The sequence below is a fragment of the Hyperolius riggenbachi genome, chromosome 6, assembly GCF_040937935.1.
Source record: "Hyperolius riggenbachi isolate aHypRig1 chromosome 6, aHypRig1.pri, whole genome shotgun sequence".
Classification (NCBI taxonomy): domain Eukaryota; kingdom Metazoa; phylum Chordata; class Amphibia; order Anura; family Hyperoliidae; genus Hyperolius; species Hyperolius riggenbachi.
Window position 1 is genome coordinate 238039193 of NC_090651.1, and position 72089 is coordinate 238111281.

A 72089-nucleotide genomic window follows, 5' to 3' on the forward strand; every position below is an offset into this window, starting at 1 on the left:
TAGACCATGACCCACACTACATGCTAAAGCTGGCGGTAGCATAAACCATACTTCCATTATGATTAATTCGATAGAAAAAGTAGCATGATTAAGGATTTGTACTTTTTGAAAAGCATGCTTATATACCATAGCTCAGATTTGAGCCCAGGACCTAGTGTGTAGTAGGTATCTGTCTTAACCTCTAGACCATGACCCACACTACATGCTAAAGCTGGCGGTAGCATAAACCATACTTCCATTATGATCAATTCGATAGAAAAAGTAGCATGATTAAGGATTTGTACTTTTTGAAAAGCATGCTTATATACCATAGCTGGGATTTGAACCCAGGACCTAGTGTGTAGTAGGTATCTGTCTTACCCTCTAGACCAGGGGTCCCCAAACGTTTTGGGTTGAGGGCCGGGTCAACATACTTCAGACCGCTGGTGGGCCGGAGTAAACATAAAATGATGTAGAAGTCTTTGCGGACCAGACAGTGAAGCATACCCAGGTGACAATCTGCCAGCCAATTGGACAGCAGTGTCACCTGATGTGGAATTTGATTGGAAACCAGCAAAATTTCTGCTTTCTGGCTTCCATGTGGATGGGGGGTGCTGCACTGCTATTCCATATGTGGACCACCAATATTTAAAGATGTAGCTGACTGCATTTATAAGCAATACATTTTCTGTGTGGGGGGCCGGTAAGAAAGCCACATTCAGCCCGCGGGCCTTAGTTTGAGGACCACTGCTCTAGACCATCAACCACACTCAGGGCCAGGCTTTAGCATGTAGTGTGGTCAGAGGTGGGACAAGGTCCTTCAGCACCCAAGGCTGAGACAGCAAAGTGCGCCCCCCCATCCCTCCCACCCCAGCTGTCACACACTGATTGCTATTACACTAAGAGGTGCCCCAGGGCCCCCCCCCCCCCCCCCCCCCCACCCCCAACACCTTAATCTCTACTTATCTGGCTTGCAGTCGCTGCCATGTATCACCTTTTCTTATTTCTTTCTGCTTCAAACACAATTGGGAATGACAGCTGAATGAATTGTGCACCCCCTCCTACACTGCGCCCTGAGGCTGCAGCCTCTCCAGCCTCAGCCTTACTAGTGGGTAAGACAGATACCTACTACCATGCAGTGTGGTTCATGGTCTAGAGGGTAAGACAGATACCTACTACACACTAGGTCCTGGGTTCAAATCCCAGCTATGGTATATAAGCATGCTTTTCAAAAAGTACAAATCCTTAATCATGCTACTTTTTCTATCGAATTGATCATAATGGAAGTATGGTTTATGCTACCGCCAGCTTTAGCATGTAGTGTGGGTCATGGTCTAGAGGTTAAGACAGATACCTGCTACACACTAGGTTCTGGGTTCAAATCCCAGCTATGGTATATAAGCTGTTTTGAACATCTGCAATTCCCTACTGCGATCGATGGATGGATGGAGGAGGAGGAGGAGGGAAAGAGAGAGAGTTTTTAAAATTTTTCCGCCGGAATTCCGTATAAGTCGGAATTCCGCGGAACTGCCCCGGTATACTGTCGGAATGGAACGGTAACGGAATTTCTATATGACGGAATGCGGAATTGTGCCGGAAACGGAAATGGGCTATTCCGACCATGCCTGCACAGAAGCGCAGCAAGCCTAGAGATTAACATCTAGAGCTGCTCATGACCCGGAAAAAGAAGGGTATGAGCCGGCGGCCATCTTTGATTTATCCCGGGGGAACAATGTAAAAATAAATGTACTAAGGCATACCAGAGTGGTGAAAATAATGGTAAAATAATTTCCTCATGAAAAGCTATTGATGTATATATATTTTGTGGGTATAACGTTCATCTCTGGTTCCCTTTAAGTACAACACAAAAAAGTATTTAAAGGAAACCTGAATTGAGAGGGAAATGGAGGCTGCCATATTTATTTCTTTTTAAACAATACCAGTTACCTGACAGTCCTGGTATCTCTTTGGCTGCAGTATTGTCTGTTTCACACACCTGAAACAAGCATGTGGCTAATCTACTCAGACTTCAGTCAGTTGAGGGTCAATGGCAAAAAGTATTAGAGGCAGGGGATCAGCAGGACAGCCAGAAAACTGGTATTGTTTAAGAGTACATAAATATGGCAGCCTCCATTTCCCTCTCACTTCTGGTATACTTTAACCTCCAAATGACGGTTTCAGAAACTGGTTGTCCCAGGTGTGTCTTTACAGGCCTGGTGTAGTTTACATCAGACACTCTGGCACCTGATACCACAGGGTGGTTGACCAGATGGTGACACTGAATATCATCTGCTTGCTCTTATTTTCCACTTGAAAAACTGATTGTCACACTGGTGTCTAAGCCCCACTCTTTTTCCCTGGATAGTGTACTGGTTAAAGAGAATCTGAAGCGAGTATAAAACTCGCTTCCTCTCTTATATTCAGCTAAACTGCCGCTATCGCGCCGCACAACGGGGGTACCTTACCCCCCAAATCCCCTCCGTTATCGCCGGGGATCTCTTCCGCATTGAGGGAGGGCTAACGGCTATAGCCCTGCCTCACGCGCGTCTGTCAGCGCATATCTCCGCCTCTACCCCGCCCCTCTCAGTCTTCCTTCACTGAGAGGGGCGGGGGAGAGGCGGCGATGCGCCGCTGATAGACGCGCTGTGAGGCAGGGCTGCAGCCGTTAGCCCTGCCTCTAGTAGCAACAAAATCTACGACCAATTTGGTTGTTGATTTTGCAGGGGGGGGGGGAAATCCCCTTACCCCCCAAATCCCCTCCGTCCTCGCCGGGGATCTCTTCCGCATTGAGGGAGGGCTAACGGCTATAGCCCTGCCTCACGCGCGTCTGTCAGTGCATATCTCCGCCTCTCCCCTGCCCCTCTCAGTCTTCCTTCACTGAGAGGGGCGGGGGAGAGGCGGCGATGCGCCGCTGATAGACGCGCTGTGAGGCAGGGCTGCAGCCGTTAGCCCTGCCTTTAGTAGCAACAAAATCTACGATCAATTTGGTTGTTGATTTTGCAGGGGGGGAATTGGGGGGTAAGGGACCCCCGTTGTGCGGCGGGATAGCGGTGGTTTAGCAGGGGCACACATGCCCCTGCTGAATATAAGAGAAGAAGCCAGTTTTTTACTCGCTTCAGTGTCTCTTTAAGGCTGTTGCCCTTGATGTAGGATTTGAGCCTTTGACCAGGGTTCAAATCCTGGTTCAAGCAAGCTTGTAAAACAGTAAGGAGTCTTTGGGCAAATCTCCATAATGATTGTCGTGGCTGCAGCCCTGAGTCCACCAGAAGAAAAACATGATATACATGTTATGTGACTTGTCCCCTCTTTATAGCAGTAACAAGAACATTTGACTAAGCATTATTCTTTGCAGCAAACCCATAATGCCAAGTGCCACGATGGTGGTTGGACCTCTCTTGCCTTCCCATCCACCCTCTGGTATCCGAGAGCTTTTTTATCCATAGCTAAATCATATTCTCCTTTTCTAATTTTGTATATCTCTCCATAAGCGTCAAACTTGGCTCATCTGTTCCATATGAGTCCCTTTTCCATAAATTGAGGAATATGAGGCCTAAAACAAAACAAGACAAATGCAATATTTACATAGCATACAATGAATGTTTGTGTTTAAATGTTCTCCTCTGACAACTGTGAAGACCACATACCATGCAGTGTAACATTACATTACATAGAGCGCCGGTGTACGGCCAAGGAGGGAATCTCTGCCCTGTCACAACATCGGTCACATGCTGGAAACATAAATCAGCGCTACAAGTGGGATGGGAGAGAGAAAATCCTCTTACAACAGGGTTACATAAACAGACCTCTGCCTGTTAAGGCTGTGGGGATTCAAGCTGAGGGTACATTTCTCCTCAGCAACCGTAAATCAACACATTCAGACTTTTACTAATGTGACTGAAGAAATAAATCCTACATTCTAGATAATATGCTGGGATATGGATGGAAAAGGTACAATCACTGACAGAACTACATTGTCTTCACCAAAATCTGGGACTTAGATCCCTCCCCAACATAATAACTACACATTTCTTCAAATTCACAATTCCTGGTCACCTTTAGGTGCCCATACATCTAACAATCATGGGCAAATTCGACCAAGAGACAGATCTCTCTCTGATTGAGTCTGATCAGAGAGAGATCTGTTAGCAGACCATACAATGCAGGCCGGTTCCTAATCGATTTCAGCATGAAATCTTTCTGGAATCTACCTCATAATGCTGCCTCACCTCCCTCCAAATCTTTTATGTGCCCCTCTGTTGCCCATGCATTTTTACTTTACATGTCATGCCGCTCCCACTGTAGTTCCGCATTTGCGCCCCACTTGACTACCAGCATATAGCAAGTGGGGCAGGAGTGTGACGTCACGCAGGCGTCCCGCATGTAATATGCCGGTAGTCATGTGGGGCACCAATGAGGAAGTATGGAGGATACAGCAGCAGACATTTGGGGGACAGCGTGACAGGTAAAGTATAATGCGCAGGCACTGGGGGGAGGGGGGGGCTCATAAAACATTTAGGGAGACAGTGGCCAGGGGTTCTGTTGCGTTTATCATACTGCTGCACACACAATCAACCACGTTTCCCAACACATCCGATTAATGAATTCAACCAATTTCAATCTGTAATCGAATCATCAATCGGGCATGCTCTTGGCGCTACCGATTTGCGTCCAATTTGATAATTATTGAACTGAATGGTCGATTGGCCACCAAGTCAACAGATGTATGGCCACTTTTACTCCCAACCCTAAACAAATCAGGTAAAATGGTCAATGTAAACACTGAAGTAAAGCATTATCAACTCTGTAGAACAGGTAGAAGGACAAAGCTAGACTAAACGTATTAACTAAACTATATTAACATTTGAATATATTAATTTTGTTGTCACTGAAGAAATGTTAATTATAGAAATACAGGTATTGTATTTAAGCAGATCTGAAAATTTTGGAGGGACAAATGTTGAGAAAAAAGGCACAGAGGGATTTGGTTTTCAGAAAGCAATTGTCTCTCCAAAAAAAGGGCCAATTGTCAGCTATAAAATAGTTGAAAAATTCTGTCTTTTCATGCAGGAAGTAAAGTGAGTGGGGATGTAGCACACTACAACCAAGCATATTGCAACTGTCATTTTTCTAGTGCAGTGTACAGTTAGTTAGCTGCTGTGGGTGAACCATTCGTTTTTCTTTCCCTCCTCTATATACATGAACTCCAATGAAAAAAAAAATCTGAAAAAACAACTAATTCACACACTCTAAAGGACAGATGAAACCTCAGCACACACGTGTCAGGTTAATCCATGGCCATTCTTTCAGAGTGTCTCTTTTCCACCAGCTAAGATTAAGGACCTGTGAGAAACCTCAAGTCCTCTTGTGGCCAAATCTAGAAGTTTGTCTTCTTACATTGCACTTTCCCTTGTTAGAATAAACAAGTAGAGTAACCAGAGGCTACAGAAATAACAGATCGCCGTTGGAGGAAGTCTCCAATCATTTGGTGTTTGTAAAATATCGAGCATGTAGGATTAAGCCCTGATCTTTACACGTTTACAGCAGAGGATTACATTTCTGGGAAGTGTTTATGTAATATTAGAGAACTGAGATGAAATTTTATGAAAATGAAAAATTCTATAAGCAGTGTAGGAACGTATATGGCAAGTGGTTTTTGCAACAGAAATCAGGCACTCTAAAAATGTATTGATAGTTTCTTGGGTTAGGAAGGTCAGGTAAGTTTAGAGTTAGGAGTGGCTTATGTTAGGCTTTAGGTTAGTTGTTCATGTGTTGAAGAACGCATGGAGAAACATGTTGCCCATCAACATCAATCCTTTGGGTGACGCTACAGTGTATGAGTGGTGTACAAAAGTGTCCCATGGCTACAGCCAAGAGACATGTTTGCTTTTGTGGAGGAGGGAGGAGGAACTACGGTGCAGTGGGGGACCTATACCAGGATATCTATACTGAGGGCACCTATACCTGGCTAGGACAGGGCAGGGGGACAAGCGTTCACACACTGACACAAGGGGACAAGAGGTGACACAGAGGGAGACAAGAGGTGACACGGGGACACAGAGAGGAACAAAAGAGGCACAGGGGGAACAGTCCCTATCTCATTAATTAACCAGTGACTACTTGTATTTTGCTAGTCACTTTATTAAGTATGTATTGCTAGTACTGAGTATGGCTGTGAGGAAGCGTGGAAGAGCCGCCGCCATGAGCCAGCGGTCGGCGGCTCTTCCCGCGTGCAGTGCCCGCTCACACGGGGAGGCAGCCGCCTCCTCCCAGCGTGAGGCGGCTGTCCCCGTGGAGAGGCGGACGGAACGCGAAGAAGCCGCCGCGTTAGACGCGGCGGCTGGTGCACATCTCTCCGCTGCACCACAGAGCAGGGCTGGGACTCGTAGTCCCTCAGTGTTTAGAGTGACGCGCGCGCGCGCACTCAAGGAAGATTTATGATAGTCTGAGGGGAGTCAGCTGACCAGGCTGGTCAGCTGACCCTGATTCCGCTCCCCATTGGTCCAGCAATCAGGGAGGTGCTGGGGGTCACGATTGAGTATATATACTGCCGGCAGTTCACTTCTCTGGTGTCTGGCGTTGCGTTCACATACGTGGGAGCACCCAGATCCGTTAGTCAGATCCGTTAGTGTGCCGGGACCAGCTGGAGCTGTAATCCTACACTAAAGCTAGATTTGTTGATAGCTTAAAGTACTAGTTTGATTGTGATTATTTGTTATGACTTCTTGCCTGCCTTGACTACTCTTCTGAACTTTGATCTTGTACCTCGTTATTTCTGATACACCGTTGCCGAACCCCGGCTCGCTCCTAGACTCTGTTTCTGCCTCCTGATTCTGTACCCCGATATATCTGATACCCCGTTGCCGAACCCTGCCTGTACTTTGACTCCGCCTCTGCCTCTCGATCTTGTACTTTATCTGTCTGTGTGTGTACGACCTGGCTTGTCCGACCTCGAGAACCGACCTCATCATTGGAGGAGGTTCTTCGTTCTGTTGGTAACCCTTCCGCCTGAGGGTGACTTTCAGAAGATACTTCCTGCTTGCAGTCTGACTCCTCCCGTCTTGGAGAGCTCAGGGTTGCGGAAGTAATCTGTACAGTACGTCTTACTGTACTGAGGCCTAGTCCTCTAAGTGTTACTGTTACACCTAAACACTACACTCTACTCCGGTGAACAGAGGTTAGCTGGTATATTGGATTATCGGTGATACTGCAGATCACATATAATCTGGTATACGTCTGTATTCCCCGTGACGCTGCAGGTCACCGGTAATCAGATCTCTCTGTGCTTCACCGAGCGTTACAGAACGCCAGACCAAAAATACTGATGGAACGCACTGATCCTCTGACTGCGCTTGCCACTTCGGTGGATAGCATTCATCAAGCATTAGGCCAGCACAAAGCCTTAATTGATGCTTTATCAGGCTCTGTGAGAACCCTCCAGACATCAGTTGATTCAGTGCGATCCCCTCCTAGTGACGACATCCGCATGCCTGTCCCTGATAAATTTTCCGGCCACAAGTCTGACTTCCGGAATTTCAGGAGTAGAGTGTTGTCATATTTTGAATTAAGGCCCCGATCCTCGGGGACTGAGACCCAACGGGTCATTTTCATTAAAACTTTGTTGACTGGAGACTCCCAGTCGTGGGCTTACAACCTGCCCACTACCGATATTGCTTTGACCTCAGTGGAGGAATTTTTTAAGGCCATGGCCATAATCTACGACGACCCTGACCTTGCCGCATCCTCAGAGCGGAAGCTCAAACTCTTACGGCAAGGCAGAGGGTCAGTCGAGGATTATGCGGCAGAGTTCCGTAGGTGGTCAGTCACCTCAAGATTTGATAATTTTGCCCTCATGGACTACTTCCTGTCTGGGTTGTCGGAAGAGGTTTCCGATCTAATGTTGACGGTACCCGAGCCCAAGACAGTTGATGAGGCCATATCATCGGCCATTCGAGTGGACCGCAGGTTGCGCCATCAGAGGCAGGCTAGAGGCAGTCACCGTGTCAGGGTGACATCGTACGCGGCACCGTCCGCTACACCTCTAGTAACACCTTCTCCGCCTGTCTCACCCTCCCCGGCTTTACCGCCGCCCGAACCAATGCAGATTGGTCGGTCGAGACTGACCCAGGTGGAGCGAAGGCGGAGAATGACAGAACAGCTGTGCCTGTACTGTGCAGCAGCAGGGCATAGGGTACGAAACTGCCCTAACAGGTCGGGAAACGAGTTTGCCTAGGAGTAGTGGGGGGTGACACCCTAGGTACACAAATTGCACCCCTTAAGGAAAAGAAATTTTTGCTCCCTTGTACGGTTACATGGGAAAATAAGTCTATGGCCACTGAGGCATTTATTGACTCAGGCTCAGCGGCCAATTTTATGAATTTTGAGTTCGCACAAGAGTTGGGTATTCCCCTCACTCCTGTGAGTCCCCCCATTCAGGTCACGGCAGTAGACGATTCCCCGCTACAACGGAATCATGCACTGTCTCAGACTCCGGAGGTGAAGGTCACCATCGGGGTACTACATGGGGAACAATTATCATTTTTTGTATTGCACATGTCAACCTCCACTATCATCCTAGGCATGCCATGGTTGCAACTCCACTCACCTCAAATAGACTGGGCCACAGGTCAGCTAACCACTTGGTCACCTCGTTGTTTTCAACAGTGTTTGGGAAAATTGACCCTGGGACAAACCAAAGTTCAGGTAGAAGGGGTACCCGACCAGTACTCCGAGTATTCCGACGTGTTCTGTCCCAAAGCAGCAGACAAGTTGCCCCCACATCGCCCTTTCGATTGTCCCATTGACCTCCGTTCGGGATGTGTACCTCCCCGGGGTCATTTGTACAATCTGTCGGGACCCGAAAAGGTAGCCATGCAGGATTATATCCGTGAAAACTTGGCCAAAGGTTTCATTCGGCCGTCCCGGTCACCTGCTGGAGCTGGTTTCTTTTTTGTTAAGAAAAAAGACGGAGGCCTGCGACCCTGCATCGATTATCGCGGCCTTAACAAGATTACAGTCAAAAATCGCTATCCCTTGCCACTGATAGACGATTTATTCACACAAATTACAGACGCTAAAATCTTTTCTAAATTAGATTTGCGGGGCGCGTATAACCTGATACGCATAAGAAAGGGCGATGAGTGGAAGACGGCCTTTAATACACCAGACGGGCATTATGAGTACCTGGTGATGCCCTTCGGGCTGTGTAATGCCCCGGCCGTCTTTCAGGAACTCATTAACGAGGTTTTCAGAGAGGTGTTGGGGAAGTTTGTTTTGGTCTATCTTGATGATATTCTCATCTTCTCCAACAACCTCTCTGAACATAGAGACCATGTGAGGTTTGTTTTGAATCTGTTAAGGCAGAACTCTTTATATGCAAAACTTGAAAAATGCATCTTTGAAGTAACATCTGTCGCCTTCTTGGGGTATATAATTTCCACCACAGGCCTGTCGATGGATCCTGCCAAGGTCTCGGCTGTGCTGGAGTGGCCACAGCCGGTGGGGTTGAAATCTCTTCAGCGCTTTCTTGGCTTTGCCAATTATTATAGACGATTTATAAAGGGGTACTCCACGGTCATTTCTCCCCTTACGAGTCTCACCAAGAAAGGGGCAGATACAACTCACTGGTCTCCTGAGGCTTTACATGCTTTTTCCACTCTGAAGGGCCTATTCTGTTCAGCACCCATCCTCAGACATGTGGATACATCCTTCCCGTTCATTGTGGAGGTGGATGCTTCGGAGGTAGGGGTGGGGGCTGTGCTGTCTCAGCGGTCAGGCTTGCAGGGTAGAATGCACCCATGCGCTTACTTCTCTCGCAGGTTTTCCCCTGCAGAGAGGAATTATGATATTGGTAATAGGGAGCTCCTAGCCATCAAATTAGCTTTCGAGGAATGGCGACACTGGTTAGAAGGAGCTGAGCATACCATCACGGTTTACACCGATCATAAGAACTTAGAATACATCGAGGGGGCTAAGAGATTGAGCCCTCGTCAGGCTCGATGGTCGCTATTCTTCTCCAGGTTCACGTTTATCATTACATACACCCCGGGAAGCAAGAATGTTAAGGCAGATGCCTTGTCCAGATGCTTTGAGTCAGAGACAGCACAGCCCTCCGTTCCAGAGACCATTATTCCTCAGAGGTTGATACTGGCAGCCACTGGAACCTGGGAGGATTGGGCGGAGACGCTGATTCCCTTTCAACAGGACATCCCGGAAGGGAAGCCCGCAGGGGTTCTGTTCGTTCCTCTGCCGTTTCGCCTTCAGGTTCTAGAGATGTTCCATACACATAAGAATGCGGGACATCCTGGGGCATCCAGAACACAGGATTTAGTAGCCAGATGCGCCTGGTGGCCTTCCTTGGCAGCAGATTGCAAGGAATATGTGAAGGAGTGTGTGACATGTGCCAGGAGTAAACCCTCCCGACTGGCACCTGTCGGTACCTTGCAGTCATTGCCCACCCCGACTGAACCGTGGACCCACCTGTCCATGGATTTTGTGGGCGAGCTTCCCAGATCTGAGGGGATGACGGTCATTTGGGTCGTGGTCGACCGATTTAGCAAGATGGCCCATTTTGTACCTTTGAAAGGACTCCCCTCCGCTCGAGAACTGGCCGAGTTGTTTATCACGCATGTTTTTCGTTTGCACGGTATTCCCGAAGACATAGTCTCAGACAGGGGAGTCCAATTCGTCTCACGTTTTTGGAAAGCTTTTTGCCAGCTCATGGACATAAAATTGTCTTTCTCGTCTGGCTATCACCCACAGACCAACGGCCAGACTGAGAGAATAAATCAATCGTTAGAACAGTTCTTAAGGTGTTATGTAGCTGAAGCACAGGACGATTGGGTCAGATTTCTGCCGTTTGCAGAATTTGCCCAAAATAATTTAAAAAACTCGTCCTCCGGTTTTTCTCCTTTTCAAGTAGTGACGGGAAGATCACCTAAATTTTCCCCATTGCCTATAGCTTCCACTCCATTCCCAGCCCTGGAGGTCTGGCAAAGGTCATTCAAGGACCTGTGGGGGACAGTAAGAAATAACCTGGAGAAGGCTTTTTTGAGTCAGAAGGGTCAAGCCGACAAGAGACGGTCGGTGGAGTGGAGATTCCGACCAGGAGACCCGGTCTGGGTGTCCACACGTCACTTGGCCCTAAAACAACCTTCTAGTAAGCTTGGTCCCAGGTTTGTGGGTCCATTCCCAATAACCAAAAAGATCAACAATGTCACTTATACTGTCGAACTTCCCACTAGCATGCGGGGGGTAAGGTCTTTCCATGTTTCCCTTCTTAAACCAGCGGTCCAGGTGGGTCCCACTCCTCCCCCTCCTGTGTTGGTAGATGCCCAACCTGAATACGAGGTGGAGAAGATAATTGATTCACGTACTGTACAGAACTCGGTACAGTATCTCGTACACTGGAAAGGGTATGGCATTGAGGAGAGGCAATGGGTACCTGGGAACCGCATGCATGCGGACGAGTTAAGGAGGGAGTTTCATGCCTTACATCCCGAGAAACCTGGTGGGAGCTGTCCGGAGTCCACTCCTTGGGGGGGGGGTACTGTGAGGAAGCGTGGAAGAGCCGCCGCCATGAGCCAGCGGTCGGCGGCTCTTCCCGCGTGCAGTGCCCGCTCACACGGGGAGGCAGCCGCCTCCTCCCAGCGTGAGGCGGCTGTCCCCGTGGAGAGGCGGACGGAACGCAAAGAAGCCGCCGCGTTAGACGCGGCGGCTGGTGCACATCTCTCCGCTGCACCACAGAGCAGGGCTGGGACTCGTAGTCCCTCAGTGTTTAGAGTGACGCGCGCGCGCGCACTCAAGGAAGATTTATGATAGTCTGAGGGGAGTCAGCTGACCAGGCTGGTCAGCTGACCCTGATTCCGCTCCCCATTGGTCCAGCAATCAGGGAGGTGCTGGGGGTCACGATTGAGTATATATACTGCCGGCAGTTCACTTCTCTGGTGTCTGGCGTTGCGTTCACATACGTGGGAGCACCCAGATCCGTTAGTCAGATCCGTTAGTGTGCCGGGACCAGCTGGAGCTGTAATCCTACACTAAAGCTAGATTTGTTGATAGCTTAAAGTACTAGTTTGATTGTGATTATTTGTTATGACTTCTTGCCTGCCTTGACTACTCTTCTGAACTTTGATCTTGTACCTCGTTATTTCTGATACACCGTTGCCGAACCCCGGCTCGCTCCTAGACTCTGTTTCTGCCTCCTGATTCTGTACCCCGATATATCTGATACCCCGTTGCCGAACCCTGCCTGTACTTTGACTCCGCCTCTGCCTCTCGATCTTGTACTTTATCTGTCTGTGTGTGTACGACCTGGCTTGTCCGACCTCGAGAACCGACCTCATCATTGGAGGAGGTTCTTCGTTCTGTTGGTAACCCTTCCGCCTGAGGGTGACTTTCAGAAGATACTTCCTGCTTGCAGTCTGACTCCTCCCGTCTTGGAGAGCTCAGGGTTGCGGAAGTAATCTGTACAGTACGTCTTACTGTACTGAGGCCTAGTCCTCTAAGTGTTACTGTTACACCTAAACACTACACTCTACTCCGGTGAACAGAGGTTAGCTGGTATATTGGATTATCGGTGATACTGCAGATCACATATAATCTGGTATACGTCTGTATTCCCCGTGACGCTGCAGGTCACCGGTAATCAGATCTCTCTGTGCTTCACCGAGCGTTACAATGGCCTTTTTGCCATCAGAACTGCATTAATTCTTCATGGCATTTTACAGATGTTTGGTCCATATTGGCATGATAGCATCATGCAGTTGAATCCACCCACATCATGTCATGGCCATGCCCATTTTTCCCCATGGAGCGCTCAGCATGCTGCACTCTTCGGTGGTGGGGCCATGCCCATTTGTCTCTGCTCCCTTTGGGGGGAGTCTCAAATTATGAGCTGCTTGGGGCCACAAAAACCCTAGCTGTGACCCTGACAGCAGCCTGTATAATGTAAGCTGCCAGGCTTGTCTGGTCAATGACTATAATTCAGGCTGTATGCCCATGTGACTGACCTTTAGCCCAGCCTGTAACACCTGCACAAACTCGTACCTAACACAATACTACAATACACCCTGCAGGTAGATGTAGCATACAGACTGACAAATAGTAATCCACCAAACAGAACCTGATAACTTTGGCAATGCAAATGGGCACAGTGTATACAAGCATATATATGATAGTCACCTAAAGTCTAATGGATGAGACTATCCAGACGAGTGAATCAGATGACAGCAGTGTCAGGAGTTCCTGGTGAGTAGCAAGGTAGTTTCAATAGACACTTCCTAGAGATAACGTAGACAAAGTAAGGTCCTCAACGTGGTCGGTCCAGGCAGAGTTCATGCAAATCCTAGTCCAGAGCAGAGGGTCAATCCAGGCAGCAAGGCAAAGTGTAGTCCAGGTACAAGAACAAGGTTGGCAAAAGGAATCCGGCAGAGATAAACATGGTCAGGATACAAGGCAGTCATCAGCAACAGGAATCAAGCAAAGGTTAAACGTGGTCAAGGTACACGGCAAATAGTCGGTAACAGAAATCCAATAGTGGTGAGCGCAACCCAGCAACAAGCCAAAGCTAATGCTATCACGGGCGATAACTGGGGGCGCTCACCAAGTTTAAAAACAAGGACTAACCAATCAAACATAAGCAGAATTAAAAACACCCAATAGTGATCCAGCGTGTCAGCTGGTCAGCTGACATGTATGTAACGTGAGAGTTACTGTTTACATCTGCGGAGCGCGTATTGAGAATTGCATCCTCCGCCTATCCAATGAGAGCTGAGAGGTCTCCTGCGTTCCAATGACGTCATCGGCTTGCTGAGACCCGGAAGTCGGAGCTCCAGCCCGAGTCTTGGCATTCCGCCGCTGACGTGAGGCGGCGGACCTTACATAAGCACTGTACAGAAGCTCCAGTATCTCTCTGCCTTTTCAATATATTAATGTAGGAAATCCTAAGAAGAGTGTATCCACATTAACATCACCTGGGAGGAAAAAAAATATATATAGAAAGGTTATGCAACAACAATATCAACAGTGTTGAGATCCTAAAAATACACATGGCAGTTTAAAACCTAGGCAGCATAATTATCATTACTGAAAAAAAACTACCCAATTAAATCTCCACACTTTCTCACAGAAACTGCAATTTGTCAAAGAAGTGATGAGTTTTTACTTTTTTGGCATTGGAGACACTCCTTTATTTGGTGACGGTAGTCAAGTTCTTCTTTAAACTATCAAGAGGAGAATTCCATTGTGTTTTGATGTATTTTTCTGAAAGGCACAAAGAGAATTTAAAATATTGTTTAAAGTCATGCAATAGCAACAATCATGTAACTTTATCTTAAAATGCAGTTTCAGGGTAAGTAATGTAGAAATTACAAAACATTTTTCCTACAAGAATGAAATTCCTCCCATAGACGTAATACCTGTAGGGCTGAACTGGCTAACTAGCCTGAACGCAAGAAAGTACTTCTGTATCCTTAGCCTAAGAACAATTCAACCACAAGAACTAAATACATTTATAGAAAATATCACTCTTTAATGACAGTACTTCTATACAGGGGAGCAGCCCCTACAACCACAGGGGAGAGTTGTAAGGGGGGTCCCAACTACTACTTCACTACCTCTGATAAAGGGGTCCATCCTCCAGATCAGGTGTTTTTGTGGCTACACTTGTTATGGATGTGAAGATCCTGATGCCCACACTTGTTTTATGACGCATGCAAGAAGGGCCCCCAGGCTGTGAGGGTCACCAGGGATAGGCAAGGAAAAGCGTGTGAACATTTGTTAGCCCAATCAAAGTTTTTCGGGGGGGCTCATGATTTGTAGTTTCTATATATGTGCTTGTTCAGTAGGTACAGTTTAATCTACACTTTTTTTTTTACAACAAATTCTTCTTTCTTTTTATAGATTTTTTTTATTTTATTTTAAGCCAATTTTAAAGTCACAAAGACCTAATGTCTTTTTTACCCCAATACGGTCTTATCCAATATTAAACATTATATTATTTTTTGTATTTATTTATGCTACGTCATGCTATCTGATGTGCAACCTTCCCCCACGGGTTATGGTTGCAAATGTATATGCTTAAGAAGATCGATCCCGATATCTGGTAAATAATTATTAGGCACAGTCCAGTTGGATTAAGTTCAGAACTCTATTGTATATTGTATATTACAGTCCATCCCAATAGTCAGTTGTTGATAACTAAAGTAAAATTGCATGGCCTGCGCTACCTTATATAAACAATATGTTAATAACATTACAAGGAGTTGGGTGCCTCTATGATACAGGGAGCAGCAATTGAAAAGTTACACACCTTGACTTGACTTGTGTTATTTTATTTCTCTGGACGCCTCCACAGAGATATTTTACTAACTAGACACTATTTCAGTGTTCGCACTGCAGTTTAGGGTGTAACCTCTCCGAGTCCGTGTAATATTGGCAACCCAAATGTGAGACAGGCTCCTGTCAGCAGTGGTGTGCATTGGTCTGAAAAAAAAAAGACAATATAGGATCCACTCTGTTCTATATCACCATCCATGCAGTTGGTGATTATAGGAGGTCTTATAGGAGGTGAGCAAATATCATTGCCATCACTATTTACAAGCTTATAATAATAATAAAAAAATAAATATTTAATCTTTACATGGATATTTAAAAAGTTTAGACCCTTAGGTAAATATTTACGTTTTTTTATTGTAATGTTTTTTTATTAAACATTTTATTTGGGTATTTTTGGGAGGGTGGGATGTAAATAGTAATTTTTTAATGTAAATATGTGTTTATTTATTTTTTTACATGTAGATGTAGTTTTACTTTTTGGCCATAAAATGGCAACCTTGAGTTTGTTTACATGACGTCACTCTAAGTGTAAAATGTACATTTAGAGGGACGTAGGGGGACGTAAGAGGCAGAAAAAGTGAGGCTTCCGAGAAAAGCGGTCGCTTTTTCTGCCGGGAAAAGGAATCAATGATCGGTCACCATGTCCTGATTCATTGATTCCTGGACAAACAATCTGCATTGGTCTGAAAAAAAAAGACAATATAGGATCCACTCTGTTCTATATCAGTGGTGCTCACCGCCAGGTCGTGATCACGCTTACGCGTGGATTCACGACCATTTTGACGCATTCCGCCTCGGACACGAAAATCCGTGAATAGATTTTCAACCACGAAAATCTGCTTCGGCTACGCGTGAATGCGGACAGAAATCCGCATTCACGCTCGTGAAACCCGGCGCTGAAGTCGTGGTTTGCGGAAATGCGTCAAACTATGCGGAAGTGACACATTGCAGGCCAATCAGAGTGCCCCAGCCAGGCCCTAGCAACCAATCACAGGAGGGGAGCTATGCCCTCCCCTCCTGAATATAAAGCGGCGGCCATGATGGAAAAGCTCTGTCCTTGGTAGACTGTGGTGCTGAGAGGATTATCTCCAGGCCATTGTTGTTTGAGCAAGTGCATTTATTGTGTTAAAAACAAAGCGTTTTTTTGCTAACACTGCTCTTATACTGTACACAGTTAGCTACTCAGTGAGTAATTGCTGTAGTTAGTTGTAGTCAGTGTAGTGTAGTGGGAGTGTGGGAGTCTAGTGATTATTTAACTGTGTGTAGTGCAGGCAGGTTCAGTGCTGCAGTGTAGTCTGTGTAGTGGGAGTGGGGATTATCTGTGTGTAGTGCAGGCAGGCAGGTTAGTGCAGCTGCAGTGTTCACTTGCATATTCCAGTGACAGTTATACACTTGTACTATTTGCAGGCAGCCAGTCACACCGCTGGCGCCGCCACGCTCTGCCAGCGCTGTTCATTCATTCTATCAGTGACCTTGTGCCGTGCCCAGTGCCCACTGCTCGCTCGCTGGCATATGAGCATCTCATTACACAGTGTGACATCCTTGTGTGCCCACTGCATCCTTCAGTGACCTAGTTGTATTTCCAGTGCCCACTGCTGTGCCCACTGCATCCTTCAGTGACCTTGTACTGTGCCCACTGCATCCTTCAGTGACCTAGTTGTATATCCAGTGCCCACTGCTGTGCCCACTGCATCCTTCAGTGACCTTGTACTGTGCCCACTGCATCCTTCAGTGACCTAGTTGTATATCCAGTGCCCACTGCTGTGCCCACTGCATCCTTCAGTGACCTTGTACTGTGCCCACTGCATCCTTCAGTGACCTAGTTGTATATCCAGTGCCCACTGCTGTGCCCACTGCATCCTTCAGTGACCTTGTACTGTGCCCACTGCATCCTTCAGTGACCTAGTTGTATATCCAGTGCCCACTGCTGTGCCCACTGCATCCTTCAGTGACCTTGTACTGTGCCCACTGCATCCTGTGGCACTGTGCTACTACTACTACCACCAGTATGTTGGCATGGTCCTTCTGTGCTGCTGCTGCTGCTGCTGAACTGAACGCCCGCTTTGTCCTCCTCCTCCTCCTGACTCAGTCGCTACCACGGTATCACCAATGCACTCTGTCTGCGTTATCACTGCCCGGGTCAGTGGGTGCATTTAATTTTTTGGCCAGCACTATGACGCTGTGCTGCTACTACTACTACCAGTATGTTGCCGTGGTCCTTCTGTGCTGCTGAACTGACCGCCCGCATAGTCCTTCTCCTGACTCAGTCGCTACCACCACTGCACTCTGCGTTCACACTGCCCGTGTCCACTGACAACTCTGCTGTGATGTCATTGCTAATTGCTGCAAAAAAAACAAAAAAAAAATTACAAAAACCTCTCTGGGGCCTTTTTGGCGTCAGCCACTCATCCTCCTCCAGCGGTACCTTCGCCGCCAAGTGCCATTGGAACTCGCCTTCACCTCTTTGACTGCTTAACGCGTATATCCCTTTTTAAAACCACTTATTACCAATTGATAGCCCCATTTAAAGTGTTGATTTCACTTTAAAATCCATTTTCTCTAGAAAAAAAAAAATTTGGGGAATTTTTTTATGTTGAAGTTATGTTGCCCCTTATCACCTCGATAATCCATGCAATTTGGGGGATTGTAGCATGTATGGGGGCTTTGTTATTAACGTTAAAAGAAAATCCGCCTCCGGGCGGGAATCCACGCGTGATTACGCCATTCACGGCAGAAAATCCGCGTGGTTGCGTGGACGTGGACGAAAATCCGCATGCGGCGGGGCAGAATGCGGATTTTTTTTGCAACCACGCGGATTGCCGAATTCGTGGATGAGGCACATCCGAGCATCCCTGTTCTATATCACCATCCATGCAGTTGGTGATTATAGGAGGTCTTATAGGAGGTGAGCAAATATCATTGCCTGAGAGGGCACCAGATTATAGGAGCAAGGGCTTATGGCATTTTCCTATGTTTCATACACTTGGCCTGGATTTGTGGTGGGCTCACATGGTCCACAAACTGTCAGAGGAGGAGCTGATTGTTAGTTGATTGGAAAATCTCACAGTGGATGGACCTCCTTTGCAAAATTGCAAGCTACTAGACAGGAGTCAGGCTATAAAGAACATGAGCTGGAGCCTGCAGTCAACAAAAAAGGAGACATACTACAATCAAAGCTGCTGATGAAGGCAAGGATTTATGAGTAGAACCTCAAAGACTTCAAATTAAAAAACTTCAAGTGTGCTAATTGACTTTTTACCCTTAGAGCTTTTATTCCATCGTGTAAGGGGTGGAGGTAGCGCCAGGGCTAGTTTAACCACTTCAGCCTTCAGTCAGCCTTCAGACTTCAGTCGCTTTATGCATCCGAGCAATGTTCACCTCCCATTCATTAGACAATAACTTTATCACTACTTATCACAATGAACTGATCTATATCTTGTTTTTTTCGCCACCAATTAGGCTTTCTTTGGGTGGTACATTTTGCTAAGAGATTCTTTACTGTAAATGCATTTTAACAGGAAGAATAAGAAAAGAACTGAAAAAAATCATTATTTCTCAGTTTTCGGCCATTATAATTTTAAAATAATACATGCCTCCATAATTAAAACCCACGTATTGTATTTGCCTAATAGTCCCAGGTATTACACCATTTAAATGATGTCCCTATTACAATGTATGGCGACAATATTTTATTTGGAAATAAAAATGCATTTTTTTTCGTTTTGCATCCATCACTATTTACAAGCTTACAATAATAATAAAAAATGGAATATTTCATCTTTACATGGATATTTAAAAAGTTTAGACCCTTAGGAAAATATTTATGTTTTTTTTTATTGTAATGTTTTTTTGTTTTGTTTTTTTATGAAACATTTTATTTGGGTATTTTTGGGAGGGTGGGATGTAAATAGTATTTTTTTAATGTAAATATGTGTTTATTTTTTTTTTACATGTAGATGTAGTTTTACTTTTTGGCCATAAAATGGCAAACCTGAGTTTGTTTACATGACGTCACTCTAAGTGTAAAATGTACGTTTAGAGGGACGTAGGGGGACGTAAGAGGCAGAAAAAGTGAGGCTTCCAAGAAAAGCGGTCGCTTTTTCTGCAGGGAAAAGGAATCAATGATCGGTCACCATGTCCTGATTCATTGATTCCTGGGCAAACAATCTGCGGTTGGGAGCGCGCGTGCATGGGCGCAATTGGCCACAGGAGTGCACATGGCTTTCTGGAAGTAGCCTCTACATCCAGAAGGCTTAAATGGTTAAGCAAAATGAGGGCCCTGGGGCAAATGAAACCTAGGGCATGAGGGCACTGGGGGAATAACCTTCTTTGCCTTAACGGCAGCACCGACCTTGGGTAATGCTTTACAGTCCCTAATTTTTGGGCCATGGCCACATTGCTGATGGGGATGGGCCTCTTTAAATGGGAAAGGGGGACAAAATACCAAAGTGCCTGGTGTGTAAAGGTCTTAAAACAGTCCTCAAGGGGAACCTGAAGTTAAAGGAATACAGAGGCTGCCATCTACATTCTTTAGTAAACAATGTCAATTGCCTGACTCATGTGCTTATTATCTGACTCCACTGGCTGAATGATCGTTACAGGTGTGTGCCTCAAAACAACTGAAGCCAAAAGCTCAGAATGACAGCCAGGCAACTGGCATTGTTTAGAAGGGAATTAATATTGGAGTCTCTGTATTCCTCTCACTCAGGGGCGTAACTAGAAATCACTGGGCCCCCCTACGAAGCTTTGAATGGGGCCCCCTCTCCCCAAACCTGCAGAGAATAGAATAGAAAGCTTTTTCTCTCCTTGCCCAGACTCCTCAAGCACCACTACAGGACACAGCACTTGGGGAGGGGTAGAAAGGCTGGGGGAAGAAAAGAGCTGGACACAAGACCCTGCTGAACACTGAATAGGGATTGTCTACAAATCTTTGTCTGCAAAACGTTGTATGATTCCTTATCAGTGGCTGAGCACACGCAGTCAATTGAACAACTGCGCAGAGAGCAGAAAGCTTTTTCTATCCTTGCCCTTAGTTGTCAGTCTCTCAGGATGCCCCCCCCCTCTGGCTTCTGGGCCCCCCTGCGGCTGCATCCCTTGCAGGGTCTATTGTTACGCCACCTGCTCTCACTTCAGTTCAGTTCAGTTTCCTTTCAAAGTGGATCTGAAGTTTTGCACAGGACAGAAGGAAATCATAACAGAAATGCACTGTGTATGTATTTAAAGAGTTTAGCCTGTGTAATTCCCCCTCATTTGTGTCTAATCACTAGTTGTAATTTAATCCCTCCCCTATGTCACATGACTGCCTATGGCAGATAAGCCCATTTGAAAGCACAGACTGTAAACAATATATCTGCTTCCATTAATCAAGAAGTAGAAACTGAGCAGATTTATTTTAGGATTTGTATCAGCTGTAACAAAGAAATGTTTTTATTTGTTTAAATGTTATTATGCTGTTGTGTATCTCTTTGAGGCAGAGAGGAGTTCTGAGTTCAGGTCCACTTTAACCAAGTGATGCAAGTCAGGCAAAAAGCTGTGATGAATCCTTAGTCAATTTGAGTTCATTTATGTGCATTGTTTGCATATGTGTTAATTTACAGTATATACATAATTGGGCATTAATTAAAGAGAATCTGTACTGTCCGATTTGTACAATAAAAAACATACCAATCAAGTCACTGTGATCTCCTGGATCCCTCTTTGCTGTTTCCTCCGCTCCCTGCCGCCATCATGGCTTTTTTATTACATAGTGAATTATCTGCACTCCAGTCTGGGATTTCTCACAGTTTCTCAGCATGTGACAGGCAGCTCCCTCCCCCCTCAGCCTCACAAACCATCACAGACAAGCTAAAACTGAGAGCAGAGGGTGAGGAGTAAACAAAGCACACAGAGCCTGCAGGGGGCATGCACAACTTGTATTCATTACAACAGAGCTTAACAAAGAAAAGAAGATTAGATATATTACAGAGACAGTGCAACTAGAAAAGGCTGCAGTAAGCCAGACCACATTAGAACAGGTATAGGAACTTATAGGATAGAAGAAATAAGACTGAACATTTTGTTACAGAGTCTCTTTAAGTTTCAATGTTCTTGTATCTTTTTTAGGCATGCAGAGAATATGTACAATAAAGCCAGCAAAATTCTTAGAAAGTTAAAATATTAGTTAATTTGCAAATGATGAGAGCTTTGTAAGACACCCCAATGAGCAGATGGACTAGTTTAAAATCTGTGCGATCTGTCGGATTTTCACTACCTACTGTAAGTGACAGCAACATAGGAAAAAGGTTATTTATAGTGCATTTTACTCTGGGTGAAATTTACTTTGTATACATATGTATTGTAAATTTTAAAATTTTTCATGATAGTGGTCCTTGAAGAATGCAATCATTGACTATTCTCCTCTAAAGAAACACTGTGACTGTGTACCAGCACTGTAAATCTATCTAGCTTGTATGAGAGCATCCTCAGCCTCTCTGTGACATTTTGGGCAGCGCTTTCCAGAGTATACTGAATATCTCATATCATGTAATTGTCCCTATCATAGTCTAAGAACAATTTGGGGGAAGTCAGTAAAGGCACCACACGTTTGGGATGTAGGAGAAAACACTAGTGCCCAGAGGAAACCCGCACAGGCAAAAGAACTGCAAGATGAGAGTGGTAGCCACCTTCCTACTGTGCTGAAGATGCACTAGTTAAACCAACTGTGGTCAGTGATACAGAGAAATCTCTCTACTGCATTAATGTGTCAAACCCTCCCGAAGACTATATTTATTTTTCCATTTTTCTGTATATGTCAGCAGTCGATCGCTGTTATTTTACTGAAGAGATCCCATTGAGAGGATAAATCAGTGTGACAGTTTGCTTAGAAAAGAAAATATATAGAGCTATTACATTCAAATCGTGTTCCATCTCCCTGCCCCATCCCTGTATTTATATGCAGTTTCAGGGATTCTAAAGCTTAACATATGTTTCCAGTGGCTGCAGATGTTGCTCCTGCGCAGTACCAGCACACGTGTCTGTGCGCATACGGGATCTGTCTGCTGCTGTCACTTCCAGGTCAAGCATGCTCACTTGACTAGTCAAAACAAACTCCTTTGTCATGTGCAGCCCCCACAGTGTCAGTGGAAGTTCTGTGAGTTATCTTGACACTCTGCATGTCCCAACTTGCATGTTACAAGATGTATAATGAAGGAAAAGGACTCTGGCCAAGAGACAACTGCAGATAATTACAATTAAAGCAAACCTTTAGACTTGCTAGACATTACCTTTAACTTGAAGGAACAGACAAGCTTACTACAGTCTGCCTTCAGTATCATTTTTTTGTACCATATACAGTATATAAACTTAGTTTGCAATGAGCATTTAGGCCCATATCCAATTCATTTTCTCCTAAGTAATATTTTCACAACTTGTAAATAAAATGCTTTTTAAACCACCAACAACAAAGAAAATACTCAAAATCATTTTGACAGTAGTTTTTCAACTACTTTTTGGTGCTTTTACAATTGCATATTGCTGAAATCCCATCAGGGATTTGATGCCGATTCCCTTGGGGTTCATCGCTGAACTGGTCTTTACAGATGTGTGTCAACTGTGTAGCTGACAACGCGTTCTGTTGCTATGTGGGGAGACACAGAGACAAAGGAGCAGCGCGTCCATGAGGTCACATACGCAACCAGCAGAGGAGCAGCGTCTTCAAAGAAGTTGGCCACCGCTCCGCTAAGTTGATCCACCAGGCGAATCGCTTGCCAAGCAGCCATCGCTGGTCGGGGACATCTGTACACATGCCTGACTACTAGCTGAGGCGGTTGTTATAGGCCACCTCAGCCGACTTCAGTCAGGCTCATGTACAAGGCTTAAAGGGACTCTGTAACAAAAATGTCATTGTGTTTTCTACCATCCTACAGGTTCCTAAACCTATTATAATGTGCTCTGGCTTACTGCAGCACTTTAAACTGTCACCATCTCTGTAATAAATCAGCTTATCTTTCCCCTGTCGGACTTGTCATCCTGTGTCTGGAAGGCTGCCAACTCTTCAGTGTGATCTGCTATGCATGCCCCCTCTATGCACACTCCCCTGTGTGTGTGTGTTATTTACATTAGCCAGCTTTTCTCTGCTCTCTTATCTTTTACAAGCTGGATAAATCCTCTGTTCACATACTGATGAGTCACATACTGCAGAATTACAGACAACCGGGCAGAGCTGTCTGCAAGAGTAAACAAACAATCAGCTTGTAACTCTTCAGTGAGATGGAGGGGGAAAGAAACACACAAATGATCTCTTGAGATTCAAAAGGAAGGCAGTATACAGCCTGCTTGTGTATGGATGTATTTTCTATGTGTGGACATACTGTACATCAACCTACTTCCTGTTTTGGTGGCCATTTTGTTTGTTTACAAACAAACTTTTTAAAACTGTTTTTGACTACTTTTAATGCGGCGGGGAGCGGCAAAATTGTGACAGAGGGTAATAGGAGATGTCCCCTAACGCACTGGTATGTTTACTTTTGTGTGATTTTAACAATACAGATTCTCTTTAAGAAAAGTAGTGTGAGGAGTTTCTCCAGTGGGGACACACACAGATGAGCTCCCACCCTTTCCCCACTCCAGTAAAATAATAATAATAGAAAGTATTATGGGTTTTAATTATCCCAGAAAACAGCAGCTCCACTCTGGCTTCCTGGGCTGTAGGCTAGTAGCTACCATCATTACACAGGACACATTTAATATGATAAGTACAATCAGAAGGAAGAATTTCACAGGGCCAGCTGTGTAAACCAGCACAAGAGACAAGAAATAAAACAAGTATTTCATGTTTTGAGAGCTGTACTCACAGTTTAAATATTTGAATCATATTATTGTACAAATAAAGCCTGTGTTATTTCAGCTTCATGTCCGCAGATTTGTGAATACATGGGCAGTGCTTGGGTTTGATTATGTTTCTAAGTACAGAAAATAATTAGTCTTTAGTGAAATGTGTCTCAGCATAGTATCCAGATAATCTGCTGGCTGAGGGAACGCATGTACTCTGCAAAGAAAGAAGCAAATGAAAGCAAATATTTACCTACTTGAATATAAATCCAGTGTGCAGGATTTCGTACAACAGGAAATTGAAGTTTTGGTTTAAGAGTGTTCACTGAAACACAGATGCCGATTAAACATGGCTCCTGTGTGGCTAGTATTGTGCTAAAGGGACGCAGCAGTCAAATGTGAAAGAATATTGACATTTCAAGGGATTTTAAATAATTTTTCGATATTTGATGTCTACAGATTTACAGATTGATGTTTTGTAACATTTTTGATATTTGCACATATATTCTGCTTTCTAAATAAAAGGTAATAAGCATAACGCAGCAGGAGGCAGACATTTCAGACAGTCTGATAGGAATTCAGGATAGAGCATAGAAGAAGCTAGTAAGTGATGCCTAGCATCAAGAATGAAATAAATATAAAGGCTAATACCCTCAGGGAGAAAAACTTGGTTGAAATGGCAGATGAAAGACTCCTCTTACTGACATGGTTTGAAAATCTGCAGCACAAACAAAAGCTGGATTAAACAATAAGGGAACGATCCACAATGGTGATCAGGCAATTTAAACAATCAATATATACAGCAGATAATCGTTCATCGTCAGCAGTGTCCACAGGTCTTTAACCACTTTGCATCCAGACTTGTTTTCCCTTATGGACCGGAGCAGTCTTAGCTAAAACCATATTTAATCAACAATAACTCTATTCCTACTTACGACACCGAAATTAGATAGATAGATAGATAGATAGATAGATAGATAGGGTTTTTTTTTTTCAAGACAAACTTAGGCTTTCATTTGGATGTATTTTTTTCCCCAAGAACAATTTTGTTTTCTAACCATTTTAATGGGGAACAAAAAATAGAAAAAAATGCATTATTTCTTAGTTTTTACCAATTCCAGCTTAAAAATAAACTTGGGTATACTAGGGGCATGGGGTTGTGCCGCTACACAGTGCAGTACCTGATCCTCTGTGCATGGTCATGCATACTGAGTATGTCTGGAGTGTCACACCCACTCATCTTGTTTACTCCCTATTCAATCTGGCTCTGTGACATCACGCTGCTAGGCTGAAAATCGCGATGGCTGATGTGGGAAATGGGTCTTGCTCCTCTGGGTAAGCCCTTTTATTCTTGCTCCAGTCTCATGCACCCTTCATTGGTACTTTATTTACCCCGGCACTGGTGTATCCTTTTTTGCATACTAGTGGTCTGCATCCTTCTCTTTACTTTTCAAGGTATTTCACTTCTCACTTCTGCTGTTTCAGTGCACATCTATAGGGTAGATTTTGTATGGATGTTTGGTGTTATTTTTGTGGGGTTTTTTTGTGAGTAAATGTTTGCATTCACCTTCCTGGATAGGTGAACTTCATTACTTTATTATTCTTTATTGTTATTGTTCCACTTTATTGTTCCCACACTGAGCTTTGTATGCTAAATGATTTCAAATTTAGCTCCTGGAGGTGCAGTTAGACCCTATTATTTCGAATTTCCCATAAGGCACTGTAGGCTCGTGCCTACAGGCACCTTATGTGTGAGAGGCAGCCCCCCCCCCAGATGTCCCCATGCACCTCCCTCCCTCTAAAGGGAAGTGTATGATGCTGCAAGCTGGTGGCGGCTTTAATTTAATGATGCGGGCTGCATTACTTTCCTTTGTCCATCAGCAGTGCTTCTACTCTGCACTACATCGGCGGTGTTCTTCTGTATTGTGTCGTAAGTGTCCTCAGTTGATGAGCCTCTTATCGCTGACCTCAGGAGCTTACACCCAGATCTTTGTCTCACGTCACTAAAAATGACATGTGACAGTGATTAGAATGTAAGATTCTAAGGACAGTTGGTAACATGAGGCAGGGATTAAAGTTCAGAATACTTTTACTTGGTGATGTGGCCTGTGTTGAGGGGCGGAGTTTAGAGCACCAGAATGCCTGTGCCTAGAGGCTCTTGTGTTGTAAATCCGGCCCTGAATGTTACCATAACATTTATCTCTTCTTTAGTACCAATAAACCTTATTAATACTTAGATTATTTGTGTGGTGCAGTCATATGTCAGGAATGGAACTTCTGTGTCTTTGGTATTTAAAGTTTCGAAATGGTGATTGGAATCCTATAATTATGTAGTTAGTTAATCCACATAGTAAAATAATATAGTATAAATCAGCGATGGAGAGCCTAAAAGCATCTCCTAAGTGGGGTGGTTTCTAGTTGTACAGATTTGTCATATATTTAATTTTATAGTTTTTTTTGGGTAGTTCACATCCAGTAGTGTATCTAGAGAAGATAGCGCCTATGGCAAGCACAGAAACTGCACACCTTTGGGAAAGGATGGGGGTGGGGCTAGAGAGTGGCTCTCATGGCATGCTGTGACAAAGTTTAAGATGTTTAGAACATGCAAACAATTTCAGCATTCACTGACACCACACCCTCCTTCCCTTTTAAATAGTGGCCATTTGGCATCTCACAAACGAGATACCAGTCCTTGAGAAAGCGACTGTGGGTCCCGCAATAGCTGTGGGACAATCCTTGGCATGTTTACCGACCACCTCCTGGCTTCTGACATCAAACTGGGCATTTGCTCCATAATGGACCCATGAGTATTATCACTATGTTCCGCACTCCATTGTACTGCTGTCTAGTACATTTCTATGTTTCTCCATTCAGATATGCACTTTAGTGAGTGTAGACTATATGCTTAAGATTTGATATATGTACAGTATGTATTTGGTGAATGCTTTTGCACAGATTTTTGCATTTTTGATTTTTGCACAGAACACTTTCTTGGCTATAGTTTCTATTACATTCTAACTGTATGCACTTTGAATCCAGGTTCTATAATTGAAGCGGTTCTGACTGAACCATGTATATGATACAGTATATATATATATATATATATATATATATATATATATATATATATATATATATATATATATATATATATATATATATATGATAAATGGCCTAATAGGAGGTTTTTCATTTGGAGTTTTTAAGTGTTTTTATGTAATTGTCATTTCTTGAAATAAAAGCTGTGATTGAAATACTTAACAACAGTTGGGGCTGTGATTTGACCATATTATTCCTTGTTGGTACATATTGCTATATATTGTTATGTAACACTGCCCTTCCAGTGATGCTAAGCCTGATTTATTTAGTTATGCAGCCTTCTGCCTCAGAGCCAGAGCCGGTTCTCTCATGAAGCAATGTGAAACACTTGTATCAGGCGCACATATTACAGGGGCGGCATGCTTGTACTGTGTGTTTACACTTACAGAATGCAGTCAGAGTAGAAGGGGAAGCAAGAGTAGAGTGAGGGAGGTGAAGAGGTCATCATTGTGGAAAAGCAGCTTGTTGTGCTGTGTGAGGAGTCTGACAGTGAGTGAGGAGGGGGGAGGCAGGAGAGCAGCAATGTGTCATTTGCCTTGCACAGCAGAAGGGAGAAGGTGGCACTGCTGTCCTGACTGAGGAGGAATGGAGGACGGCCGACTGGCTGAGGGTGAGCAGTTTGTTTGTCGCAGCCAGCCAGCCAGTGTGTTATTGTGTTGAGCTGCAGCATGTCATATCTCAAGTTATTGCAAATGCTCCCTTGCTGACTGAGAACATTAAATGGAGAAGAGTAAATTGTCGGGTGCTTTGCGACCAATCCAAATTTGTGTGTGTGTGTGGAAGGGGGGGGGGGCAAATCCTCACAAGTTTGCCTCAGGCAGCAAAAAGTCTAGAACCAGCCTTGCCCAGAGCATTCTGGGAGACCAGGTGTTGTTTCTGCTCACTTTGGAACACACATATACTCCGCACTGATGCACCTTGCTAGCATTAAGAATGCCACCACGTGTGATACATTTAAGAATGTAAATCAGAGTGAGGAAACATCTTACAATGGGCAAACACTGACTAAATAATTTATAGTGAATATTGTAGAATATAAGCAATTTTAGTAATTTAGTTGTATTCAGTAAATGTCCTCTTTAACTGGTGCATACACATTGCCTGTTCCTCATACCGCCTACAAACTTTTCAGTTGTAAGTACTCCACTCTTCTGTGGCTGTGCTTATTGTTGAATAAAATAAACAATGAATCATAATAATCGTATCGTAATAAAATTATATATAGTGTAAAAACCTTCACTAGTTAGCTTTTCTTTCTTTCTCCTTATATTAGTTTTTGTAAAGAAGACCCACTGCACATATATACTGCACACCTCATGTGAAATCTCTCATCCCAATACTTACTGAGCTCTATCAGACGGTCGTAAATTGTCTAAGAAGCAGGAAGAGACATGTAACTTCCTAATTTATATCTTGTGGAAAGGCCCAGTGCAGAAAACTCATCCATGCTGATCCATGGCTCCAGCCAGACATTCTGGTGTCCATGGCAATGGAGGGGGAGTGACTCTTTTATCAACTGTAGACTGAAATATGCTGGAAGAAAGATCTGTGTTCTTGAAATTTCCCATCATAGGCATAGTTTCCTGAATCGCAACTAGGTGAGCATCAAATGCTCCTGTAACATCAGTGCAATGAGTACTGACTAAATCACTTTAGGATAGCCCCTCCCCGCTGCCTCCATAGGTTTAATGGAAGAGATTATTATTATTATTATTATTATTATTATTATTATTATTATGTATATATAGCACTGACATCTTCTAGTGATGTCACTGTCACTTACTGTCCTCCAATGAGCTCGCAATCTAATGCTTATCATAGTCATACTCTAGTGTACCCAAAGCTAATTGGTGGTGGAGTCAAACGAGTTACCAGTATACTTTTGGGATGTAGGAAGAAACTAGAGTGCCTGGAGGAAAGACACAGAGACAAATGGAGAACATACAATTTCCATGCAGATAGTGTCCTGAGGTTGACCCAGGTTTGAGCTGGGATCCCTAGTCCAAACGGGAATACTATGCACATAATTCCTTTTTACCAGAATTCTGTACACAAGTGATGCTTTAGCTACGGCTTGTTCGACTGATATTTTTGTATCTAACTCTGCTTGTTCCCTACACACTGTCCACAGCTGTCCATCACAGTGTGGTGACACATACACAGTACATGGGATCTGACTCACATGGCTCCTGTGCTTCCCGTTCTCTATTGATAAATTAAGCTATGTGTCACTTTAATGAACCAATAGACAAGCGTGGGAGATTGCAAATTTTGCATACTGTTTTGCAACAGCTTTTGTGTTTAGAATTATAGGTCATTGTGATGTGCAGCTCTCTATGAAGGCAATCTCTGATTATATATTTTTCCTCAGTTGCGAACTGATTGTTGCAAGTTTGCTTTCTTGGATTGTGCAAAAAATCATTTCCATCTTATTCAAAGCAAAACAAAAGTCAAATGAGGAAAGCAACCTGATATTCAAAGGTACAGTAGTAACAATGATTAAAGTCCTATTTTTTAAAATTCCTTTGGTATGTTTTGTTCATAACCGCATTGCCGAGTGTGCCTGCAATCACCATACCCTGCTCACTATTATATGATCTATGCCTCTCCTGGGGCCATATGCAATTCACTTTTTCACCTGAGTTTTCTCCTAGGTGATAAATTCACAACTTGTAAATAAAACCCCCAGCAAGCAAACAAATACTCAAAATAATTTTGACAGTACTTTTTTACCTACCTTTTGGTACTTTGTTAGTTGAAAGCGCTGGAAAGTTATTTTAAATCGAAGATTAAAAATTATCTCCTAGGAGAAAACTCAGGGGAAAAAGTGAATTGCATATGGCCCCTGGTCTTGCTTAATAGCCTTTTATTGAGTTCCAAAATAATAAACTCTGATACCTCTGTACTGCCATTGTCCAGCAATGATCCCTGTGGGCATCTATTCTTTAAAATGTACTCTTCAGTCTCTCCTCCAGGCCTTTCCTAATACAAGTTTCATTTGCAGCTGGATGTAATGAAGCCCCGTGAGGATGATTTCAGGTACAAAGCTTGTGATTAAAATTGGAAACTTTAGTTCCACATTAAAGTGCCAAAGGTTCGGATTACTTTTTACTGTACATTACATATATACAATTTTGTTTCTTGGGTTTTCACTAGAGGTTAGTCTAGATGTGTACTTTATTTATAAGCTCCACGAAGTTAAAGTTTTTGTATTTAGCAGGAATTGAGGAGTTTGTGTTATGCTTGTGTGCGCTACTACCAAGATTTATATTTATCTTGGATGTGAAACATGTGCATATGTTTCTTAACGTCTTCTCATTATCTCGCAGGTTGATGTATGGTTCTTACCAAGTACAGTCTATCTTTTTACATTCCTAAACATGAGAACACCTATTTTCGTGGTTAAGTGATTTTATTGGAACTCAGTGGTTTATGATCCTGCTTAATGAGACATGTGCACTGCAGCCATAGGCTCAGCGAGGGAGGATGATTATAGAAGCAGGTCATGGTATCAGTAGGTGAAGAAGGTCATTTGGTAACACTTCCTTTCTTCAGAGCCTGGTGGTCCGGACGCTGTAGATATTGGGTTACCTTTGTGTCCAGCAGCTGATGTAACTGTGATGCATTACACCCCAGATATTGATCTTCTATACTAGAGATGAAGATCACAAACTTTCAGTGATATGTGGAAAACAACGCAAATCTATACATTGCAGTTAAAATGTAGTGTATAAATACACATTTGTTGTCATTATATGTGTAATACTCTTACTGTGGCTGGTCTTTGGACCACTGCTAGGCCTCAGTCTTATTGTCAAAGTCTTATATCACCCAGAGACATCCAACCTGGCTACTTGCATCATAATACACTGTAGTAGATGGTGATCGACACCCTAAAAAAGAAATAAATAGAAAAAATCGGGATCCCATATGGTACAGTACGTTACAAGTAAAATGGCAAATGTAAAAAAAAAAAAAAAAGGTTGTGGTACTCACAAGGGAAGGTATGAATGTATGTGTATGAATGGGCGGTTATTGAGGTTAGCCACCTCTCCCTTTATTATTTTAGCTGTTTCCTGTGAAATTGGTGAGAGGCCTCCTCCTACTTCTAGGACCCTGTAACTAACTTCCAAGATCAGACTAAAACTCTGCTACCTTGTTCTGGCAGTGCTAGTTCCCAAAGACCAACACTAGGTGGCACATGCATGCACATACACGGCCTAATTTTGGCATGATAGAGATAGCTGTGGGAGCGATTTATTGGTATAATATATACATACAGTGGTGTGAAAAACTATTTGCCCCCTTCCTGATTTCTTATTCTTTTGCATGTTTGTCACACTTAAATGTTTCTGCTCATCAAAAACCGTTAACTATTAGTCAAAGATAACATATTTGAACACAAAATGCAGTTTTAAATAATGGTTTTTATTATTTAGTGAGAAAAAAAACTCAAAACCTACATGGCCCCGTGTGAAAAAGTGATTGCCCCCCTTGTTAAAAAATAACTTAACTGTGGTTTATCACACCTGAGTTCAATTTCTGTAGTCAGCCCCAGGCCTAATTACTGCCACACCTGTTTCAATCAAGAAATCACTTAAATAGGAGCTATCTGACACAGAGAAGTAGACCAAAAGCACCTCAAAAGCTAGACATCATGCCAAGATCCAAAGAAATTCAGGAACAAATGAGAACAAAAGTACTGTAATTGAGATCTATCAGTCTGGTAAAGGTTATAAAGCCATTTCTAAAGCTTTGGGACTCCAGCGAACCACAGTGAGAGCCATTATCCACAAATGGCAAAAAACATGGAACAGTGAAGAACCTTCCCAGGAGTGGCCAGCCGACCAAAACTACCCCAAGAGCGCGGAGAAAACTCATCCGAGAGGCCGCAAAAGACCCCAGGACAACATCTAAAGCGCTGCAGGCCTCACTTGCCTCAATTAAGGTCAGTGTTCACGACTCCACCATAAGAAAGAGACTGGGCAAAAACGGACTGCATGGCAGATATCCAAGGCGCAAACCACTTTTAAGCAAAAAGAACATTAAGACTCATCTCAATTTTGCTAAAAAACATCTCAATGATTGCCAAGACTTTTTGGAAAATACCTTGTGGACCGACGAGACAAAAGTTGAACTTTTTGGAAGGTGCGTGTCCCGTTACATCTGGCGTAGAAGTAACACAGCATTTCAGCAAAAGAACATCATACCAACAGTAAAATATGGTGGTGGTAGTGTGATGGTCTGGGGTTGTTTTGCTGCTTCAGGACCTGGAAAGCTTGTTGTGATAGATGGAACCATGAATTCTACTGTCTACCAAAAAATCCTGAAGGAGAATGTCCAGCCATCTGTTCGTCAACTCAAGCTGAAGCGATCTTGGGTGCTGCAGCAGGACAATGACCCAAAACACACCAGCAAATCCACCTCTGAATGGCTGAAGAAAAACAAAATGAAGACTTTGGAGTGGCCTAGTCAAAGTCCTGACCTGAATCCTATTGAGATGTTGTGGCATGACCTTAAAAAGGCGGTTCATGCTAGAAAACCCTCAAATAAAGCTAAATTACAACAATTCTGCGAAGCTGAGTGGGCCAAAATTCCTCCAGAGCACTGTTAAAGACTTGTTGCAAGTTATCGCAAACGCTTGATTGCAGTTATTGCTGCTAAGTGTGGCCCAACCAGTTATTAGGTTCAGGGGGCAATTTCTTTTTCACACAGGGCCATGTAGGTTTTGAGGTTTTTTTCTCACTAAATAATAAAAACCATCATTTAAAACTGCATTTTGTGTTCAATTATGTTATCTTTGACTAATAGTTAATGGTTTTTGATGAGCAGAAACATTTAAGTGTGACAAACATGCAAAAGAATAAGAAATCAGGAAGGGGGCAAATAGTTTTTCACACCACTGTATATATATATATATATATATATATATATATATATATATATATATATATATATATATATATATATATATATATACATATATACATATATACATACATATACATATACATATATATATATATATATATATACATATATATACATATATATATATATATATATATATATATATATATATATATAGCTGCCCATAACTATTCATACCCCTGGCAAATTTTGACTTAAAGTTACTTTTATTCAACCCGCAAGTCATTTTTTGACTGGAAATTACATAGGTGTCTCCCAAAAGATAACAAGACGATGTACAAGAGGCATTATTGTGGGGGAAAAAACATTTCTCAGCTTTTATTTACATTTTACCAAAAATGTCCAGTCCAAAAGTATTCATACCAGTCTCAATAATCAATAGAAAAGCCTTTATTAGCTATCAAACACTTCCTATAATTGCAGACCAGCTTTTTGCATGTCTCCATGGGTATTTCTGCCTATTCATCTTGAGCAATGAGCTCCAAATATTTCAGGCTTCTTGCCATAACCCTGATCTTTAGCTTCCTCCACAGATTCTCAATTCCAGTCAGGATTCTTGCTTGGCCACTCCACAGTGAGATTTTCCACAGTGCAGAATATCTTGTATTTTTTAATAATACTTTCCCTTTCCTGACTTGTGAGCAGCCACAATGTGCAGCCGCAGGTCCTCACTGAGCTCCTTTGTCTTAGCCATGATTGTCTACAAACCAACTGCAGAGAGCTGCTGTTTTTCACCTGTTGAGTTGATTAAAACAGCTTTAATCAGTTAATCAGGGTAATTAAGATGCTTTAGAACAGCTTGGACTATTTGGAATGGTATATAACCTTGGATTTTCCCACAGACTGTGGCAGTTTGTGAAGGGTATGATTAATTTTGGACTAGACACTTTTTGTTCAAATGGAAAAAGTTGAGAAATGTTTTTTTTCCCACAATAATGCCTCTAGTACATCGTCTTATTATCTTTTGGGAGACACCTATGTCATTAACCGTCAAAAAAACCACTTGCTAGTTGAATAAAAGTAACTTTAAGTCAAAATTTGCCAGGGGTATCAATAATTATGGGAAACACTGTATGTGTATATATATATATATATATATATATATATATATATATATATATATATATATATATATATATACATCTTGATCTCAGCAACAGTACCGGGCTGTGAAGGCAAAAAATCACTTTGTAACATTCAAAGCTGCCACCGGTCACATTAAAAGTTTATTTCGGAAAACTATAAGTTTAGAATTTGTTATAGAGGCTGTGGCATAGCTTCAATTCATGGAGCCTCAAAACATTACAACCCATTTCCCATCTACCCATGGTGACCTCCACAGACTGGGCACCCATCTGCCTGGGGTCAGTCAATTAAGTGTGGCCACAATGACCCCCTCCCCTCTACCCACCCATACTAAATGGGGCCACAACACCACCTGATCTGGAGGATGGACTTCTGCATCAGAGGGAGCAGGGCTAAGTAGTTGCCGCCCCCCAATGACATTTGCACCCCCCCCCTTTGCTCCCTCTATGGTTATGCACCTGTCTAGAGGTGAGAACCACAGTATTGCCAAGACTCTCTACAGCACTGCGGAAGATGTTGACACTATATAAATACTAAATCATAACACATAAGGACACAACCTATCTCCTAACCCAGCCATAGACTGCAGGGACTCTTCCAAAGTGTTATTAGACTTGAGAGTCAATTGTCAATATTTGCTTATAAGAAACGTCACATGCAGGAGCTGTTTTTGCTTTCCATGGCCTGGATGCTCTTTGGCACTAGGCTTCACACCCAGTAGATGTTGCTCCATGCCATTCTGGCAACTGGGTCCATGAATGGAAGGTTCACAACCATTACCATCTCATTGTTTCCGTTGCTGTTTCCCAATACATTACCTCAGGCCATACCTCATCTGGCTCTACTTGTGCAAGATATATGAAACACATTGGGCAAGATTCACAAAGCTTTTTCACCTGTTTTCACCTTATCTGTTACATTGTTAAGCTTCCAAAGAGCAAAACTATAATATAATTAAGGTAAGAAAAGTAATATTGAAATCACGTTAATCGGGAACAACTTACTTTAAGTGATTATTTTGCTTGTAAATGTGCTGAAAGGTTAATTTCATAAATTAGGTGATAAGTAAGACATTTATGAGAAGTTTTGTGAATAGAGCCCATAGAATCAACTTAACTTTGTCACTAGTTTAACCTAGTTTCCATAGAGACAGGGCTCTGTAGGGTTCTTATTGTACCTTAATACATGATCAGGGGATTGGTTAATTTTGTAAATCTATCATAGGAGGGGAGTAGCAGCTTCTCTCCTGTAGATGCTTAATTTTGCCATGGATATAACTGTTGTGCTGCGTCAGATGTTGTTAGCAGTTATTGCTATTCTCAACAGGAATATATCATGTGTCTGGAATATACATACCACAGGGGCAGAGTCTCCTGCTGCAGGATACATTGTAAGTAGTATTCCAACTGTGCGCTGACTTAGCCTAAGTTGTCCAATGGTATGAATCATCGTGAGTCAGCATGCAGCCACTATTAGGATGCTTACAGTGCATCTTGTAGTTGTCAGTTTTGGTTCGATAAGGAAAAAAGACGTGCACCATCAAATTCCATTCCGCAAAGAGAGCTTCTTTATTGCAAAAAAAAGTATACAAAATCCACATGGATAAAAATGAAGTCTAGCTAATCCATTTCCAGGCTCAAGGTAAGATATAACAACTGTGATTTCAGCCTTGGATGAGAGTAACAAGGGGTGAGTAAATAGAGCTAGTGGCCAATCACGACGGCCATTGCGCGTGTATCACGCTTGCTCACATGGGGGGCCAGGCTGCTATGGCCATGGACTAGGTTAGGTTCACACTAGACATTGAATGAACTTTTTTCCAGAGCGGAGGTACAGGGGTAAACAGACATATCAACAGATCCTGTCTTATCTATAGGATCTGTTCAGACATGTCTATTTTCATCTGTCATCTCTGTTGTACCAGAAGGCAAAGTCCTGTCTTGCACACTTATTCTGGACATTACATATGCTATGTATGCCTATAGGCACAATGCATGTCTATAGAAATGGTCTACACCTATTCTAATTAGGGATTTCAATGGAAATCAGACAAAACAAAAATATCTAATATCCACGACTAGACACCTCTCAAATCAGCTCTCCATTGCTATCCGTTGTTAAAACGCATGCTACAATGGACAACAATGGGTACAAAAAACGGGTATCGGCGGACACAATGGTTCCATTAAAAATGTTCATTGGATCTGTTGGGGCTGTACACACTGACATTGCTGACATTGTTTATATCACAAATTGTTTACATCAAGTGATTCCCCTCCCTGCACTGTCATTATGTAGTTGGTCAGCACTAGACAATCTGAGAATGGCCAGAGTCCTTTGGATTTGTGGAGAGGGTTGTGTTAAAGAGGACAGGTGTGCAATAATTATGATTTTCTGAATTGCATCTATGGGTTTTATTTACAAAGATTGCAGTGAGCTGGGGTAGCCTGTATATTCATTAGTAGTGTTGACATGTTCGAGTAGTTCGAATTTGAAACTTTGTTTTGAATTTTTATGATCAGAACATGATTCTTCTTAAACATGCACACCATGCAGGGGGTGATAAGTCACCCTTGTCGCCACTGTGTTCCAAATCATGTTCAAGCTCTCCAATACTTCCTTCTTCACAGCCAGAAGGAGGAAGCATTGGAGATCTAGAATGCAACATTAGGCGTGACAGGCAGAGGCGGCTACAAGGGTGAGTTAACACCCCTTTCCCATTGCAGGTGGGCATGGTGCTCAGCAGACCTCCCTGGTCCATTGGGGTGGCCAATAATAGGGTACTGTTTTTTTGGTGGTACCTTTTACCCCAATATCAGAGCAATTAGATAAGCACCCCTACCATGGGTAATGTGTACAATGGTGTACTTATTTATTTATTTATTGTATTTATAAAGCTGTCCCTTTAAACATTTGTCCAACGTTTAAAAGTTAGTGTTAATATAAACATGGGGGTTGGTTTTTCGATTAATTTAGGTCATTTGATTGAAGCCTTTCTCTTATTAATTGCATGGAACATGAGCATAGCTACCATTGCTTGTGTATATTTACTAATAGACATACAGTATATACATACATATTTCACCTCTTGTTTCCCCCTATTACCCCACAAGGGCACCCTTTTATGTCTTGGATTGTGTTATACATTTTATTCATCATGTTACCTTTGTCACTGTATTTATCAATTCTGTATATTGCACCAATTCTGTATATTGCACCAATTCTGTATATTGTACCAATTCTGAATATTGCACCAATTCTGTATATTGGACTAATTCTGTATTTTGTACCAATTCTGAATATTGTACCAATTCTGTACATTGGACCAATTCTGTATTTTGTACCAATTCTGTATATTGCACCAATTCTGTATTTTGTACTAATTCTGTATATTGCACCAATGCTGTATTTTTGTGTATTGGTGCATACCATTGTCTGTATTATTATGTACCCCATGTTTGTTACTTAGTTTGTCCGGTACCATGGAATATGTTGGTGCTTTTAAAATCAATAATAGTATATATATATATATATATATATATATATATATATATATATATATATATATATATATATATATATATATATATATATATACACTATACTATCAGTATACTGAGGCTGCGTACTCCAAGTTTTCTATTCCAGCTATTTTATTTCTCAGAATTCAACAGACTAATTAACTGTCAACTGATCTGCTTGTTTTGGCTAAAAGCTAATAAAAAGGTTACTGCTATACAATGGTCTTGACTATGAATGAGTCAGAAGGAGAAGTGGTTGAAAAAAATATCTGATATGAATAATAAAGTTTGCAGGATTTTGGCATGTCCAAGCACTGTTTTCTATTTAATCTTAATCTTTTTGTATAAATTTGTTTAAAATGGGGTTATGAGATTTTTCATGGTGAGAGAAATCTTAAATGAAAGTACAGGGAGTGCAGAATTATTAGGCAAGTTGTATTTTTGAGGAATCATTTTAATATTGAACAACAACCCTTTTCTCAATGAACTCAAAAAACTCATTAATATCAAAGCTGAATATTTTTGAAAGTAGTTTTTAGTTTGTTTTTAGTTTTAGCTATTTTAGGGGGATATCTGTGTGTGCAGGTGACTATTACTGTGCATAATTATTAGGCAACTTAACAAAAAACAAATGTATACCCATTTCAATTATTTATTTTTATCAGTGAAACCAATATAACATCTCAACATTTACAAATACAAATATAAATGTCCACAGCGCTAAAAGTTAATAACTCTTTATTGATGCAAGATAAATACAAATGAAGTTCCTTCTGATTCTAGGCCCAATACAGAGCACCTTCCCCTTTAAATCACATCCACTCAAGGCACACAACACTCACTCAGCCTCACTGCAGTGAGATAATCCTCAACAAATGTGATCAAAAAAAGGGATAACAGTAAAGAATCAAAAAATGATCTTTGAAAAATTCCAAAATGATACTGATTCTGATAATTTTCTGCTAAAAAACAACCTGATTGGTGTATCCAACGTATGCACACAGTGGTTTATATAGAAGTAGCTTCAATAGTCCTCCTCATAATCCAATAGAGATTGATAGATCTCCACATATACTCCACAATTAAATGGCACTGTCAATGTTAGGAAGCCCAATGTCTATTATCACTCGATATGGAGGATCTTAACATTACCCTCCAGCCGTCCGGATATGTTGCAGACCGGATATACAGCGGGTCCCAGCACTGCCTCAATCCGCTCACTCTGGCCAGACTGGTGAAAGCGGAGAGGCTGTGCGCATGTAAGTGTAACAAGTCCGGATCCTCCGGACAAGTTCCCGTATGTCCGGTATGTAGGTGGGAGCGCTCCACAGCGGTGGATTTGTTTCCAGTGACCTCACTGTTACGTTCAGGCGAAGGGACGCTGACGTTTCAAGGGGTACGCCCCTCTTCTTCAGAGCTACCAATCAGCCTTCATCCGCCACTTTTGAACGCTTCCCCTCCTTACAGATCCGCCCCTTCACCATGGAGACCAAACAGCACTGTTTAACTTAGATCTCCCAGCGCTTACAGGTCCTACATGGTCACAGCATACTTTATACCTCCATCCTTCAGTGAAAGTTCATTCCATAATTATATATAGTGTATACAGATACTTACTGCCTTCAACACTTGTTGTAAAAATAAAATAAAAATAAAATAAAATAGAACTTATAAAAATAAAAACAGTTCTTTAGAATGTGTGTATGTAATACATACAAAAAAAGGCTTTCAGGTATCATAAAATTGCATGCATACGAAATTGAGTTGGATGATCTCAGCTTAAAAAACCATATAATTCAAAATCACAGTTTAACCCTTTTGGGGTCATAGTGTCCATCTTAAAAATCCATGCTGATTCAGTACGAGATAACTTCCTGATATAATCCCCTCCTCTCCATTCCTTCTCCACTTTCTCCACGCCACAAAAAAGAGGAGCCCCGTATTTGGCAATTGTGGGGCACCTTATAATGCAATAATAATGGATGTTTTTCGTATCCTCTAGATATATTATATAGATGCTCTCCCATTCTTTTCTTCAGTGTACGTTTCGTACGCCCTATATATTGCTTTTTACAAGGGCAACTGATCATGTAAATTAAACCTTTGGTGGAACATGAAAAATTGCCCTTAATTGGTAATGATTCACCATTGTGGAATGAGGTTACCTCCTGTCTTACTCTCACACCTCCAATCGCTTCACACATACCACGATCTCCACATCTTCTAAATGTTCCACCTTTACATTTTTGAAGGAAAGGGGGATTGGATACTGTGGGTGCTATATATTATCCCACATTCATACTCTTTCTGTAAATAATTTTAGGATGATTCTCCAAGTGTGCACTTAACAACTCATCTTTAGAGTTGGGCCGAACGGTTCGCCTGCGAACGGTTCCATGCGAACTTCAGTGGTTCGCGTTCGCGTCCCGCAGGCGAACCTTTGCGGAAGTTCAGTTCGCCCCATAATGCACATGGAGGGTCAACTTTGACCCTCTACATCACAGTCAGCAGGCCCAGTGTAGCCAATTAGGCTACACTAGCCCCTGGAGCCCCACCCCCCCTTATATAAGGCAGGCAGCGGCGGCCATTACGGTCACTCGTGTGCTGCCTGCGTTAGTGAGAGTAGGGCGAGCTGCTGCAGACTGTCTCTCAGGGAAAGATTAGTTAGGCTTAACTTGTTCCTGTCTGGCTGCATACCTGTTCTGTGAACCCACCACTGCATACCTGTGCTGTGAACCCACCACTGCATACCTGTGCTGTGAACCCACCACTGCATACCTGTGCTGTGAACCCACCACTGCATACCTGTGCTGTGAACCCACCACTGCATACCTGTGCTGTGAACCCACCACTGCATACCTGTTCTGTGAACCCACCACTGCATACCTGTTCAGTGAACCCACCACTGCATACCTGTTCAGTGAACCCACCACTGCATACCTGTGCTGTGAACCCACCACTGCATACCTGTTCAGTGAACCTGCCACTGCATACCTGTTCTGTGAACCCACCACTGCATACCTGTTCAGTGAACCCACCACTGCATACCTGTTCAGTGAACCCACCACTGCATACCTGTTCAGTGAACCTGCCACTGCATACCTGTTCTGTGAACCCACCACTGCATACCTGTTCAGTGAACCCACCACTGCATACCTGTGCTGTGAACCCACCACTGCATACCTGTGCTGTGAACCCACCACTGCATACCTGTTCAGTGAACCCACCACTGCATACCTGTGCTGTGAACCCACCACTGCATACCTGTTCTGTGAACCCACCACTGCACACCTGTGCTGTGAACCCACCACTGCATACCTGTTGTGTTCAGTAAACCCGCCACTGCATACCTGTTCTGTTCAGTGGACCCGCCACTGTATACCTGTTTAGTGACCCCACCACTGCATACCTGTTGTGTTCAGTGAATCTGCCACTGCATACCTGTTCTGTGAACCCGCCACTGTATACCTGTTCTGTTCAGTGAACCCGCCACTGCATACCTGTTCTGTTCAGTGGACCCGCCACTGTATACCTGTTCAGTGAACCCACCACTGCATACCTGTGCTGTGAACCCACCACTGCATACCTGTTCTGTGAACCCACCACTGCATACCTGTTCAGTGAACCCACCACTGCATACCTGTTGTGTTCAGTGAACCCGCCACTGCATACCTGTTGTGTTCAGTGAACCTGCCACTGCATACCTGTTCTGTGAACCCGCCACTGTATACCTGTTCTGTTCAGTGAACCCGCCACTGCATACCTGTTCTGTTCAGTGGACCCGCCACTGTATACCTGTTCAGTGAACCCACCACTGCATACCTGTGCTGTGAACCCACCACTGCATACCTGTTCTGTGAACCCACCACTGCATACCTGTTCAGTGAACCCACCACTGCATACCTGTTGTGTTCAGTGAACCCGCCACTGCATACCTGTTCTGTTCAGTGGACCCGCCACTGTATACCTGTTTAGTGACCCCGCCACTGCATACCTGTTCTGTTCAGTGAACCCGCCACTGTATACCTGTTCAGTAAACCCGCCACTGCATACCTGTTGTGTTCAGTGAACCCGCCACTGTATACCTGTACTGTTTAGTGAACCCGCCACTGCATACCTGTTGTGTTCAGTGAACCCGCCACTGTATACCTGTACTGTTTAGTGAACCCGCCACTGCATACCTGTTGTGTTCAGTGAACCTGCCACTGCATACCTGTTCTGTGAACCCGCCACTGCATACCTGTTGTGTTCAGTGAACCCGCCACTGCATACCTGTTGTGTTCAGTGAACCTGCCACTGCATACCTGTTCTGTGAACCCGCCACTGCATACCTGTTGTGTTCAGTGAACCCGCCACTGTATACCTGTACTGTTTAGTGAACCCGCCACTGCATACCTGTTGTGTTCAGTGAACCTGCCACTGCATACCTGTTCTGTGAACCCGCCACTGCATACCTGTTCTGTTCAGTGGACCCGCCACTGTATACCTGTTTAGTGAACCCGCCACTGCATACCTGTTGTGTTCAGTGAACCCGCCACTGTATACCTGTACTGTTTAGTGAACCCGCCACTGCATACCTGTTGTGTTCAGTGAACCTGCCACTGCATACCTGTTCTGTGAACCCGCCACTGTATACCTGTTCTGTTCAGTGAACCCACCGCATCAGTGCGCATACCTGTGCAGTTAAGTGAACCCACCTACCTACGTGAGTGCACGCAGTGTGATATACCACTCCGTGCATACCCGATATGGACAAAACAGGTAGAGGAAGAGGTAGTGCCAGAGCCAGAGGAAGGCCACCCGGCAGGTCTGCGCGAGGTCGTGTAAATGTAATTTCGTGTGGACCTGGCCCACAGTACAGTGCTCGGAAGAAGGCACGTCCCATCACGTCCCAAGATTGTCAGGACGTGGTTGAGTATTTAGCGACACAGAACACCTCATCTTGCTCAGCCACCAGCGCTACTACTAGCACCACTTCCGCTGCATTTGACACTTCGCAAGAATTATTTAGTGGTGAAATCACTGATGCACAGCCATTGTTGTTACAGCCAGATGAATTTTCACCAGCTCATATGTCTGCGTTACGCGGCAACACTATGGATGTAACGTGTAAGGAGGATGAAGAACCTACTGATGGTGCATGTTTGGATTTTTCTGAGTCAAGCGAAGCTGGGCAGGATGACTATGATGATGACGATGATAGGGATCCTCTGTATGTTCCCAATAGAGGAGATGAAGAGGGGGACAGTTCAGAGGGGGAGTCAGAGAGTAGTAGGAGGAGAGAAGTTGCTGAAAGAAGCTGGGGCAGCTCTTCGTCAGAAACAGCTGGTGGCAGAGTCCGGCACCATGTATCGCCACCTATGTACAGCCAGCCAACTTGCCCTTCAGCATCAGCTGCTGAGGTCCCCATAGTGCCCACATCCCAGGGTGGCTCAGCGGTGTGGAAATTTTTTAATGTGTGTGCCTCAGATCGGACCAAAGCCATCTGTTCGCTCTGCCAACAAAAATTGAGCCGTGGAAAGGCCAACACTCACGTAGGGACAAGTGCCTTACGAAGGCACCTGGAGAAAAGGCACAAACAGCAATGGGATGGCCACCTGAGCAAAAGCAGCAGCAGCACACAAAAGCAAAGCCACCCTCCTTCTCCTCTTCCTCCTCCATCAGGTGCATTATCTGCTTCTGCCGCTTTCTCCCTTCCACCTTCACAGGCACCCTCCTCCACTCCGCCTCTGCCCTTGAGCGGTTCCTGCTCCTCTGCCCACAGCAGCAGTCAGGTGTCCATGAAGGAAATGTTTGAGCGGAAGAAGCCAATTTCGGCCAGTCACCCCCTTGCCCGGCGTCTGACAGCTGGCGTGGCGGAACTGTTAGCTCGGCAGCTGTTACCATACCGGCTGGTGGACTCTGAGGCCTTCTGTAAATTTGTGGCCATCGGAACACCGCAGTGGAAGATGCCAGGCCGCACTTATTTTTCGAGAAAGGCCATACCCCAACTGCACCGTGAAGTTGAGAGGCAAGTGGTGTCATCTCTTGCGAAGAGCGTTGGGTCAAGGGTACACCTGACCACGGATGCCTGGTCTGCCAAGCTCGGGCAGGGCCGCTACATTACGTACACAGCCCATTGGGTGAACCTGGTGGTGAACGATGGCAAGCAGGGTGCAGCGGACCAAATTGTGACACCTCCACGGCTTGCAGGCAGGCCTCCTGCCACCTCCTCTCCTCCTGCTACATGCTCTTCGCTGTCCTCCTCCTCCTTGGCTGAGTGGCAGTTCTCCTCTCCAGCTACACAGCCCCAGCTCCGCAGGGCCTATGCTGCATGCCAGGTAAGACGGTGTCACGCCATCTTAGACATGTCTTGTCTCAAAGCGGAGAGTCACACTGGAGCAGCTCTCCTGGCTGCTCTTAAGAAACAGGTGGATGAGTGGCTGACCCCGCACCACCTGGAGATAGGCAACGTGGTGTGCGACAACGGCAGCAATCTGCTTGCCGCTTTGCATATGGGGAAGCTGACACACATACCCTGCATGGCACATGTCATGAATCTAGTGGTTCAAAGATTTGTGGCAAAGTACCCTGGCTTAGCAAATGTCCTGAAGCAAGCCAGGAAGTTCTGTGGGCATTTGAGGCGGTCTTACACAGCCATGGCACGCTTTGCGGAAATTCAGCGCAAAAACAACATGCCAGTGAGACGCCTCATTTGCGATAGCCCGACTCGCTGGAACTCGACCCTGCTCATGTTCTCCCGCCTGCTAGAACAGAAGAAAGCCGTGACCCACTACCTCTACAACTACAGTAGAATGAAACAGTCTGGGAAGATGGGGATGTTCTGGCCCGACAACTGGACACTGATGAAAAATGCATGCAGGCTCATGCGGCCGTTTGAGGAGGTGACCAACCTGGTGAGCCGCAGTGAGGGCACCATCAGCGACTTAATTCCCTACGCTTACTTCTTGGAGCGTGCTGTGCGTAGAGTGGCGGATGAAGCTGTGAATGAGCGTGACCAGGAACCGTTACGGCAGGAACAGGCATGGGACCAATTTTCATCAGACCCAGCTGTTTCCTCAACACCTGCGGCAGCACAGAGGGGGGAGGAGGAGGAAGAAGAGAAGTCGTGTGCAGAAGACGAGTCAGACTCAGAGGATGATGAGCAAGGTGTTTCTTTGGGGGAGGAGGAGGAGGGGACAGCGGCAGGAGAACAACCGCAGCAGGCGTCGCAAGGGGCTTGTGCTGCTCAACCTTCCCGTGGTATTGTTCGCGGCTGGGGGGAAGAGGTTGACTTACCTGACGTCACTGAGGAAGAGCAAGAGGAGATGGAGGGTACTGGATCCGACTTTGTGCAGATGTCGTCTTTTATGCTGTCCTGCCTGTTGAGGGACCCCCGTATAAAAAACCTCAAGGGGAATGAGCTGTACTGGGTGGCCACACTACTAGACCCTCGGTACAGGCACAAAGTGGCGGACCTGTTACCAACTCACCGGAAGGTGGAAAGGATGCAGCACATGCAGAACCAGCTGTCAACTATGCTTTACAATGCCTTTAAGGGTGATGTGACAGCACAACGCCAGCAAGGTACCACTGCCACTAATCCTCCTCCCGTGTCCACGCAGTCAAAGACAGGACGCTCCAGTGATCTCATGGTGATGTCGGACATGCGGACGTTCTTTAGTCCAACGCCTCGCCGTAGCCCTTCCGGATCCACCCTCCACCAACGCCTGGAACGGCAGGTAGCCGACTACCTGGCCTTAAGTGTGGATGTAGACACTGCTGTGAACAGCGATGAGGAACCCTTGAACTACTGGGTGCGCAGGCTTGACCTGTGGCCAGAGCTGTCCCAATTTGCCATCCAACTTCTCTCCTGCCCTGCCGCAAGCGTCCTGTCAGAAAGGACCTTCAGCGCAGCTGGTGGCATTGTCACAGAGAAGAGAAGTCGCCTAAGTCACAAAAGTGTTAAGTACCTCACCTTTATCAAAATGAATGAGGCATGGATCCCGGAGGGCTGCTGCCCGCCCCAAGACTAAGTCAGTCCCCGCACACACAGCATCTCTGCCTGCACGCCGTGTGACTGGCTGCCTGGCCTGCCCCAAGAAGACTAAGTCGCTCCCAGTCCCTCCACACAGCATGTCTGCCTGCAGGCCGCTTGACTATCTTCTCCGCCACCACCAACAGGGTCCGGGACTCCAGGCGGATTGCTGAACTTTTTAGGCCGCTGCTAGCAGCGGCCACTGTAATAATTTTTCTGGTGCGTGTACATGACTGCCTAATTTTTCTGGCTGCACTGCGGGCAGCTGCAACAACAAAAGAAAAGGCATGTACATGCGCCCATTCCCCTTCGTGATCATTACCTTGCCGTGGTGAAGGGGCTTGCGTATCACAATGAAGCAATGACCGTCGCCTAGATGAGTGTCTCGGGGGGCACACAAATGATAATAAGGTCGTTGCTTCATTGTGGTCAGACCAAATTTGATCAGCTGGACAGTCACTGTTCTGTCATTCAGCTACATCAGCCAGGCGACCATATGGGCTGTAAAGCCACCAAAACCTGCACTCTCGCCATGGTGCGCACCAGTCCAGCACGGCCGTCACTACACAAACAGCTGTTTGCGGTGCGTTACACGGTGAGTTTGGTGTGTCAGTGTGAAGCAGTACCTTAATTACACTACCTGATTGATGTATACACATGCAAGATGTTTTAAAGCACTTTAGGCCTGTCATTTAGCATTCAATGTGATTTCTGCCCTTAAAACGCTGCTTTGCGTCAAATCCAGATTTTTCCCGGGGACTTTTGGCATGTATCCCACTCCGCCATGCCCCCCTCCAGGTGTTAGACCCCTTGAAACATCTTTTCCATCACTTTTGTGGCCAGCATAATTATTTTTTTTTTTCAAAGTTCGCATCCCCATTGAAGTCTATTGCGGTTCGCGAACTTTAACGCGAACCGAACCTTCCGCGGAAGTTTGCGAACCAGGTTCGCGAACCTAAAATCGGAGGTTCGGCCCAACTCTACTCATCTTCTCTTAATATGCCCCAATATTTGTTAACAATACTCTTAACCTTACCGGCCTGTTCACAATAATCCATAAGAATGGTTGGACACGACTCTGACCAAGTTATTGTTCCTCTTTTGCCTGCCAGAAGTTCATCCCTATCCTTCAAATCCGTCTCTTCCAAAGCTGTTTTTAAAAATTCACCCTCATACCCTTTCTCTCTAAAACGGTCACTAAGAACCTCAGCCTCTTGTAAAAAGTCTTCCGGTCTGGAACAATTACGTTTAAGATGAAAGAATTGTCCCTTTGGCACGTTCATAAGCCACTTAGATAGGTGGCAACTATCAATGTCTATGAAACTATTACAATCTACAGGTTTAAAATAGGTACGGGTATGTAGTGTATCTGATTCAACAAATACACTCAGATCTAAAAAATTTTAGATGTGTGTGTGATGGAGCATTGTCCTGCATGAAAATCATGTTTTTCTTGAAGGATGCAGACTTCTTCCTGTACCACTGCTTGAAGAAGGTGTCTTCCAGAAACTGGCAGTAGGACTGGGAGTTGAGCTTGACTCCATCCCCAACCTGAAAAGGCCCCACAAGCTCATCTTTGGTGATACCAGCCCAAACCAGTATTCCACCTCCACCTTGCTGGCGTCTGAGTCGGACTGGAGCTCTCTGCCCTTTACCAATCCAGCCACGGGCCCATCCATCTGGCCCATCAAGACTCACTCTCATTTCATCAGTCCATAAAACCTTAGAAAAATCAGTCTTGAGATATTTCTTGGCCCAGTCTTGACATTTCAGCTTGTGTGTCTTGTTCAGTGGTGGTCGTCTTTCAGCCTTTCTTACCTTGGCCATGTCTCTGAGTATTGCACACCTTGTGCTTTTGGGCACTCCAGTGATGTTGCAGCTCTGAAATATGGCCAAACTGGTGGCAAGTGGCATCTTGGCAGCTGCACGCTTGACTTTTCTCAGTTCATGGGCAGTTATTTTGCGCCTTGGTTTTTCCACACGCTTCTTGCGATCCTGTTTACTATTTTGAATGAAACGCTTGATTGTTCGATGATCACGCTTCAGAAGCTTTTCAATTTTAAGAGTGCTGCTTCCCTCTGCAAGATATCTCACTATTTTTGACTTTTCTGAGCCTGTCAAGTCCTTCTTTTGACCCATTTTGCCAAAGGAAAGGAAGATGAAAGAGGATGATGTGGTCAAAATACTCATTTGCCTAATAATTCTGCACTCCCTGTATTTTGTAGGCTGTCATTGCTTACCTGTTATTCTGGGCTTTTCACAGATTAGTTATGTTAGTTTAACAACCAGAGATGTCTGCCATTGCAGTGTATTGCCAGCAAAAGTCCACAATTGTTCCCCATTTCCCAGTCAGGATATCTCTGACCACCCCCAACATGAAGAAAATGATTCCATCTCCATGTCTTACCTACCTCCCCCCCCCCCCCCCCCCCCCCGTCCTACCTATGCTACCTAAAACATCACTTGAGGCAAGATCACTTGAGGTCTTTCCTGAGATCACTTACATATCAACATACTTTCAATGTGTCTGTTGTGCATCTGCCATTGCACTACACAATCTGACTACAAATCCTTCCAGCCTGCAGAGTTTCAGAGTCCAGGTGTAACGATTGGTGTCAGCTAAACAGATTTTCTGATTATTGGTGATCTGCAGTATCACCAATAATGCAGATGCTATACCTGATTATGTGGTGATCTGCAGAATCACCAATAATGCTAGTATAGTCAGACACAGGACTACCAATGTGAGATAGTGTTTGGTGCAACAGTGATGAGGAATATGAAGTCTCCCGAGGAGCGGGTGATTTAGACAATACTGCAGCCTTTGATCACCTGAAGAGCAGGCGAGTCAGGCTGTATTGTAATCAGTAGACACCTGGGGAGCAGGTATCACCAACTGAGCTACAGAGAATGATCACCTGAGGAGCAGATGATTAAGACTATACTGCAGCCAGTGGACACCTGAGGAGCAGGTGTTACAGACAGTGCTGCAAAGGATATTCACCTGAGGAGCAGATGATTAAGACTACACTGCAGCCAATGGACACCTGAGAATCAGGTGTTACGGACTGTGCTGCAAAGGGTATTCACCTGAGGAGCAGGTGATTAAGACTACACTGCAGCCAGTAGACACCTGAGGAGCAGGTGTCTACAGACAGTGCTGCAGTTGAGCTTCACCTGAGGAGCAGGTGTAAAGCCACAGATCCCTCGACAGTGGCTAAGCCCACTGGTGGGGTAAGAAAGGTCAGACAAGCAGAGTCGGCAACGTACGGACAGATAAGGTACAAAGACAGAAGACTGATTTAATGTTAGGTTCAGGCAGTGTTGGCAACATGAATCAGATGAGCAGAGGTACAGAGTCAGTAAGCAGGAGAATAGTCAACGGAAACAGAAGGTCATAACAGATAATACAATAAACTAGTACTTTAAGCTATCAACAGAATCTGGCTAAGTGTGGATCCCCAGCTCCGGCTGGTTCTAGCAGACTTTGGGATTTGACTAGGTCTGAGCGCTTACACGTTAGCATTTGCAACAGCAGACAAGGAACAACTGATAGGCATGCTGTATATATACTGGGAGCGCTCCTTAGCGCCGCCCCAGTCACTCAGCCAATCGGGATCAGTGTTGGGGTCAGCTGACCGGCTGATCAGCTGACTCCCCTTCTGCTTGCATAAAGCTCCTGCCTGTGCGCGCGCACGTGCGTAGACCTCAGTCTATGTGCGACTGAGAGACCAGGCAAAGCTCCATCATGTAACAGCGCGGCGGAGGCCGCTGGCTGAGACAGCCGCCATGTCGCTCAGCGCTGCGGCGGCCTCCCCCACATTCACCATAGTCCCAGGCACAGCTCCATTATGTACCTGCGCGGCGGAAACCCCCGGCTGAGACGCGGAGATAGCCGCCATGCTGCTCCCTGTTGCGGCGGCATCTCCACTATGCTTTACACCAGGACCACAATCTGTATACTGACAAGCTCAAAGGAGAGTCATGGGTAATGTTTTCTACAGTGACAATCTTTGCCCACACGTAGTTTTCACATTCTATTTACGACTCAAAATCAGAGGGCTGACCCTGAAAAAGTTTGGGCAGAGCCAGGGGGGGAGGTGATTTTTTCCATTACCCTTAGAAGTTTAGCCTGTATGTAACTTCTTAATTCATAGTTCAACTTCCATAATACTTCTTCAGGTGAATTTGATATTTGAATATACAAATCGGACATTAGACTGTTTTGTTCTCCCACTTACATGGCTACTAAATGTGACGAACCTGTCATGCTGCATTCTTCAGAAACTGTTATTTTGAAGTTATCTTGACAAGGCCGTGGGGGAACACTGATTACACCGTTTGAAATCAGGACTTCAAATGTAATCCAGCAACAAGGTGTATTTAGAAACCTTCCCAGTCAGAAGTTATGACAGATATGAACCACCTTTCTAAGCTCCTAGTTGAGGAGGTCATCCCTAGATCAGTGCTGCAAAAACAGGGTAACTGGATAAAGGACTGATGTAATAAATGCTTTGTACAAGCCCTTTGAAGCTCATGTGTATCTATCGTTTATAGCTTTATGGCACTTGGAGGAGCTGTGTTTTTCTAAGGGGCGTTATCAGTTATGATCTGTTTCTTGTGAGAAAAAGGGATAGCTGATCTTAAACGTCCCAAATCATGAAACTAATATACTCTATGGAAAGGGGGTTCCCTGTAATGTGGACCCCAATCCCTATGGTTAGGACCCACCCACATGATAAGTGCAACCATAGCTCCTCCCATTAAGGTCCTCTTTTATATGTTTACATTTACTTTAAATGTTATGATTTCACGATAGTGGTCCTTTAATCAATCACAAAACAAAACCACTGAAATATGAAAGAGGTATAACAGCCATTGGTAAAGCATCCTTGATCATTTTTGTATCAGTTTAGTGCACATCATTGCAGTTTTGACAATATTTTGGTTCAGTATATGTTACAAAGCATTTCTCAAGAGAAATTAAGGGCAAGTAAATGTTACAGAACTCAATTTATAAATTTCTAACAAGGAGGAAATTAGCAATCTCGTCCAATTCAAGTTCTAATAAAAGGCATGATTAATGGCAAAGCTCTTGGAAAGCAGGCAGGGATCCATTTGTCACAGAGCGATAAGAAGTTTACTTAAAGCAAATTAGTTGAAATAAGAAATATGTTTCAATTTTTTATCATTTGCTATTGCTATTCTCGTAGTCTGCGGAAATGCTGGACTTCGCTTTAGCAAAAATAAACCTTTCAGTAACATGAAGTGCATTTCTTTGCTCCTGAATTATGGAGGGGTTAAAGAAAAGTTCCCACAACACAAAGCAAACTGTTTCACAATGCGGGATGAAGGCCAACAGAAATTCTCCAGATAATTATTTTACACAAATTAGTAGAAAACTACATGCTGAGTTGATGAAACTAGTTAAATTACTGTTAAGTTTCAAACGGAATCAGAAATAAGTGTCATATGTAGAGTCATTTCTGATTTCCAATGAGAGGACAAGTGCATTTATAACCTACATCAAAAATATATCAAGGTGGCACTATCAATTATGAACTGTCAGAAGGAATCCACAAAATGGACTTATGAAGCGATCATCACAGTGATCCAAATTATCCAAACTGCACAATAACAAAAATGCACAGTAACGTAACAACCAACCTTTTTCATAAAAACGAGAATCAACTGGGACAGCAGGTCAACCACACGCTAGTCGCTCACTCTGCAGTATCTAATGTGCTTGCAAGTGACTGTGCATACTATTGCACTCACCAACCACAATTAAGCCAGCCAGCACTCACACAACTTCTGGATCCCAATATCACAACATATGTCCTGTGCATTACGTAGGGTGCACAACTAGGCCACTGAGACAGAGAATAACAGAACGTTGCCTTGGCCCTGGCTGGCAGGTGACATGGTTTGCTTCTCTTTTCAGGGAATTGAAAAAATTGTCCCTTCTAAGAGGGGAGGTGACATGTATAACAGGCTATTAAAAAAAAGAGGCTTTGTGGATTTTTTTATGGGTATCAGAATCCCACATGGCCTCAATGCAAGGTGAGATCTTGCTTTAACAACATAACCTTTGTGGTGGTTATTATTTCCATCATTCCACTTTCTCTTGCCATATTTAGCTAGTCTTAGTCCTATCTTTGTATTGTATCTAGAACAATATTTTTATGGATTGTTTTATTCATTGTTGCATTTTGGTTTTATTGTTTTAGACGGTCTGGGGACTAAGGCAGATCCTTGCCTCTTTAAATAATTTAATTATCTGTGGGTCAATTAGGTGGTGGCCACTCCCATGTGGGTGTGATCAGGGCTGTAGTTAGGGTTTGGGCTCCCCTAGGCATCCCAGACCTATGACGGCCCTAGACTACAATACATACACTACACAATACATACATACACATAGGAGTATGGTAGGGATTAGATTGTGAGCCCCTTTGAGGGACAGTTAGTGACAAGTCAATACATACTCTGTACAGTGCTGCGTAATATGTTGGCGCTATATAGTATAAGTACAGTATAAGTAGCCAGGTCTATAGGTGTCTCCAGTATAGACATACTATAGGTGTCCCCAGTATAGATAGCCAGGTCTATAGGTATCCCTAGTTTAGGTAGTAATCAGGGGTGTAACTAGAAATCAATGGGCCCCCTTACAAACATTTGGATGCCCCCCCCCCCATAGGTGCCAAATATTCGTAATGGGGCAGCTTTTCACTATACAATAATCGTAATGCAGCAATGTTTCACCATAAAATAATAGCAATGAGTGAAGCATTTCACCAGAAATTAATCATAAAGTGGGAAGCATTTCACCAGTAAATAATCACAATGTGTGCAACATGTCAGCAGAAAATAATCACAATGTGGGCAGAATTTCAGCAGAAAATAATAGCAATGTGTGCATCATTTCACCATAAAATAATCGCAATGTGTGCAGCATTTCTGCAGAAAATAATTGCAATGTGTGCAGCGTTTCAGCAGAAAATAATCACAATGTGTGCAGCATTTCAGCAGAAAATAATCACAATGTGGGCAGCATTTCAGCAGAAAATTATAGCAATGTGTGCAGCATTTCAGCAGAAAATAATCACAATGTGTGCAGCATTCCAGCAGAAAATAATCGTACAGTGGGCATCATTTCAGCAGAAAATAATCGTACAGTGGGCAGCATTTCAGCAGAAAATAATCGTATAGTGGGCAGCATTTCACCAGAAAATAATCACAATGTGGGCATCATTTCAGCAGAAAATAATCACAATGTGGGCAGACTTTCAGCAGAAAATAATCACAATGTCGACATCATTTCAGCACAAAATAATCGCAATGTGGACAGAATTTCAGCACAAAATAATCGCAATGTAGGCAGCATTTCAGCCCAAAATAATCGCAATGTGGGCAGCATTTCAGCAGAAAATAATCATAAAGCGGGCAGCATTTCACCAGAAAATAATCTAAATGTGGGCAGCATTTCAGCAGAAAATCGTACAGTGAGCAGCATAACACCACAAAATAATAGGTGTCCCCAGTTTAGGTAGTAGTTCTGTGAGAGATCGCGGGAAAAGCCGCTGCATGTGCTGCTGAGCAGGCGGCTGATTCCGCGTCCAGTGCGGCGGTTTGCACGCGGAAGCGTGTGTTTGGTAACAGGGCAGAACGCGGAAGAGCCGCCGCATGCAACAACAGTAAGGGTCTGTTAGTGGGTCTGTTAGAGTCTGTTAGTGCACATAGGCTTAGGAATACACGCGAGCGCTGAGAGGCAGAATTCTTATACTAAGCAGGAAGAGTCAGCTGACCACACCGATCAGCTGACTCCAGAGCAGGATACTATTGGTTGAGCAATTAGGGGTGGTGCTGGATAGCACTACTCCATATATAGTTCCTGCTGGTCACTTGCAAGTTGTCTGCCGTTGCGATCACTACGTGGAAGCACTCAGACCTAGTCAGATCCTTCAGTGTGTTTGAACCAGGTGGACCTGGCAATTCACACTTAGCCAGATTATTTGAATTGTATTCTGTTTATCCTTAAGCTAGTTCCAGGGTGTAGAGACCAAGGACCTCACACCCAGCTTAGGGAACTGTGTTATCATCTGTGTTATACCTCAAGCTAGTTCCAGGGTGTAGAGACCAAGGACCTCACACCCAGCTTAGGGAACTGTGTTATCATCTGTGTTATACTTCAAGCTAGTTCCAGGGTGTAGAGACCAAGGACCTCACACCCAGCTCAGGGAACTGTACTACCATCTGTGTTATCTTTCAGACTAGTTTCAGGGTGCTGAGACTACGGACCTCGCACCCAGTCTAGGGAACTGTATTATCATCTGTGTATACTTCAGACTAGTTCCAGGGTGCTGCGACCAAGGACCTCGCACCCAGAATAGGTATTGTTTGATATATGTTATGACTTATAGCTTTTCTGACTACTCCTCTGTCTTTTGATTCGGTACCTCGCATATCTGATATTCCGTTGCCAGACCCTGCTTGACTTGGATACCGAATCAGCCTTCTGTCTTTGTACTTTATCTGTCAGTGTGTTGCCGACCCGGCGTGCCCGACCCCGAGAGCTATCTCTCCCCTTAAGAGATAGTCTCCAGATCAGATAGTGACATCCACCTTAGGTGTCACTCACTCTCTGGCCCTTCCTGTCTCCAGCCTGACTCCTCCACTTGGAGATCCTCAGGCTGCTGGAAGGTTCCTGTGCTCCCAGAGCAGTGTCTCTTTACTGTTATATCGCTTGCTCTGCAGGTGCATCACTCAAAGTATTACTGTTACACCAAACACTCACATACCTATAGGTGTCCAAAGGTTAGCTATATATCTGTATTATTGGTGATTCTGCAGATCATCAATAATCGGGTATATATCTGCATTCTTGGTGATACTGCAGATCACCAATAATCAGATTCTCTCTGCGTGCTGACACCAATCGTTACAAGTTCTAGGTGTCCCCAGTTTAGGTAATAGGTCTATAGGTGTCCCCAGTTTAGGTAGTAGGTATATAGGTGTCCCCGGTTTAGGTATATAGGTGTCCCTGGTTTAGGTATATAGGTGTCCCCCAGTTTAGGTAATAGGTAAATAGGTGTCCCCCAGTTTAGGTAGTAGGTATATAGGTGTCCCCCAGTTTAGGTAGTAGGTATATAGGTGTCCCCAGTTTAGGTAGTAGGTATATAGGTGTCCTCCAGTTTAGGTAGTAGGTATATAGGTGTCCCCCAGTTTAGGTAGTAGGTATATAGGTGTCCCCAGTTTAGGTTGTAGGTATATAGATGTCCCCCAGCTTAGGTAGTAGGTATATAGATGTCCCCCAGTTTAGGTAGCCTGGAAGGGGGAGTGGGCACACACAGTAGCAGGGAAGGGGGGACGTCTTCCCCCCCTCACCTGGGGCTCCAGATCCCCCTTCCCAGCTTTCCCCTCAAGACTCGAGTGCAGAGTGGCAGCCAGCGAACATCTTACCTCTTCTGCGCCCGAGGGAAACTCTGTATGCCGCTGCCTGGTCTAGTGACATCACTGACTAGACCGGCCAGCGGCATGCAGAGTTTCCCTCTCGTCAGTAAATGTAAAAACCTCGGCCGGCCAATGCCACTCTGCTGGAGAGGGGGGGGGAGCAAGTTCCCCTCCATGTGTGTGTGCTCTCTGCCGCAATCTCACGGTCTCACACTAGTATGGGAACCACTATGAATACAGGGCAATGGGCTGTATGCTTCATTTTGTGTTACAATGAGAGGCATTGTTCAGTTCAGGGTTGGGCCACTCACTTTGAGAAGCTCAACACAGGACAATGAGCACAGAGGTATCTCCTCTGTTTGCTGTTACAATGAGAAGGAATGACAGTGTGGTTTTGCCCAGGGTTGAGAAGAATAGTGTATGCTATTTACTGTTGTAAGAAAGAGATTGGGCTCTTGGGGAGGAGACAAGCTGCAGAGGCATGAGGTTACTGAGGAGCTGGAGATGGGTCTCACCTTACTGCAGGGTGTACCTGTTCTAACTGGGTGAGATAGAAAACATATGTCAGCTGAATCAGCTGAGATTTTAGTTCTCTTACTTGATGCCTGTAGAGTTCTGGAACGTCTAGTCCACTGTTTTGTTGACCCCAGCCCAGACTTGGGACTTGCTAAGACTAGTCCATGGCCACATCTTACCTTAAAACAGTCCTGCACTGAACAGAACAAACGTGGAGATATCACTTTTTTACGTGTGTTGCAGGTATTGATTTTAAAATAAACATATTTTTTAGATAATATTTCTAAAATTTTAAGATTTGTTATGTTGTATTGTATCATTTTCAAAAAATATGAAGTTTGCTTAATTTGTGAATCATCACATTCATTTTTTATTTACATTTTACACAGTGTCCCAACTTTTTGCAAATGAGGATTTGGTTTCCTAGCGATGGTGGCAGATGGCAGCAGTAGACCTCAGCATAAACTGCTCGGTGTGGCCAATCAATAAGTGCAATTTTGTTATCCTTCCATAACTCAGAATGTGTTGACAGTGTATTTTATCAAGCCATACACTTTCGTTCTTAACTTATGTCTATAACCAAAGCCACAATAGGATGAGAATGTTTTCCTTGAAGTTTTATATCTTATTAACAAATTCTTCACTATAATTGTGTTTCTGGATTTTTTAACAGTTTCCAGATTTTGTCCAACGGGAACCCAAGTGACCCCTCACTGTTCAGTGACTACATGGAGAATCTTTGAAGATAGATAAGTCAGAGAATAAAAGAGAGAAGTCTTAGAACTCACTGTAAAAATGGAACATGTTGGCGCTAATAAAGATTAATGGCTGGAAAAACAAGGCTGTTGTATAAACATTCAGAACATGGGCCTCCTCCCTTTAGAAAACATTGTTTCCGCTTTATGTTCCTGACATTTTTGTCTTTCCACCCTTGTTTTAAACACATAAGTGTAGTACCTTGTTTATTATGTTTGGCTGCTCTTTTCTAAGCAGATGCACTGTAAAAAAAGGTCCTGTGATTGTATATTGGAGATAAAACTGAGGTGTTTTTTTTTTTTTTATAAAGTACTCTTTAATAAAGAACAGTGCCTAGGTTGGTGCTCTTAAAGGAGAATTGCACCCACCACAACAGGGTGGCACAGATAAGGATTAAAGTAAAAACAGTGTACAATGTCCACACTTCCTGTTCGCAACTTTGCTTCTGTGCAATCTGTTAACTGGCTCACACCTACACTGCATGTTTGACCACGTCAAATGTCAAAAATGACAGCAGATTCTGCTGAAAGGAAACCCTGCTGACTGCTGTACCTAACTGTAACTAGGAGGCCACTAGAAACACAGGACCTTTACATCCCAAATCTGAGTTAAATTGGCAAGGTAAGCCACTTTCACAGACGACACTGTTTTTTTTCCATGCATGAGTGACATCATGCTACTGCACAGTGTGGGTATGCTCATACATGAAGGGAAGCACTGCTGTGGAGAAAAACAGGGTTCTGGCAAGCATTGGTGGGATGGAGGCGGTGGGAGCAGGGGGTTAGGATGGAAGAGGCATCTGGACCATCCAGAGGCTTCGCTCTACTGAAGTACATATCTTACATCTATTTTTTTTAGTGTGGATGTGCCAACAGGTGAGAAAAGGACTAACTAAAGGGAGAGGACCATAACAGAACTTGCCTTTACCAGGTCCCACGTGAGGAGGAAGATGTTGCACAGCAACCACTTTCTACAGGATAAAGCAGGGTGCCCAAAATATCTTCAGTGCAGGTTATCTTTATAACCTTGGCTTCTAGCCAAACTATTGTTATCTGAGAGATATGTTGATCTGTCATAGATGTAAAGCACAAATGCAGTCAATTCAAGACACACCTCCTTTTCCTACAGCTAGTCTGAGGTATTAGTTTACAAAGCCATGAATGATTCATAGTACTAGTATACACCAACAGAGTGATTCATCTGAATCTGTATTGTACAGGGTATTTAAAGGGACACTGTACTGTAGTGGGGGTCAGGGAAAAATTAGTTGAAGTTACCCGGGGCTTCTAATGGTCCCCCACAGACATCCTGTGCCAGCGCAGCCACTCCCCAATGCTCCGGCCCCGCCTCCGGTTCACTTCTGGAATTTCAGACTTTAAAGTCTGAAAACCACTGCACTCCCGCTGATGGCACCACTCCCGCTGATGGCACCAGGAGCGTACTGCGTCGGCCCAGTATGGTCTGTGCCTGCGCCGTGCGCTCCTGGTGACATCAGGGGAAGCGAGGACACGGCAACGCAGGCGCAGTGGTTTTCAGACTTTAAAGTCTAAAATTCCAGAAGTGAACCGGAGGCGGGGCCGGAGCATCAGTGAGTGGCTGCACGGGCATAGAATGCCTGCGGGGGAGCATTAGAAGCCCCGGGTAACTTCAACTCATTTTCCCCGACCCCCCTACAGTATCCCTTTAATTCACCATACCCCCGCCCCCACCCCATCACTTGGGTTACATCTTTCTCCTAGGGTCAGCTGAATAGCATACTGGTTGCCTTTAATGTGGGATTTGAGCATTTGACCAGGGTTCAAATTCCCGGCTCAAGCCAGTACATAAAACAGTAAGGAGGCTTTGGGCAAGGCTCCCTTATAACCCTGGCTGTGCACCCTAAGTGGCTGCATCCCTGAAGCACTTTGTGTGTGGCACGTGAAAAGCGCAATATAAATGTTCTGAATTTTGTCATATCTCCCGTGCCACAGGGAACCACTGGCATACTCACGCTAAGAATCTTTTTAATGAAAAGACAGGAGAAGCTGTACCACTTCAATGGTGATAGTACCTTTATAATAAGCAGATCAAATCCAAAAGAGTTACAGGAAAGTGTTTGAAAATTAACAATACAATGCCCCCAGACCCTGGTCTTTGGGTGCAGCACTGTGGTGTTGGTGTTTGGAGGCTATTTACACTTCTGGTTCATTGGATTTGGGCCAGCAGTACAGAACGTTTCTGAATTTTTGCATAATTTTAATGAACAGGTGAGCTCATACTCAATTTGCCATGTCAGGTGATAAAATGTACCTAGCAGTGCTTGTTTGGGAGCTCCCATACTGTCTGTTGACTTTTTCACCCTATTTTGCCTCCACCTGCACCCCAACACTAGCGCTTCAAGATTTCCAAAGACTGATTCCTTAAGGAAGGCAAATTATAAAAATGGAAGCATATTTTTTATTGGCGGGGAGGAGGGGGAACCAGCAGAGCGGCAGGTTGACACACGCCAAGCGAAAGTACATGCATAGACAGCATTGGACTTTACTGAGGCTTGGTAACATCACTGGACCAAAAGTTTGGAAAATGGAGTATGTTATTATTATTATTTATTTATAAAGCGCCAACATATTCCGTGGCGCTGTACAATGTAAGAAAACAAACAAGGGATACATAATGATACAGACAATGATATAAATCAAATATGAACACTGATACAAAATACAGAACTGCTGATTACAATTGCAAATTTAACATGATGACTAAAAAGTAAAAATGTCTAACAGAGTGCAAGCAATTAAATTAATAACGTTCAATGACACAAAAGGGTGAGAGCCCTGCCCTTGCGAGCTTACAATCTAAAGGAATGGGGTGGAAACAAGAGGTGGGGGAAGTATACAGTATATATACAGGCAGTGCGTAATTAGGTTATTTAGTGGGTGCATGGCCTACGCTCGAGAATACAGCAGGAAGCTATGCCCGTCGGAGTGACATAAAACCGGCTTTGTGGATAAACTGGACTTGTGCTGCAGTTACCGCCTGGAGGCAAAGGCAGCCTTGTGAATCATGTGATTAAGTAAATAACATATTTAGAACTACAATTAATTAATTGTCTAAAGAAGAAACTACGGCCGCTGGTGAGCAAGACAGCAGAGCAGAATTTCTAATGAATTTGACAGTACCTACAAGTACATAATCCACACCTGAAAGAGCCCACAGTAGACAGCCATGTTGTAGACTGGACTCATATAAGCTCACGGAGAGCAATTGGCCCAAAGTTGGGGCACTTCTGCTCGCAAATCTATCCCGCGTTGCAAGAAAGGACATAGACCTTCATCTGCCCCCAGAATCAGGAGATATTTATTGATTATTTCTCCTTTTTGAATTCAACACTTGTAGTTACGGCCAAGTTCCTCGGAAATCCCACTCTGCTGTCTCTCTCATCAGCAGCCGTAGATACCCCAATTGACAATTTATTAATTGCAGTTCTAAATACGTTTTTTACCCAATCATGTGCAATGTATGTTCTGTGCAATATGTGGGCTGCACAACTAAGCCACTAAGACAGAGAATAGCAGAAAATTACCTTGGCCCTGGCTTGCTTTCTACAAATATATCTAACATGGCAAAGCATTTTTTGTAATATCCACAAATTTGACATGGTTGGCTTCTCTTTTGAGGGAACTGAAAAAATTGTGACTTCCAAGAGGGGAGGTGACATGTATAACTGGTTATTAAAAAAGAGGCTATGTGAATTTTTTGTATGGGTATCAGAATCCCACATGGCCTCAATGTCAGGTAGGATCCGACCTTAACCACTTAACCTTTGTGGTGGTCATTATTTCCATCATTACACTCTCTTTCCATATATAGTTCTCTCTCTGTATTACTTCTCTCTTTGTATTGCGCCTAGAAAAATATTTTTATGGATGGGTTTATTCATTGTTTGCCCTTTGGTTTTATTGTTTTAGATGGTCTAGGGACTGAGGCATATTATTATGATTTTATATATCACTAATATCTTCTGCAGCGCTTTACACAGTACATAGTCATGTCACTGACTGTTTTCAGAGGAGCTCATAATCAAATCTTTACCACAGTCATAGTCTAATGTCCTACCATACTATTATTATGATTTTATATATCACTGACATCTTCTGCAGCACTTTACAGAGTACATAGTCATGTCACTGACTGTCCTCAGAGGAGCTCACGATCCAATATTTACCACAGTCGTAGTCTAATGTCCTACCATATTATTATTAATAATATTATTAATAATAATAATTATTATTATTATATACATCACTGACATCTTCTGAATCACTATACAGGGAACATAGTCACGTCACTGACTGTCCTCAGATGACTTCACAATCTAATCCTACTACATTCATAGTCGAATGCCCTGACATTATGTATCTACATAACACTGACATCTTCAGTAGGACTTTACAAAGCACATAATCATGTCACTGACTGTTTTCAAAGCAACTCACAATTTAACCACAGTTCATCTATTATCTCTTATGTAGTCTAAGGTCAATCACAGGTGGTGGTGGTGGCTACTGCACTGGGTGACACAGACCTGTACCTAGCAGTGCACATCATTTAATTGTGAGTTGTAGATTCCACTTAGTGTGGTCACAGACAGGGACTTGGCTAAAATAAGTTTCTGATGGAGGAGCACAGCTTTCTGGAACTAGAAATCCTTCCTGTTCTGTGAATAACTGTATGCCCGGCAGCTCAACATGATCCACACTCCAACAAATAAGCCACACCACAGCTACACTCCAACAAATCAGCCACACCACAGCTACACTCCAACAAATCAGCCACACCGCAGCTACACTCCAACAAATCAGCCACACCGCAGCTACACTCCAATAAATCAGCCACACCACAGCTACACTCCAACAAATAAGCCACACCACAGCTACACTCCAACAAATCAGCCACACCACAGCTACACTCCAACAAATCAGCCACACCGCAGCTACACTCCAACAAATCAGCCACACCTCAGCTACACTCCAACAAATCAGCCACACCACAGCTACACTCCAACAAATCAGCCACCCCACAGCTACACTCCAACAAATCAGCCACACCACAGCTACACTCCAACAAATCAGCCACCCCACAGCTACACTCCAACAAATCAGCCACACCGCAGCTACACTCCAACAAATCAGCCACACCGCAGCTACACTCCAACAAATCAGCCACACCGCAGCTACACTCCAACAAATCAGCCACACCGCAGCTACACTCCAACAAATCAGCCACACCGCAGCTACACTCCAATAAATGAGCCACACCACAGCTACACTCCAACAAATCACCCACACCGCAGCTACACTCCAACATATCAGCCACACCGCAGCTACACTCCAACAAATAAGCCACACCACAGCTACACTCCAACAAATTAGCCACACCGCAGCTACACTCCAACAAATCAGCCACACCGCAGCTACACTCCAACAAATCAGCCACACCGCAGCTACACTCCAACAAATCAGCCACACCGCAGCTACACTCCAACAAATCAGCCACACCGCAGCTACACTCCAACAAATCAGCCACACCGCAGCTACACTCCAATAAATCAGCCACACCACAGCTACACTCCAACAAATCAGCCACACCGCAGCTACACTCCAACAAATCAGCCACACCGCAGCTACAATCCAACTAATCAGCCACACCGCAGCTACACTCCAAAAAATCAGCCACACCACAGCTACACTCCAACAAATCAGCAACACCACAGCTACACTCCAACAAATCAGCCACACCGCAGCTACACTCCAACAAATCAGCCACACCGCAGCTACACTCCAAAAAATCAGCCACGCCGCAGCTACACTTCAACAAATCAGCCACACCGCAGCTACACTCCAACAAATCAGCCACACCACAGCTACACTCCAACAAATCAGCCACACCGCAGCTACACTCCAACAAATCAGCCACACCACAGCTACACTCCAACAAATCAGCCACACCACAGCTACACTCCAACAAATCAGCCACACCACAGCTACATTCCAACAAATCAGCCACACCACAGCTACACTCCAACAAATCAGCCACACCACAGCTACACTCCAACAAATCAGCCACACCACAGCTACACTCCAACAAATCAGCCACACCGCAGCTACACTCCAACAAATCAGCCACACCGCAGCTACACTCCAACAAATCAGCCACACCACAGCTACACTCCAACAAATCAGCTACACCACAGCTACACTCCAACAAATCAGCAACACCACAGCTACACTCCAATAAATCAGCCACACCACAGCTACACTCCAACAAATCAGCCACACCGCAGCTACACTCCAACAAATCAGCCACACCGCAGCTACACTCCAACAAATCAGCCACACCGCAGCTACACTCCAAAAAATCAGCCACACCACAGCTACACTCCAACAAATCAGCAACACCACAGCTACACTCCAACAAATCAGCCACACCGCAGCTACACTCCAACAAATCAGCCACACCGCAGCTACACTCCAACAAATCAGCCACACCGCAGCTACACTCCAACAAATCAGCCACACCGCAGCTACACTCCAAAAAATCAGCCACACCACAGCTACACTCCAACAAATCAGCAACACCACAGCTACACTCCAACAAATCAGCCACACCGCAGCTACACTCCAACAAATCAGCCACACCGCAGCTACACTCCAAAAAATCAGCCACGCCGCAGCTACACTCCAACAAATCAGCCACACCGCAGCTACACTCCAACAAATCAGCCACACCACAGCTACACTCCAACAAATCAGCCACACCGCAGCTACACTCCAACAAATCAGCCACACCACAGCTACACTCCAACAAATCAGCCACACCACAGCTACACTCCAACAAATCAGCCACACCACAGCTACACTCCAACAAATCAGCCACACCACAGCTACACTCCAACAAATCAGCCACACCACAGCTACACTCCAACAAATCAGCCACACCACAGCTACACTCCAACAAATCAGCCACACCGCAGCTACACTCCAACAAATCAGCCACACCGCAGCTACACTCCAACAAATCAGCCACACCACAGCTACACTCCAACAAATCAGCCACACCGCAGCTACACTCCAACAAATCAGCCACACCACAGCTACACTCCAACAAATCAGCCACACCACAGCTACACTCCAACAAATCAGCAACACCACAGCTACACTCCAACAAATCAGCCACACCACAGCTACACTCCAACAAATCAGCCACACCGCAGCTACACTCCAACAAATCAGCCACACCGCAGCTACACTCCAACAAATCAGCCACACCACAGCTACACTCCAACAAATCAGCCACCCCACAGCTACACTCCAACAAATCAGCCACACCGCAGTTACACTCCAACAAATCAGCCACACCACAGCTACACTCCAACAAATCAGCCACACCACATCTACACTCCAACAAATCAGCTACACCACAGCTACACTCCAACAAATCAGCCACACCACAGCTACACTCCAACAAATCAGCCACACCACAGCTACACTCCAACAAATCAGCCACACCGCAGCTACACTCCAACAAATCTGCCACATCACAGCTACATTCCAACAAATCAGCCACACTGCATTCTGACAAACTTGCTGTGTTTCTGTAATTGGCGGTCAATTTACTCTCAATTTGCTATAGTAACATTTATGTACTAATCTGTCAGAAAACCATACAGGTTGTCACATTTTATCCTCTGGCTGAGCTATGAATCTGCTCAGCTGGTCACGAGGACAGAGGCAGTGATTGATACAACCCACATCTGCACAGCTGTGAAAATAAATCCCCCTAACTACCTATGATTACATTAAGGGCTCTTAGAAAAAATAATTGTAATTAGCAGGTCTGCACACAACACCGACGTTCTGTAAGCCGTGAGCGCAGCTCAGCGAGAGTCTGTCTATGTTTCCAATAAACTTAAATCTCCACTTGGAAACATTTACATTTTAAACTATGGTGTTTATGCTAACAATTAAAATAAAGATGCAGTAGGTGTTTCAAGGACAAGCTGAAATGATATATACCTCTTTTAAAGGGAATCAATGGTGTGCGTGAAAAAGGGGTAATAAAAAAAAGGGGGGGCCATTTTTTGTTAATAAAATTATCATTCATATCTACTGATATATCCCATTTTACAAAAATGTAAATAGTGTCAAATATCGTTATAAAATATCGGTATATTCTAACAACATTTTACTACAACTTAATCTAACCTTACTCTCACACAGAACCCTAACTTCCTGACGTCTAAACCTAAAACCCCCCTTCCTAATGCCTAATCCTAAAACCCCCCTTCCTAACGCCTAATCCTAAACCCTCACTTCCTAACGCCTAATCCTAAAACCCCCCTTCATGACGCCTAACCCTAAAACCCCCCTTCCTAACGCCTAACCCTAAAACCCCCCTTCATGATGCCTAACCCTAAAACCCCCTTCATGACGTCTAACCCTAAAAGCCTTCTTCCTAACCTAAGTTATCACAATGATAACTTTCAAAAATTAATAATTTCTAAATAGAAACACTGAAAATGTAAAACTATAAGATTCTAATTTTGAAAGCAATAAAAAATATTTCAAAAACTATAGCGTTGTAATTTTCAAAACAATAATTACCGGTATTACTTTCTTAATAGTAACATTAACCACTTCACCACTGAGGGGTTTTACCCCTGGAACACCAGAGCAATTTTCACCTTTCAGCGCTCCTTCCATTCATTCGTCTATAACTTTATTATTACTTATCGATATGAAATTAACTATATCTTGTTTTTTTTCGCCACCAATTAGGCTTTCTTTAGGTGGGACATTATGCCAAGAATTATTTTATTCTAAATGTGTTTTAATGGGAAAATAGGAAAAAATGTGGGAAAAAATTATTATTTTTCAGTTTTCGGCCATTATAGTTTTTAAATAATGCATGCTACTGTAATTAAAACCCATGAAATGTATTTGCCCATTTGTCCCGGTTATAAAACCGTTTAAATTATGTCCCTATCACAATGTTTGGCGCCAATATTTTATTTGGAAATAAAGGTGCATTTTTTTCAGTTTTGCATCCATCCCTAATTACAAGCCCGTAGTTTATAAAGTAACAGTGTTATACCCTCTTGACATAAATATTTAAAAAGTTCAATCCCTAAGGTAACTATTTATGTTTTTTTTTATTGTATTTTTTTTTATTATTACAAAAAAATAATAATTGGGGAGTGTGGGAGGTAATGAGTTAATTTATTGTGTAAAACTAATGTATTTGTAGATGTAAAATGCTTTAGGGTGTAGTTTTACTATTTGGCCACAAGATGGCCACAGTGAGTTTGTGTTCATGCGACCTGTAAGCATCCGGAAGGACGCTTACAGGAAGCACTACGAAGCTGGGAAAATCACAATGATTGCGCTGTTTCTCATAGAAGCAGCAGATCATTGCGGGGGCTTAGATCAACGAACGGGAATGGATTTTTTTCCTTTCATTGATCTCCGGGCGAGCGGGCGGCAGGGTGCACAAGTGGCGGGAGCGCACGCACGAGCGGTGGGAGCGCGGACAGCGGCAGTAGCGCAGGAGGTACAGATTTCTCCGTCCCTTGGTTTTTTAAGGGTGGAAAAAGGGACGGAGAAATCCGTACCGTGGGGGGTTAAGTGGTTAAAAATGTAAAAAAAACAAAAACTATAATGTTCTAATTTTTAAAACAATAAAAAATTTCAAAAACTATAACATAATTTTCAAAGCAATAATTATTACTTGCCTAATGTTCTGCTTTGAGCACTTTGTTTCATTATTTCTGACAAATTTCATACTTCAAAATCAGTGGCCTTTCATATTTATTCATTTATTATACAGTCAGTATACATATCTAAAAAAAAGTGTTTCTTACTTAGGCTAATATGCTATTTTATGAATGATATCCTATTGTTTTCCATTAGAGGTCAGTAGGTTGCGCTCGAGTGCACATCCTGAGAATCTGGGTGGAGGCATTAGATGTATGTCAAACATTGGCCTGTCATTAGCTCTTTCAGGCTACCTGCCACTGGGCAGACTTTGTAAATGTTTCTGTCTTGAAACAGGGCTTGAGTATTCTGCTTCAGGAAATATTCCCTTGACAAATGTTTTGCACAGGGCCATAACAATAGCCTCCACTACCCCAGCCATCATATGTGTGTGTGTATGGGGGAGGAGGGGGCAGAGGCTTAGAGGGCCTGCTCCTTGTGAGGCAGCAGCAGAAAATGTCAATACAATTCCAGCTTCCAGTGGAGCACCACTTCCTCCTCTCTCCTATCTTCACTGTAGCAGTGTCATACAGTCCCTGTGGCACTCTGATGCATGTCATGTGACATGCAGGGACAAAAGCCACAAAGAGATAGACTGCATAACTAAAGAGAGGAGTGAGGAGGATGTGTTCGCTGCTCCGAAAGCCGGTAATGTATGTCCTTCCATTGCTGCGCTCTGCTATATCATTGGAGGCAGGGGAAATACGCATTTGCAGGCAGGTTCTAGTAACAATGGGGCCCTAGGGCAAAATTAACTCGGGGCCCCCAACAGACACCCCGACCAAAAAACGGCATTACTTCCTAAACCCCTGAGCCGGCTGCTGACCTTCCCAATCACTTCCCAACTTAACTGGGCCTCCTGCCCCCCCAGCACAGGTGAGATGCTACTCTGCCAAAAACTCTGCAGAGTCCCTGGGGAGCAACAGTTAAAATGGGGGGAGACACCTTGGGGGCCCCTACAGACTCTGGGGCCCTGGGGCAATTGCCCTCTTTTGCTTCTATGGTAGCGCCGGCCCTGTTTGCAGGGGGCCCAGCCAGAGGTTTGATCTTGTGGGAGGGGGCAGTTTGGCAGGATTTTGCTGGGACCTGGCTGGCTCAGTTTTGCTGAGGAAGCAAATTTCTAGGAATGCCCCTGGTTTGGCAGCAAATGATTAAGTCCATTCAGTTCCTGTCAGTTTTACCTCACCACACCAAATGCTAACTTGTAGCTCGTTTGAAAAAAAACCTGTTTTTGACGAATTTATATTTTGGCTGATACAGACCTTTTATCAAGTGCAGTTGGTGATGAACACAGGGCTAGCTGTTAGCCATCCATGTCTATAACCTGAAAGGACCTCACCCTGAAGCATTCTAATAATGCTGTTCTTTCTTACTTGAAGGACCAAATTACTTTGCATTTTGATAAACAAGGATACATACTATATTAATTATTGATTTTAAAAGCAATGTTTCGACACACGGAAGGGAAAAAAATCTGTTTATAAGCTTGTAAATACAAGTACTTCAGTGTGGGTGTGGACTTTTCTACAGTGCTATCACTGTCACTGGTGAAAGTAAGTTCTGAATATGTTGCAGTGCAGTGCAGTGATCAGCAGTGGGGTAACTACAGAGCCATGGGCCCCTGTGCAGATTTTACACTAGGGCCACTCAAGCACTATACTATATGTATGATAATGCAGACTATCAAAAACTCACTGTGTGGGTGAAGTATGAATAAAGCACAGAACACAGAACATAATTGTTAAACTACACATGACAATATTTGTAGTATGGGGTCCCACAACTCCCCTCCCCCCACCCCACCCCGCTTCCCCTGCTCTTGGCTCAGACTAGAGCCAGTCAAATGGAAGATGAAGAAGCTGTGCATGCTTTGTCCACTCCATGCTCCCTATATTGCCACACCCCTGTCTGGCTATGCACAGTATTATTATTATTATTATTTATTGCATTCAACATATTACGCAGCGCTGGACAATAAATATATACAATGTTACAAGGATGACAGACGTAACAAGGTTATACAACATAGAACAAAGTTATACAAGCCAAATTGTACAAAATACATGATCATGCGATAAGGGCTGGTTAGGTAGGCCCAGTAATACAAGTACAGGCTGTCATAGGACAGGAGCACACGATCCTGTAGATTACACTAGGGAATGGAGGACCCTGCCAGAGGCTTACAATCTAAACGGGTGGGGTGGAAACACTAGGTGGGACTGTGAAATAAATATTCAGTAGAGAGTTGCTGTGTGGTAGGGGGTGGGTAGGCCATCTTAAAGAGGTGGGTTTTGAGGGCTTGCTTGAATGTGTTGAAGGAGGGAGCAAGTCTGATGGGCAGTGGAAGGGTGTTCCAGAGGGTGGGGGTGGCTCTTGAAAAATCCTGCATGAGGGCATGGGAGTGGGAAATGCGTGGGGCGGTGAGGTGAGGTGAGACCTGGTGTATACCTGTGAACAAGCTCAGAGATGTAGATAGGGCAGGTTTTGTGCACAGATTTATATGCCAGGCATAGAATCTTGAAACTTATCCTGAAACGGATAGGGAGCCAGTGCAGGGATTTACAGAAGGGATATGTGGATGCGGAGCGGTGCGAAGAATGGATGAGTCTTGCAGCCGCGTTCATCGCTGATTGAAGGGGGGCAGTGCGTTTCAAGGGGAGGCCAGAAAGGAGGAAGTTACAGTAATCAAGGCGGGAGATGATGAGGGCATGGATGAGCAGTTTGGTCATGTCCGGGGTTAAGAAGGGGAGAATCTTTAAGATATTACGGGGGTGGAAATTGCAGGCTCTATTGATGTTTCGGATGTGGGGGATGAAGGAGAGGTCAGAGTCCAAGGTGACACCCAGACAGCGGGCCTGAGAGGTAGGGCGATTGGTTGTGTTGCCAATTGTGAGGTGGAAATCTGGGAGGGGTGCAGCAGCATGGGGTGGGAAGATCAGGAGCTCAGTTTTGTCTAGGTTAAGCTTCAGGAACCTACCTAGTATTTGAAGCCCAGGGAGGAGATAAGCTTGCCAATTGAGGAAGTGTATATGGAGAACAGAAGGGGGTCCAGAACAGAACCCTGGGGGACCCCGACTGAGAGGTGGGCAGGGGTTGAAAAGGAGCCATTGAAGGGCCATTGAAGGAAGTTTTAAAGGAGCGATTGGATAGGTAGGAGGAGATCCAGGCCAAGGCAAGACCATGGATGCCCATGGACTGTAGTGATTGGAGGAGGAGGGGGTGGTCTACAGTATCAAATGCTGCGGAAGGTCAAGGAGAAGCAGGATGGAATAACTGCTTTTGGCCCTGGCAAGTGTAAGGTCATTGACCACCTTGGCGGGGGCTGTTTCAGTTGAGTTTGCAGATCGGTATCCGAATTGTAGGGGGTCAAGTAGGGTATTGGTGTTGATGTATTGGGTAATGCGTTGATGGACTAGGCGTTCGAGGAATTTAGAGGCATAGGGAAGGAGGGAGATTGGGCGCTAGTTTGAGAGTAGGGATGGGTCAAGTGAGGTTTTTTTCAGCAGGGGAAGTACAGTGCCTGTTTGAAGGCTTTGGGAAGTGTGCCTGTGGAAAGGGAGAGGTTGAACAAGGAGGTGAGGACTGGGGGAGGGCAGGGAAGCGGGGCGAAGGGTGTTTGTGGGTACAGGATCGCAGGGGGAGGAGGTGGGGGGAAACCACTAGCAGCAGGCTGACTTCATCAATGGTGGCAAGAGCAAAAGAGGTGAGGGATGGATGAGACAGGGGAGCAGCTGGGAGGGAAGGCAAGGGGACAACCTAAGAGGTGTTGGGAAGGGAGGGATGGAGCAGGGAGATTTAATTGCGTATTGTTGCAATTTTAGTGGTGAAGTGGTTGGCAAAGTTGTTGGCTGAGAGGGAGGAGCTGGGAGGGGGAGGAGTTGGGTTGAGAAGGTAATTAAAGGTAGCAAAAATCCGTTGAGGGTTGGAAGCTTGGGTTCCAATCAGTGCTGCAAAGTACCCTTGTTTAGCCTCAGAGAGGGCAGTGTGGAAGAGTAGCAGTTTGGCCTTGTAATCTAGGAAGTCAGAACTGAGATGTGATTTCCTCCATTTCCGTTCAGCTGCTCGAGTTACTTTCCTGAGGTTACGTGTGTGGGTGTTGTGCCAAGGTTGGGAGTTGGGGGGCTTGTTAGGGCGGAAGTTTGAGTGGGCAGCTAGATCTAAAGCAAATGAGAGGGCAAGGTTATATTGTGCAGCCACTTCATTGGGGCATGTGAGGGTGGGTAGATGGGAGGAGAGGGAGAGAAGGGGACTTGCTAGGACATTTGGGCTGAGATTACGTAGGTCTTTCTGCCATCGAACAGGCAGAGGAGTGGGGAGAGAAGTGGTTCATAGGGAAATGGTGAAGGTGAGAAGGTGATGGTCGGAGATAGGGAAAGGTACGACGTCCAGGTTGCTGAGGGAGTTGGACCTTGACAATATTAGGTCAAGTGTATGACCAGCGCGATGGGTGGGGGAATTTGTGTGCTGAGAGAGACCAAGGGAGTTGATGAGGGAGAGTAGCTGTTTGGCAGCAGGGGAGTTAGGATCATTGATAGGTAAGTTGAAATCCCTGAGTATGATGGTGGGGAGGTCAGATGACAGGATGTGGGGGAGCCAGGAGGCCAGGTTGTCAAGGAAGAGTAAAGTTGGAGTAGATGGGGGGTGATATAGGACCGCAATGATGACTGGGAGTGGTTGGTAGAGGCAGATTGCATGGGCCTCAAAGGATGAGAAGTGCAGGGAAGGAGGTGGTGATAGGACCCGGATGGTGCAGAATGCAGAAAGAAGCAGACTCACCCCTCCTCCAGTCCTATTGTCAGGTCTGGTCTGGGCGTGTGACTGAGGTGCAGCTCCCCACAGGAGAGAGCAGCGGCTGTGGTACAGTCAGAGGGGGTGAGCCATGTCTCTGTGAGGGTGAGGAAGGTGAGGGATTTGGAGGGGAAGAGCTCATGGATGGATGTGAGCTTGCTGCGGACAGATCTGGCATTCCAGAGACCACAAAACAGAGGGAGAGAGTGCCTGGGGGTTGTATGGATGGGAATGACATTATTATGGTGTGGTATGTGGATACAAGAGGAGAGTGGTGGGGCTGGGAGGAAAGTGGCTGGGAGTTTAGGGACCAGTGGGGGTCTTGGGATGGGAGAGAAGAGGGTGGAGGGAGAAGGTAGGGGGACAAGCTGGAAAAGCAGGTGGAGGAATAGCATGTGGTAGTGGTGGTGGGGGGCAAAGGGTTGGGAGGAATATGGTGGGGGAAGTGTGGGTGAGCCAGGGAAAGGGCAGGGGGGAGGGAGTACATTACGTTGTGTGGAGATGAAGTGGGCAGTGGTTTGGACTGAGATAGATGTGCAGAGAATGGTGGAAGAGGCATGGAGTTGGAGAGAGAAAGAAAGATGTGTGCAAGGCTTGGATAGTGATAAGCAATGCAGGTGAGGCTAAAAGGTTTAGGAAGTTACCTTGGTGTAATGCTGAATTCAGCTGAATTGCTTTTGAATTCTAGTAAATTCTGGTTAATTTCCACCCTTTGAAAACGACACTTAGAAGACGAACCGAAGTCAGGCCGAACCGACTAGCAGACCTCCTGATATACACACAGCATCAGAGCAAATGAGTAATCAGGATGGCCTGGCAGACAATTTACAATTAAGCAGGGGGGCGGGTCACTAGAGTCTCCTGCAAGTCAAACAAACTTGTAGGTGTTACAACTTTGTTTGAAATTACAGACAGGCCACCAGGACAACCAGTGTGAAACAAAAGCCAGAATTTCAATAGCAATTAGTAAATTACAATGTAAATATGTTACTTAGGTGCTACTAATTTGGGAGA

General features: G+C 44.4%; 2 long non-coding RNA genes across 3 annotated transcripts; one reads left to right on the plus strand and one right to left on the minus strand.

The window, feature by feature from the left end:
* Positions 1-3283: 3283 nt before the first annotated feature.
* Positions 3284-28696, minus strand: LOC137522688 (uncharacterized). Of its 2 annotated transcripts, XR_011022404.1 has the most exons (4): positions 28564-28696; positions 14141-14238; positions 13159-13949; positions 3284-3529 (listed from the first exon to the last, which is right to left on the minus strand). It is a non-coding gene; the product is annotated as an uncharacterized lncRNA (long non-coding RNA). The 2 variants fall into 2 exon arrangements; XR_011022403.1 differs by lacking the exon at positions 13159-13949.
* A 56-nt stretch (positions 28697-28752) lies between these two features.
* On the plus strand, positions 28753-56544 carry LOC137522689 (uncharacterized). Its single transcript, XR_011022405.1, has 3 exons — positions 28753-28817; positions 30183-30258; positions 56414-56544. It is a non-coding gene; the product is annotated as an uncharacterized lncRNA (long non-coding RNA).
* The last annotated feature ends 15545 nt before the right edge of the window (positions 56545-72089 follow it).